At 45.5% G+C, this 61,754-nt stretch overlaps 1 protein-coding gene across 4 annotated transcripts; it reads right to left on the reverse strand.

The window, feature by feature from the left end:
* Window positions 1-30,430: 30,430 nt before the first annotated feature.
* LOC136449992 (2-oxoglutarate and iron-dependent oxygenase domain-containing protein CP2-like) lies at window positions 30,431-60,503 on the reverse strand. 4 transcript variants are annotated; one of them, XM_066450242.1, is made up of 8 exons: window positions 60,312-60,503; window positions 60,084-60,234; window positions 59,904-59,990; window positions 55,807-55,931; window positions 32,781-32,899; window positions 31,182-31,281; window positions 30,677-30,728; window positions 30,431-30,596 (listed from the first exon to the last, which is right to left on the reverse strand). In XM_066450242.1, the coding sequence occupies exons 1-8, from the start codon at window positions 60,462-60,464 to the stop codon at window positions 30,574-30,576; spliced, it is 810 nt and encodes a 269-aa protein (XP_066306339.1). In that variant the 5' UTR covers window positions 60,465-60,503; the 3' UTR covers window positions 30,431-30,573. The 4 variants fall into 4 exon arrangements, with proteins under 4 accessions (XP_066306339.1, XP_066306338.1, XP_066306341.1 ...); XM_066450241.1 differs by having other exon boundaries at window positions 30,443-30,596; window positions 31,182-31,293; window positions 60,312-60,501; XM_066450244.1 differs by lacking the exons at window positions 30,431-30,596; window positions 30,677-30,728 and adding an exon at window positions 30,862-31,092 and having other exon boundaries at window positions 60,312-60,500.
* Between the last annotated feature and the right edge of the window lie 1,251 nt (window positions 60,504-61,754).

Raw genomic sequence — 61,754 nt, forward strand, 5'->3', positions numbered from 1 at the left:
CATGCATTGAAACAAGGGAAAACAAGTGAATTGCTCCTTTTGTTTCAAAGCCATGTTTCATGAGTTTGTTGCATATTACTAACTAACCATGTTTCACTAAAGTAAGTGACATGTTTCAAGAGTGAGTTGAACATGTTGCACTTGAGTGTTGCGCACTATCCATTTCATAAAACAAACACACATGGAATATAAACATATGTTGCAATGTTTTAAAAGCATGTTCCAAACAATCAAAGCTCATGCATGGATGAATGATGCTCATGTTTATGAAATGCAAGTACAATTATGCAAGCCTAACACCTAGGGTGTTACAATAAATAAGAGAATGGATAGCTTTGCTTCTGTCATTAGGAACTAGCATAACTTTAATAAAATGGTAGAATCACAAATAGCTCAGTTGGCAGCTACTGTTCCTTCGCCCGATAAAGGTAAGATTTTAGGGCTACCAAAACATCTAAAAACTGTAAATCTTGTCGATATTCATAATGCAGCATACTACTGTATATAACCATCGACGGGAAGGTGGATAGATTACACCTTGCCTAAGAAGAAGAGCGATCGAGGGAGACTTGTCATCCCCATCACTATTGGGCCTCACATTTTTTAAGAAGCTATCTATGACTTCAGAGCAAGTGTCAACATTTTGCCTAAGGTAATTTATGAGAAAATAAATGGAGACACTTTGTTGTACATAAAATATGCATTTGTAGCTTGCAAATCAGTCACTCTGCTACCCCAAGGGAGTTCTTGAAGCTGCCATTAGTTCACGTGTGACAATCATATGTTCCTGTAGACTTTGTGGTTTTGGAAATAGATGAAGATGTAAGGTCACCCATTATTTTGGGCCAACCTTTCCTAGCCACCGCAAAAGCCATCAGCTACACAGACAGTGCCAAGATCTGCTTGACAATCAAAGATAGGAAGGAAAAGTTTTCTTTCAAGAACCGCATCTTGTGATCTCTTGGACATCCACAAATGCCATACCTACCCAAAGAGATAATAGTAACCAAGAAGAACAAGAATAAGAGAATGAGGAAGAACAAGGCTAGGCAGCCTTAAGAAGAATCACTTAACATGATCAACACACTTCAATTAGAGTACGGCCACCTCCTCGCTTCACCATTCCTTGCTAAGAAGGATGATCTAGGAGTACCCACGATCAAGTGTAACATTGGACAAAGAATGTTCCACTAGACCTTCTACAACATTGGATCGGGTGTCAATATAATGTCCAAGGTAACATATGAATACTTATTTAGTGATGAACCTTTGTTCCCTACATATATGCAATTGCATATGGCGGACCAATTAATCTGATTTTCAAAAGGAATAGCAATAGATGTCATGGCAAGAATACATGATCAATTTGCCCTTGCCAATTTCATGGTTCTAGACATAGGTGCAGAAGAATATGATATGCCTATCATCTTTGTAAGACCGTTCCTCAACACTACCAACACAAATCATCTACGTCGGATCTGGAAAAATCCACTTCAAATTCCCTAGAGAGAAGGTACGCTGTTATTTTAATAGTTATACCACTTATGAGCAGCCGAAGAAGTCCCGCTCTAGGAGGCGACGTCGATCATCTCGAAACCACAAGAATCAATCCCCAAAGAAAAGTCAGGAGGAAGATGAGGAACCTAAGGAAGTTGTAAAAGATGAACCTACTCTGCCTAAGTCAAGTCTAGAGACCAAGTAGGTATGCAAAGAGAAGGTGACATCACCATTAGAGACACCATCACATGATGTGTAGCCATCTGGGTCTCCATCGTTAAGACTGGATGATGCACCCAAAGAGTGAAGAACTTTTCTCCAACCAAGTCCTATCTAGAGGACTTAAAAATTCAAACCCTGGCCATGAGGTAACATCGGTAGTTATCCATATTTACTTTTTAGTATTACATGAATTACTTTTCACTTTAGCATATTCATTTTTCTGCATTAGCAGTGCATTTAGAAAAGTAAAATAAAAAGTTTCATTATTGTATATCATCTTCACATTATAAAAATCCTAAGCCCCACCTGAGTAATTTTATGGTGTGTAAACACCCATGGGAATATTCACTGTGGTGGAATAAAATATATATATATATATATCATGCATGCATATTTTTCTGTATTATATAAATAAGAAAATCCAAAAAATATTAAATAGACATCTTGCTAGAACTTTGCCAATTAGGAAATATATCTAAAACCCTAAGGATAACCAATCTCTGAATGGCTGACTGGTAACCCCTTATCATAATCTATGCCATGAGTTTTTGTGTTCTTGTTGGAGTAGTTTGCAGGATGATCAAGAGTAAAGCCATCTATCTGAAGTACATTTTCCCAAACTATCACAACACTCGTTGCACAAAGAACCATACTTCTAGACAGATGAGAAAGACTTTTGCTGGAAGACTCAATCTAAGGTAGATCATGATAACATTCAGCTTGGGGGAAAGGCATCCCCCATATATCGAGCAAAGTATTTCTTTCCCTTTTGTTCTATTATTTCTAAGTCATAAAAAGATGCATAACAAACTAAAAGCAAAATTAAAATTTATATTTGTATTTATCTTATATATAATAGTAAGGTGTGATCTTAAAAATGAAAAGCAAAATAAAAAAGTGTGTGTCTAGTTTTCTGTTTTTAGGAGCTAAATAAATGAACTCTAAGGATAATCTCTTGCAATGGAAATGGTGAATAGTTGCTCTATTGTAATTCCTTTCAAGTACCTAGTTTTCAGCCTTGAATTCTCTTGAGTTTTGGATATGACCATTTTGATATAAAAATTTACTCTAAACTTGAAACTCGTGGGTAGCACATGCTTGATCTAAGTCTAGGTAATTGACGGAAATGATATGAGAAGGTCTAAGATATTGTTTATCTTGTTCCAAGTGACATTGAAGTTCTAGAGATTTATCTTTTGAAAAAGATAAAAAATGTTACATGATGAGCTCCTGTATAACAAAGCTTGAATTCCTACTAGAGCCATATATGATATTTAGACTAGGAAAACTTCCACATATATGCTGCTTGTTTTGCATTGAGTTTAGTCAAGCTTTGTTGACCCTTATGAGAGGTTTGTCATGCTCTTAAAATCAAGATCACGTACACACCACCCAAATATTCACTACTCCTACACTAGGGATAGGCACAACAACATGCTATTCTATTTAGATCCACCCAAAAATGTTTTACTCCTACACTAGGAGTACACACCAAAAATATTCTTGATAGGATATCCACCAAAATAAATGCTCCAAGTTCTTGTTGCTATCTCTCAAAAGTTTTGTTGAAGAAACGAGACATGGTGCTATGCAAACGTTATTCATAAAAAAGAGAAAAAAAGAGATGACAAAAAATGAGTAAATGTCTGAATTATTAAAACAATGGGTACTTAAATGCCCACCTGAAAAAAAGAGAAAGAGAGATGAATAAGGTAGCCCATGTTTTTTTGCAAAGTTGTTTCTAAGTTTTAAAAGAGGGATATGTTTTCAAGGAGCATAGTAGAAATAGTTAGTCACCATATATATCCACCACATACATCCACACATGCACATTTTGATCTGATTGTATGCCTCAACTCTCTTTGGATTCGAGGTTTGACTTTACAATATATGTATTGTAAGTATGCTCTTTTATGCTTTCTCCATTCCTATGAGCTCCACATAAGCCTTAGTTGTAGAAAGAGAAAGGCATAACATCACTATTGCCTTGGTGAGGATCCACAAATACCACATATATTGAGAGACTTGAGAGTGTCTTACAAAGGAAGCTCTGAGATTTATTTTGAAAATCTATAAAAACTCTGGAATAATGGTTGAACAAAGAACTTGAGACATAGTGCTTGACTTGATCGTTCTATCTTTTGATTGCTCAAGATCCAAGTGAAGGTCAAAATCCTCATGGTTGAAGGTAATATGGGTGAGTTTGAAAGTCACATTGGTTTATTCTAATCTAGAGCAGAATTCTTGTTTAAACGCATGTGTACTTTTGAGGAGTTGCATTAATGTTTTCCAAATCCTTAAACTCCTGATCCGTTTACTAAGTTTAGCTTTTCTAAGGGACTAGCAAAGGGTAAGCTTGGGGGAGTTTGTTGATGGTAGTTAACAACCATTATAAATTGTCAATATAACATGTATAAGGGCATAAATATAATCAACAACGAAAGTCTAGGGGTTTCAACTAACAAATTCTATGAGTTTTGGTGAACCTGTATTTTCTACAGGGTTTATCTAGAAAACCATCAAGGTGGACCTACATGTCAGATTTAATTGTGTTTATCCATAGCAAAACGGACACTAGAAGACTCGAGAGGACTCCACGCCAAGGTGGAGAGGTAGAGACTGCCAGGTGGGGCCGACCAGCCCCACCTATAGGCCGCCCAGCCCCCTAGGCCCACATGTCAGCCCCTCCTTTGAATGTTGGTTTTCCAACGCCTCCTAGGTTGCATCTACGCCATCCTTTAAGTCGGTTTGATCTAAGGGCTCACGTTGCATGCTCCCGCCTATATATATCAGCCCCTGCCACACCCTAGGCATAACACCAGTCATCAAGTCATCTGAGAAGATAGAAACCCTAATTATTCATAGAGCTCCACCATATTTTAGGGCATAGCTAGTTAGGCTAGGTCTAGAGGGAGGCAAGCAGGCTTTGCTTGGATTCCCGGTCATGTCAAGAGCATGGTTTGGTATAATCTTTGTACCCCCTCTCTTTTGTACCTCCATTATTTTTATATGCTAGTTACAATTGTTATAACAATATTAGTATTCATCTTATTCATGTTCTTCGTTATAATGTTCATCGTCTACTTTGATTATATGCTTAGGATAGTTAGATTATCATCATGTTCATGCATAAGTTCGTATAGCGCTCACTCTAAGGTACCATGGGTGAGTGCTCAACATTGTGTAAGCATAGTGCTTATATGTTATTTATCTATGAATACACCATATATTCTGGGTCATGTGGTAGATCACGGATGTGACACTCCCATTGAGTCCTTTATAGTCCACTCCCCAAATATAGGCACACGTTGGGTCCGGTTATGAAGGAAGAACAAGCTCTATTCTTAATCTTCCTTAGTAATATCCCATATGTGTAGATATGAAGATGATCTTAGCAATGACTACTATGTATAATTGCACTAATCAATGTATGCTTTGACTTATAATTAAGAATAACTTAGGAATTATTCCTCTAATATTCTACCTAACCATGCTAATGTCATAGAAAGGAGTACTCTGAGTGATTTATCATTATTATTAGTTAATACTTATCATATATCTTATCCTATGACTTACCCCTGTTATGAGTAGAATATTGGTTATGATTTACTTCTCCATCAATCATATAAGTTATCAACACATGTCCATGCTAGTCCGTCTCTGTGGTAAAAATATAAATAACAATACCTGGAATACTCCCGAATGAAGTGCTACAATTGTATAATTATTTATACGCTTGTAGATCCTTTTTATTCATATATTTATATATTCTTCCTAGTCACACAAATTAATAAATTACTTAGTCTTATTCTGGTAGCAATGCTATGTAGTACCAACAAGCATCTCTGGCATCATCACTAGGGATGACTACCTAGTAAAGTAATATTAGGAGATATAGGTTTATAATTGGTGGCTACAAAACAAGTGATAAGTTAATAAATACCAACAACGATGGCTTGACTTCGACTCTTAGAGACTTCATCGTCGACTATGTCCACTTCAAGGGAGACAGGGGAGCTAGCACCTCATCTTCACCGAGCTCATCTACCTCAGCGCCTATCAGCTCCAGTGAGTCCTCCACCGCCTACACCACTAGCGAGTCCTCCACCACCAGCACCACTGTCTATGCTCTGCTCTCCTACACCGGCTCCTCAATCTCCTGCATTGGTGCCCACATATTTGAGAATGGCACTAGCAGCTTTGGTCCATGACGAGCAACGCACAGTGGAGTTCGCCACTCTATTGTCCGACGATGAGGATCGCATTGATGCCTACCATGATGATAAGCCTCAATGCTATCGCACCTTGGACAACATTTTCAGTGATCAGCCCATCCCTAGACTTGAGATGCATGACTTCGAGGCGGAGCTACACCTGGCGTATGAGGACGTCTAGCCTTGCACCTTCACTAAGGTAGAGGGAGATGTGGCATGGCGCACCTCAATACAGCAGGAGATGGATGGGGTCAAGCAGAACCGGACGTGGGAGCCAGCAGATCTTTCTATCAGCCACTGTGCCATCACACTCAAATGGGTCTACAAGCTTAAGAAGGATGACGCTAGGGCAGTGACTAAGCGCAAGGCATGTCTGGTGGCGAGCAGGTTCATTCAGCAGGAGGGAGTTGACTTCAATGATGCCTCCATGCCCATTGCACAGATGGAGTCCATTCACCTCCTTGCACTAGCAACCCAAGAGGGTTGGTGTGTGCACCACATGGACGTCAAGTTCATCTTCCACAACGGTGACCTGAAGGAGGTCGATGTCCACCAGCCACCAAGATTCCTCAACCCCAGCAAGGAGAACAAGGTTCTTCGCCTACGCAAGGCCCTCTACAGCCTGCGGCAGGCACCCCGAGCTTGGAATGCCAAGCTAGACTCCACCCTCAATCAAATGGGGTTCCAGCAGAGTCCCCACAAGGCTGCAGAGTCCTCCACCGACCTTGCCACTACCTACAAATACCCCTCCCTCACTATACACTATAAATAGTGGGTGTGGAGCTCTGTGGAGAAGTGCCCCCATTCAATTCCAAGCTCTCCAAGCTTCTCTTAGCTTTCTAGCTTAGGTTAGCTATAGAGTAGTAGTCTAGTAGTGGAGTAGAGCAAGAGTAGAGCTGCTCTCAGAGTCTAGAAGAGTCTTCTAGGTCTGGTATAGCTCCTTTGTAATTCTTTCATTTTAGCATTTACTTTATTCAGTATTTATTTAAGGACCTTATTCTAGTATTATTGCTTTGCTTTACTTTAAGTACTTAGCCATTAGTGTTCATCATTAGTGAGCTTAGGTGCTTGTTGTTTGGCATTAGTAGCATAGGTTATCCAATAATTAGTAGTCTTTTGTTACTACCGGTTTCACCATCTGGTTAGGGTGCTTTGATATCATTTCATCAAAGCTCAGATCGAAATAGTAAGCCTATAGATTAAGCGTGGTTCTTAGGCTATAGATTACATGTGGATACGGCTAAGCCTCTGAATAGATTGTGGTAGGTGGCAAGTGGTGACAGCCATGTCCATCCTCTATATTCCACAACGATAGGTCTAGTTATTAAATCGTAGGGCTCATGGTGGACCTTATCTATTTAACACTCCTAGTTGGTAGGCGAGTTGTGCCCCGACGTACTATAGTATTTCTCCTAGTCATTTGTTTACCTCAGTTACTAGAAAGATAAAATGATCGCTCTCCCACCTAGGTATCTCTAGGTAAGCTTGTTAGTAGTAGTAGTTAGTTTAGGAAGTTCACATTCACCATTCACTATCGTTCACCTACCAAGGATCAACCTTAGCCTTGCCTTAGCAAATCCTAGTCCAATTATAAATTCTAGCCTTTCTGTGGGAAAAATATAAATTCGACACTCAGTACTTATCGAGCGAAGTGTTACGTGATAGTTCTGTGCGCTTGTTGAATCCTCCAATAGTCAATAAGAAATATCAATAGAGGCATTCAAGGAAGAGATAAAGGGCACTTTCTAGATGAGCGACTTGGGCCTTCTCTCCTTCTACCTAGGGATCATGGTCCACTAGGATAGCTCTGGCATCTCCATTCGCTAGACTGCCTATGCCAAGCGCATCATCGAGTTGGGTAGGCTCACCGGCTGCAACCTAGCCCACACTCTCATGGAGGAGAGGCTGAAGCTGAACTGTGACAACACGGCAAAGGAGGTCAACACCACGCAGTACCAACACATTGTGGGTAGTCTTCGCTACCTCATCCACACCTGGCTAGACCTAGCATTCATCATTGGCTACGTCAGTCGATTCATGCAGCAACCTACTGATGGAGCATCTACAGGCTGTCAAGAGGATTCTCCGCTACATCGAGGGCACCTCCAACTACTGACTTGCACTACCTAAAGTGCACTGGCATGGAACACTTCATCAGGTACAGTGACAGCATCCCCAGCGACATCGACATAAGATGGAGTACATCGCTGCCATAACCGCTTTGACTCAAGCTCTTTGGTTGGCTCAACTACTGAGCGATCTCCTAGGCAGAGACATAGAAGTAGTGGAGCTTAGGGTGGATAGCAAGGCCGCCTTGGCCTTGGCAAAGAACCCCATCTTCCATGAGCGCAGCAAGCATATCCACATCAAGTACCAATTTATCAGGAGCTGCTTGGATGAGGGGAGCATCAAGGCTGGCTACATCGACACCTAGGACCAGCTCGCCGACTTCCTCACCAAGTCCCTTAGGTGGGACAAGTTCCAGGACCTTTGCGCCAGGATTGGGATGGTTCAAATTCTCGAGAAGGGGCCACACAAGACTTAGGGGGAGAATGAAAGCATAAGTCTTGTTGTTATCTATCTAGGATGCTTACCATAGGAGTAGTTGGCGCATATGTTAGCACCCTTATCATCTATCTTATCCTAGTTTAGCATCTACTTTAGTAGTTGGAATATGTTGTAGCTTTCTTAAGTTACAAGCATGCTGCTCTATATGTATCCTCAACCTGGCATGGTTTGTGGCAAGGCTAATGAAATAGAAATCTAGCCCCAAACCTATGTTTTGTCTCCAACATGTTAGGACTTGGGGACTCGGGTGTCGGTCAGGCCTCCGGCCAGTGGGAAGGCGGTCCTAGGGGCTCGCTTGGGAGTCACTTGGTCTATTGGGCCACATCAACCGTCATAGCTGTTTAGCCACATGGTCACGCACTCATCGAGTCGTTGTTCGAGTGCACGAGTAGAGTGGGGCTCCCCTGTGTTGCCATCAAGGTGCTCAGGTGAGCCGCCACCTTGCTGTCCAAGGGGCGCCCAATCATCCATTCATTCGAGCAAGTACCCTCCAAGCCATCGGTGACCAGGGCCCAGATCTAGCCAATAATACCTCCGCCTACCTCGATCTACTCTGTACCAATCTAGCCACCACAAATGAAGGTGTAGGGTTTAGAGGAGGAAGAACGACACGAGAGGGAGAAGGCGGATGAAGGGAAGCCAATGCGCTACGATGGGCGGAGGTGGGGCAACTACCTGGGCGGAGAGTGAGATGTGAGAGCGTAGGGCCCATCTGTCGGCGCTGTTCGCTAGAGCGGGAGGGATGATGAGGGCATGACACCTATGGATATGCTTAAAGACAAGGTGAGCCCATTCCTATGTTTGCATAATGATAAATCTAAGAATTGGTTGCTACCCAATAGTGGTATTTCAAATATTCTCATGAACAATGGTGATGATGATAGAGATTGGATATACCATGAACAAGACCAAGCTCAAAGTGCAAGTCCATCAAACTTGTAGTACCGAAGGACAAAGAGCTTAGAAACCAAATCTTAGAAGAAGCTCACTCATCCAAGTTATCTATCCACCTGCGAAGTAGCAAAATGTATCAAGATTTGAAATCTTGCTTTTGGTGGACCAAGATGAAGAAAGAAATAGTAGCTTATGTTGCAAGGTGCGATAATTGTTGTAGAGTCAAAGAAATTCACTTGAAGCCTGCTGGACTCCTTCAACCATTGTCTATACCAGGATGGAAATGGGAAGAGATTAGTATGGATTTTATTGTTGGACTTCCCCCTACCCAAAAGAATTTTAATTCCATATGGGTAATAGTGGATCATTTAACGAAGTCTGCTCATTTCATACCAGTTAGAATTGAACTATCAACCAAGCGACTATGCTGAATTATATTTTAATCAGATAGTACGTCTCCATGGTGTTCCTAGAATCATTGTATCTGACAGAGGACCTTAGTTCACCGCTCATTTTTGGAAACATTTGCACAAGATGTTAGGTACCAACTTAGTATGAAGTTCTGCTTATCATCCCGGACAGACGGAGCAGGGTGAATCAAATATTAGAAGACATGTTAAGAGCTTGTGTCATATCATCCAAAGGTTCATGGGATAAGTGGTTATCCTTGGCTGAATTTTCCTATAATAATAGTTATCAAGAAAGCATCAAGATGGCTCCAGTTTGAAGCATTGTATGGTCGCAAGTGTAGAACTTCTTTGAACTAGGTTGAATCTGGAGAAAGGAGATACTACAGCATTGATTTCATCGAATAGGCTGAACAACAAGTCCATACTATCTAGAAACATATGGAAGCCGCTCAAGCTAGGCAGAAAAGCTACGCGGATAAAAGAAGGAAGCCCATTGAGTTCAAAGTGGGTGATCACTGTTTATCTGAAAGTATCACCGATGAAAGGTGTGCAGCGATTTAGAGTAAAGAGGAAGCTTGCGCCTAGGTATGTAGGCCCATATCCGATCATAGAGAAGAGTGGGAATGTAGCTTACAAGATAGAGTTACCTTATGAGATGAGAGCTATCTTTAATTGAAGAAATGTCTCCGTGTTCCCGAAGAAAGAATTTCACTTAGAAATATCAAGTTGAAATTAGATCTATCCTTTAAAGAAAGGCTAGTGCAGGTTATTGATATAAGAGAGAGAGTAATCCAGAACTGTGTGGTCAAGTTTTACAAGGTTATGTGGAGTAACTAGGGTAGTGAGAGTGATGCAACGTGGGAACGGGAAGATTATCTGAAGGATGTATACCCTACCTTTTATTCAAAATGGTACGCTTTTCAAATCTCAAGGTGAGATTTTTATAATGGGGGAGGGCTATAACACCCTAGGTGTTAGGCTTGCATGATTGCACTTGCATTTCATAAACATGAGCATCATTCATCCATGCATGAGCTTTGATTGTTTGGAACATGCTTTTGAAACATTGCAACATATGTTTATATTCCATGTGTGTTTGTTTTATGAAATGGATAGTGCGCAACACTCAAGTGCAACATGTTCAACTCACTCTTGAAACATGTCACTTACTTTAGTGAAACATGGTTAGTTAGTAATATGCAACAAACTCATGAAACATATGAAACATGGCTTTGAAACAAAAGGAGCAATTCACTTGTTTTCCCTTATTTCAATGCATGTGATGCTTGATTTTGGTATGATCAATGTGTGGTGTGGTTAATTATCACCTGAAACACCTTAACTACACTTAAAGTACATAGTGGAGCATTGTTCATGTTAACTAAATTGACTAATTATGCCCCTAAGTGAGGTTTGACCAAATTGGAAACCCTAGAACCAATTTGTTTGACCTTTTAAAAAGTGTTACTTAGAAGCTTTGCATGTCTGAGCAACCTAAAGCAAAGTTGTAGCAAATCATATATGGAACAAACTTTGTTTAGAGGTCAAGTCATGAAAATGTGTGGAACAGTCCCAAACATGGCCCACAAGTCAGATTTGGGTGCTGATTCAGCACTTAGAATTTTTGTAAGTCATTAACCGATTTTCAAGTTTGTTTAGCTCACATTTGGGATGATTTTACTCCTCAACCATTGAGAATTGGAACATGATCCTTTCATGGAAGTTGTAGATGGTATATAGGGATTCAATTGTTGTTTAGATTGTTTTCGCTAATGATCAACGGATTAGGAGTTTTATCGTCGCCAAAACTCGCTGTCAGTCCGCCGAATGGAGTCCTGATGGCGTTTGGCTTTAGGCCATCATGGCCGATTGGCGTCAGGCCAAACTTGCCAAGTGGTGGCCATACACCGGCACTGTCCCTGCTTGTCAGGCTGTTGCTACCACAATGATGCCACGCGCCCGCTGGCTCGCTTACTTGCTTCGCCGTGTCCATTTTGCCTCGCTAGTCACTCTGAAGCACAGCGCCGCGCCTTCGCCATTGCTGCCGATCGTGTCGTCATCGCGCAGCTCCTCTGCTGGTCAGCCGCTGAGCTCCTCTGCTGGTCAGTGACTGTGGAATAGAAAGATAGTTCATTTTTGTTCAGTTTTGAATGCAACTTTGTAAAATTTATATCTCTAGTTTGGTGAATCCAAATTAGGTGGTTCCAATTTTGTTAGGATCTTTATGAACTATAGTATTTAGGAAAAATATAACATAAACACTTGTAGTAAAGGTTCTAGAGACTTAAAACATAGGAGACTTAAAATGCTCCGGGGCTTGCCTTTCAGAAAAGATGAAGGTTGGTGATCGGGACAATCAAGAACTTCTTTGCTGGCTCCTTCCTCTGGAGCATGCGCCTCCTGCTCCTAAGCTTGCTGCTGCTCCTCTGGAAGTACTTGCTCGAATTCTAGAAGCATGACTCCCTCCGGAACACCTATTGCATGCATATGCATAGTATAAGAATCATGCATGCATAAGAGATGGAAGGTGATGATGAAATGTACAGCCATGTAAAGATGGATGTATGAAAGACACGATGATACAAGATTACATCTATTTTACCGAGTAGGTGCATATCTCTTTTAGAAAACAAGAACTACACTACTCACCAAGCTCTAACAACCTAAGATAAAGTTGTTCGTCTTCAGTAAGAGGTCTAGCACCTTGCAACTAGCAATTTATCTTAATTAGCCTAGCATCTAAATTGTCACATCAACTCATATATAGCAAACAAGTTATTCACTGCAATGACAGTTTTCATGTTGTAAACAACAGCAGCTAGTTTTATCCATAACTGGAGTTGTACTAATCCAAAATACATGCAACAAGACAATCTAGAAAGCTTATAAAATTATCTAAATCTTTCATTCAATCAACAAAGTCTAATTCAAACGCAAACTAGGTCAAGCAGACTGATCTTACAAAACTATCTATGGATTCCAGAGAGTAGGCAGTTGGGAATGTTGACTTCCAACTGATATAACTCTCACACTACTAGGCCAAATGCCTTGAAATTTTGACACAAACTATATAAACAAGTTCTCTACAACTTTGTTATTGACCAAATTCACAGCAAATATCAAGTTCACCAGTTAATTTGCTTAACTCTAAAATCTAGTCTAGAAAGTCACTATAAATGAATTATAGTGAAAAAAAATATTTCATTACATACAAGAATAACACCATGAGTACTACCAATGTTACCAATAGTTAACATATATCAAATGAACACTAAAAAACATAGTGGCCATTCCTAAATAAATTATTTTCATGCCTTTATTAATTTATTTAGATAATTAGGTTAAATAATAAACACATATCCAAAGTGTACAAAAAATTCCACAAACATTACAATAGCTTATACATATCTCCAATAGGCTGCTGTATAAATTTCACATTATTTTAACAAGTATAACATCCTACACAAAAATAACAAGCCAGTAGGGCTTAAAATAGCATAAATAGGAAACCATAGTGAAAATTGTCAAGCAACAGATTTTAGATTTTATATTTTTCTTAGCATCCTTAAGATACCAGGACTAAACTCCAATAAATTTCATGAGCATGGGATTCTTATAATAATTAGTAAAATTCACACAAGGATCATCTAATCATAAAAGGGAAATTAATAACTCAAAAACTATTCAAGCACTAACTCTCAAATTTTTACTAGAGCTTTTAATCATTAAGAACAACTCACCATACAAATTTCATAATTTTTGGAGCACTAGAACTTTAGATATGAATTAAACAAATTTGCATTCATTTAAAAACACATTTTAAGTTGCAATTTAATTCTTCTAGAAACTTTACTACAAGTGTTCATGTTATATTTTTCCTAAATACTACACTTCATAAAGATAGTAACAAAATTGGAACCACCTAATTTGGATTCACCAAACTAGAGATATAAATTTTACAAAGTTACATTCAAAACTGAACAAAAATGAACTATCTTTCTATTCCACAGTCACTGACAGCCAGGGTCCACCGGCTCAGCCGGGCCCGCATGTCATCGGCACCAAAATAGAGCACGGCGTGGAATCAGCGCTATCTCATCGGCGGTGACTCCTCCGGTGAAACCGCCCCCACCAGGTGTTCACCTCACTCTCCCACATCGATTCATACCGGTGGTTAGCATAGAGTCGCACGAATGGTGGCTCATCGCCGGCCATGGAAGCACGCGGCGTGGCATGGCGGTGCATCGGCCATCTCCGGCCACCTGCTAGACCAGGCAAGAGGCTCTATAGCATCACAGGTGCTCATGCGAAATATCTATGCTACTCTAGGGTTAGGAAATGCTCAAGGAACCCCTAGGCCACGGAGAGGTCCGCGTGGCGACAGAGCTCACTTTGGCGAGACTCACACACCAGCGACGTTTGAGTAGTCGCAGGTTAGGAGTGGCAGGGTTAGAGCAACTACAAGGCATGGGGAAGACAATGTGGAGGAAAGAGAGCATGGAATAGCGCTGATCAGCAAGGTCCACTGAGAGCTCACGCCTCGGTGAGGTGACAGGCATGGCGGTGGTAACAGGATTAGCCACTAGGCCCTCACCTAGGCCACGAACAAGACTACTGAAGGACTCGAGCGAGTAGAGCAGTGCAAGGCGCTACTACATGCAGCGAGTAATTGCTCAGCGACTGACCAGTAGAGGAGCTGTGCGATGGCGACGCGATCGGCAGCAATGGCAGAGGCCGTGGCGCTGTGCTTTAGAGCGACATGGCGAGACGAAATGGACACAACGAAGCTAGTAAGCGAGCCAGCGGGCGTGTGGCATCATCGTGGTAGCAACAGCCTGACGAGCGAGGGCAGCGTTGACATACGTCTGCCACTTGGTGAGTTCGACCTGATGCCGGTCGGCCATGACGGCTTGAAGCCGAACAGCATCAGGACTCCATTCGGCCGACTGACAACGAGTTTTGGCGACGATAAAACTCCTAATCCGTTGATCATTTGCAAAAACAATCTAAACAACAATTGAAGCCCTATATACCATCTACAACTTCCATTAAAGGATCATGTTCCAATTCTCAATGGTTGAGAAGTAAAATCATCCCAAATGTGAGCCAAACAAACTGAAAATCGATTAATGACTTGGAAAAATTCTAAGTGCTGAATCAGCACCCAAATCTGACTTGTGGGCCATGTGTTGGGACTGTTCCACACATTTTCATGACTCGACCTCTAAACAAAGTTTGTTCCACATATAATTTGCTACAACTTTGCTTTAGGTTTCTTAGACATATAAAGCTTCTAACTAACACTTTTTAAAAGGTCAAACAAATTGGTTCTAGGGTTTCCAATTTAGTCAAACCTCACTTATGGGCATAATTAGTCAATTTAGTTAACATTAATAGTGCTCCACTATGTACCCTAAGTGTAGTTAAGGTGTTTTAGGTGATAATTAACCAGACCACACATTGATCATACCAAAATCAAGCATCACATGCATTGAAACAAGGGAAAACAAGTGAATTGCTCCTTTTGTTTCAAAGCCATGTTTCATATGTTTCATAAGTTTGTTGCATAGTACTAACTAACCATGTTTCACTAAAGTAAGTGACATGTTTCAAGAGTGAGTTGAACATGTTGTACTTGAGTGTTGCGCACTATCCATTTCATAAAACAAACACACATGGAATATAAACATATGTTGCAATGTTTCAAAAGCATGTTCCAAACAATCAAAGCTCATGCATGGATAAATGATGCTCATGTTTATGAAATGCAAGTGCAATTATGCAAGCCTAACACCTAGGGTGTTACAATAAATAAGAGAATGGATAGCTTTGCTTCTATCATTAGGAACCAGCATAACTTTAATAAAATAGTAGAATCACAAATAGCTCAGCTAGCAGCTACTATTCCTTCACCCGATAAAGGTAAGATTTCTAGGCAACCGAAACATCTAGAAACTGTAAATCTTGTCGATATTCACAATGCTGCATACTACTGTATATAACCATTGACAGGAAGGTGGATAGATTACACCTTGCCTAAGAAGAAGAGCGATCTAGGGAGACTTGTCATCCCCATCGCTATTGGACCTCACATTTTTCAAGAAGCTAGTCTGTGACTTTGGAGCAAGTGTCAACATTCTACCTAAGGTAATTTATGAGAAAATTAATGGAGTCACTTTGTTGTACATAAATATGCATTTAAAGCTTACAAATCAGTCACTTTGCTACCCCAAGGGAGTTCTTGAAGATGCCATTGTTCGAGTGTGACAATCATATGTTCTCATAGACTTTGTGGTTTTGGAAACAGGTGAAGATGTAAGGGCACCCATTATTTTGGGCCGACCTTTCCTAGCCACCACAAAAGCCATCAGCTACGCAGACAGTGCTAAGATCTGCTTGACAATCAAAGATAGGAAGGAAAAGTTTTCTTTCAATAACCGCATCTTGTGATCTCCCAGACATCCATAGATGCCATACCTGCCCAAAGAGATAATAGTAACCAAGAAGAAGAAGAATAAGAGAACGAGGAAGAACAAGGCTAGGTAGCCTCAAGAAGAATCAATTAACATGATCAACACACTTCAATCAGAGTACGACCACCTCCTCGCTTCACCATTCCTTGCTAAGAAGGATGATCCATGAGTACCCACGATCGAGTGTACCATTGGACAAAGAATGTTCCACTAGACCTTCAACGGCATTGGATTGGGTGTTAATATAATGTCCAAGGTAACATATGAATACTTATTTAGTGATGAACCTTTGTTCCCTACATATATGCAATTGCAGATGGCGGACCCAATTAATCTGATTTTTGAAAGGAATAGCAATAGATGTCATGGTAAGAATACACGATCAATTTGCCCCTATCAATTTCATGGTTCTAGACATAGGTGCAGAAGAAGATGATATGCCAATCATCTTTATAAGATCATTCCTCAACACTACTAACACAAATCATCTACGTCGGATCGAGACAAATCCACTTCAAATTCCCTAGAGAGAAGGTATGCTGTTATTTTAATAGTTATACCACTTATGAGCAGCCGAAGAAGTCCCGCTCTAGGAGGAGACGTCAATCATCTCGAAACCACAAGAATCAATCCCTAAAGAAAAGTCAGGAGGAAGATGAGGAACCTAAGGAAGTTGTAAAAGATGAACCTACTCTGCCTAAGTCAAGTCTAGAGACCAAGAAGGTATGCAAAGAGAAGGTGCCATCACCATTAGAGACACCGTCACAAGATGTGCAGCCATCTGGGTCTCCATCATTGAGACTAGATGATGCACCCAAAGAGTGAAGAACTTTTCTCCAGCCAAGTCCTATCCGGAGGACTTAAAAATCTAAACCCTAGCCATCAGGTAACATCGGTAGTTTTCCATATTTACTTTTTAGTATTACATGAATTACTTTTCACTTTAGCATATTCATTTTTCTACATTAGCGGTGCATTTAGAAAAGTAAAATAAAAGTTTCATTATTGTATATCATCTTCACATTATAAAAATCCTCAGCCCCACCTGAGTAATTTTATGGTGTGTAAACACCCATGGGAATATTCATTGTGGTGGAATAAAATATATATATATCATGCATGCATATTTTTTCTACATTATATAAATAAGAAAATCCAAAAAATATTAAATAGACATCTTGCTAGAACTTTGCCAATTAGGAAATCTATCTAAACCCCTAAGGATAACCAATCTCTGAATGACTGACTGCTAACCCCTTACCATAATCTATGCCACGAGTTTTGGTGTTTTTGTTGGAGTAGTTTGCAGGATGATCAAGAGTAAAGCCATCTATCTGAAGTACATTTTCCCAAACTATCACAACACTCGTTGCATAAGGAACCATACTTCTAGACGGATGAGAAAGACTTTTGCTGGAAGACTCAGTCTAAGGAAGATCACGATAACATTCAGCTTGGGGGAAAGGCATCCCCCATATATCGAGCTAAGTATTTCTTTCCCTTTGTTCTATTATTTCTATGTCATAAAAAGATGCATAACAAACTAAAAGCAAAATAAAAGTTTATATTTGTATTTATCTTATATATAATAGTAAGGTTGGATCTTAAAAATGAAAAGCAAAATAAAAAGTGTGTGTCTAGTTTTCTATTTTTAGGAGCTAAATAAATGAACTCTAAGGATAATCTCTTGCGATGGAAATGGTGAATGGTTGTTCTGTTGTAATTCCTTTCAACTACCTAGTTTTTGGCCTTGAATTCTCCTAAGTTTTGGATATGACTGTTTTGATATAAAAATTTACTCTGAACTTAAAACTCGTGAGTAGCATATGCTTGATCTAAGTCTAGGTAATTGACGGAAACGATATGAGAAGGTCTGAGATGTTGTTTGTCTTGTTCCAAGTGACACTGAAGTTCTAGAGATTTATCTTTTGAAAAAGATAAAAATGTTACATGATGAGCTCCTGTATAACAAAGCTTGAATTCCTACTAGAGCCATATATGATATTTAGACTAGGAAAACTTCCACATATATGCTGCTTGTTTTGCATTGACTTTAGTCAAGCTTTGTTGATCTTTATGAGAGGTTTGTCATGCTCTTAAAATCAAGATCACATACACACCATCCAAATATTCACTACTCCTACACTGGGGATAGGCGCAACAACATGCTATTCCATTTAGATCCACCCAAAAATGTTTTACTCCTACACTGGTAGTACACACCAAAACTATTCTTGACAGGATATCCACCAAAATAAATGCTCCAAGTTCTTGTTGCTATCTCTCAAAAGTTTTGTTGAAGAAATGAGACATGGTGCTATGCAAACATTATTCATAAAAAAAGAGAAAAAAAAGAGATGAGAAAAAATGAGCAAGTGTCCGAATTATTAAAACAATGGGTACTTAAATGCCCGCCTAAAAAAGAGAGTTGAATAAGGTAGCCTATGTTTTCTTGCAAAGTTGTTTCCAAGTTTTAAAAGAGGGATATGTTTTCAAGGAGCATAGTAGAAATAGGTTAGTCACCATATATATCCACCACATACATCCACACACATGCACATTTTAATCTGATTGTATGACTCAACTCTCTTTGGATCTGAGGTTTGACTTTACAATATATGTATTGTAAGTATGCTCTTTTATGCTTTCTCCATTCCTATGAGCTCCACATAAGCCTTAGTTGTAGAAAGAGAAAGGCATAACATCACTATTGCCTTGGTGAGGATCCACAAATACCACATATATTGAGAGACTTGAGAGTGTCTTACAAAGGAAGCTCTATGATTTATTTTGAAAATCTATAAAAACTCTAGAATAATGGTTGAACAAAGTACTTAAGACATAGTGCTTGACTTGATCGTTCTATCTTTCAATTGCTCAAGATCCAAGTGAAGGTCAAAATCCCCATGGTTGAAGGTAATATGGGTGAGTTTGAAAGTCACATCGGTTTATTCTAATCCGGAGCAGAATTCTTGTTTGAACGCGTGTGTACTTTTGAGGAGTTGCATCAATGTTTTCCAAATCCTTAAACTCCTGATCCATTTACTAAGTTTAGCTTTGCTAAGGGACTAGCAAAGGGTAAGCTTGGGGGAGTTTGTTGATGGTAGTTAACAACCATTATAAACCGTCAATATAACATGTATAAGGGCATAAATATAATCAACAACGAAAGTCTAGGGGTTTCAACTAACAAATTCTATGAGTTTTGGTGAATCTGTATTTTCTTCAGGGTTTATCTAGAAAACCGTCAAGGCGGACCTACATGTCAGATTTAATCGCGTTTATCCATAGCAAAACAGACACCAGAAGACTCTAGAAGACTCGAGAGGACTCCACGCCGAGGCAGAGAGGTAGAGACTGCCAGGTGAGGCCAACCGGCCCCACCTACAGGCCGCCCATCACCCTACGACCACATGTTAGCCTCTCCTTTGAATGTTGGTTCTCCACCGCCTCCTAGGTTGCATCTACACCATCCTTTAAGTTGGTTTGATCCAAGGGCTCACGTTGCACGCTCCGGCCTATATATATCAGCCCCTGCCACACCCCAGCCATAACACCAGTCATCAAGTCATTTGAGAAGATAGAAACCCTAATCATTCATAGAGCTCCACCATATTTTAGGGCATAGCTAGTTAGGCTAGGTCTAGAGGGAGGCAAGCAGGCTTCGCTTGGATTCCCGATCATGTCAAGAGCGTGGTTTGGTATAATCTTTGTACCCCCTCTCTTTTGTACCTCCATTATTTTTATATGCTAGTTATAATTGTTATGACAATATTAGTATTCATCTTATTCATGTTCTTTGTTATAATGTTCATCGTCTACTTTGATTATATGCTTAGTATAGTTAGATTATCATCATGTTCATGCATAAGTTCGTATAGTGCTCACTCTAAGGTACCAAGGGTGAGTGGTCAACATTGTGTAAGCATGGTGCTTATATGTTATTTACCTATGAATACACACTATATTCTAGGTCATGTGGTAGATCATGGATGTGACACTCCCGTTGAGTCCTTTATAGTCCACTCCCCAAATATAGGCGCATGTTGGGTCCGGTTATGAAGGAAGAACAAGCTCTGTTCTTAATCTTCCTTAGTAATATCCCATATGTGTAGATATGAAGATGATCTTAGCAATGACTATTATGTATAATTGCACTAATCAATGTATGCTTTGACTTGTAATTAAGAGTAACTTAGGAATTATTCCTCTAATATTCTACCTGACCATGCTAATGTCATAGAAAGGAGTACTCTGAGTGATTTATCATTATTATTAGTTCATACTTATCATATATCTTATCCTATGACTTACCCCTGTTATGAGTAGAATATTAGTAATGATTTACTTCTCCATCAATCGTATAAGTTATCAACACATGTCCATGCTAGACCATCCCTGTGGTAAAAATATAAATAACGATACCTAGAATACTCCCGAATGAAGTGCTACAATGGTATAATTATCTATACGCTTGCAAATCCTTTTTATTCATATATTTATATATTCTTCCTAGTCACATAAATTAATAAAGTACTTAGTATTATTCTAGTAGTAATGCTATGTAGTACCAACAAGCATCTCTGGCATCATCACTAGGGATGACTACCTAGTAAAGTAATATTAGGAGATATAGGTTTATAATAGGTGGCTACAAAACAAGTGATAAGTTAATAAATACCAACAACGATGGCTTGACTTTGACTCTCAGAGACTTCATCGTCGACTACGTCCACTTCGAGGGAGATGGGGGAGCTAGCAACTCATCTTCACCGAGCTCATCTACCTCAGCGCCTATCAGCTCTAGTGAGTCCTCCACTGCCTACACCACCAGTGAGTCCTCCACCACTTACACCACTGTCTATGCTCCGCTCTCCTACACCAGCTCAGCATTGGTGCCCACACATTTGAGATTGGCACTAGTAGCTTTGGTCCATGATGAGCAGCGCATGGTGGAGTTCGCCACTCTGTTGTCCGACGACGAGGATCGCATCGATGCCTACCATGACGACAAGCCTCAATGCTGTCGCACCTTGGACAACATCTTCAGTGATCAGCCCATCCCTAGACTTGCGATGCACGACTTTGAGGCGGAGCTACACCTAGCATATGAGGACGACTAGCCTCGCTCCTTCACTGAGGTAGAGGGAGATGTGGCATGGCGCATCGCAATACAGCAGGAGATGGACGCGGTCAAGCGGAACTGGATGTGGGAGCCAGTAGATCTTTCTGTCAGCCACTGTGCCATCACCCTCAAATGGGTCTATAAGCTCAAGAAGGATGAGGCTGGGGCAATGATCAAGCACAAGGCGCATCTGGTGGCGAGCAGGTTCGTTCAGCAGGAGGGAGTCGACTTCAACGATGCCTCCATGCCCGTTGCACGGATGGAGTCCATTCACCTCCTCCTCGCGCTAGCAGCCCAGGAGGGTTGGTGTTACACCACATGGACGTCAAGTTCGTCTTCCTCAATGGTGACCTAAAGGAGGTCTACGTCCACCAGCCACCAAGATTCCTCATCCCCGGCAAGGAGAACAAGGTTCTTCGCTTGCACAAGGCCCTCTATGGCTTGCGGCACGTGCCCCGAGCTTGGAATGCCAAGCTAGACTCCACCCTCAATCAAATGGGGTTCCAGCAGAGTCCTCACAAGGCTACAGTCTATCGGTCGAGCAAGGGAGGCAATGCCCTGTTGGTAGGCATTTACGTTGATGACTTGGTGATCACCAGCACCAAAGAGGCCGAGGTGGAGGCTGTTGACGGTCACTAACACCTGTTTTGACCATCAACAGTCCACCCAAAAGCATGGCAAAGTGAGGTAAATCATCATCACATGTGAAGAATTTTGTTTATAATTCACCTAGTTCCACTTGTGCTTGTAGAATTATTTGTATGCAGCAAATATAGCAAAATTTGGCCAAAATGGTGACAAACATGGACCAAAGAAGCAAGTGGACGTGACAGGAGGCTGATGGACCACTTGGCAGCACCATCCGACCCCACAAGGGCACCACCCGGCCCCCAAGTGGCCCTACCATGTCATCGATCCGTGGGAGCTGCTCCTAAGCCAATCACAAGCTTCCATTCAAGTCGGTTTGATCAACAGACAAGATTTGATGCCGGTGGATACATGGGCCCATTGTCATAGACTTGGGAGCTCTCCACTGACTTACCTGCCATGTTTCACCATGTGCTAGCTTCACAAGGGCCGGTCGGTGCCCCCTTGCGCCACCTAGCGCCCTAGGTCCTCCACTGACCTTGCCACTACCTTCAAATACCCTTCCCTCACTATACACTATAAATAGTGGGTGTGGAGCTCAGTGGAGAAGTGCCCCCATTCAATTCTAAGCTCTCCAAACTTCTCTTAGCTTTCTAGCTTAGGATAGCTATAGAGTAGTAGTCTAGTAGTGGAGTAGAGCAAGAGTAGAGCTGCTCTTGGAGTCTAGAAGAGTCTTCTAGGTCTGGTATAGCTCCTTTGTAATTCTTTCATTTTAGCATTTACTTTATTTAGTATTTATTTAAGGACCTTATTCTAGTATTATTGCTTTGCTTTGCTTTGCTTTGCTTTACTTTAAGTACTTAGCCATTAGTGTTCATCATTAGTGAGCTTAGGTGCTTGTTGTTTGCATTAGTAGCATAGGTTATCTAATAATTAGTAGTCTTTTGTTAGTACCGGTTTCACCGTCTGGTTAGGGTGCTTTGATCTCATTTCATCAAATCTCAAATCAAAGTAGTAAGCCTATAGATTAAGCGTGGTTCTTAGGTTATAGATTACATGTGGATACGACTAGGCCTCCAAATAGATTGTGGTAGGTGGCAAGTGGTGACAGCCTTGTCCATCCTCTGTATTCCACAATGATAGGTCTAGTTGTTAAATCGTAGGGCTCGTGGTGGACCTTATCTATTTAACACTCCTAGTTGGTAGGCGAGTTGTGCCCCGACGTACTATAGTATTTCTCCTAGTCATTTGTTTACCTCAGTTACTAGGATAAAATGCTCGCTCTCCCACCTAGGTATCTCTAGGTAAGCTTGTTAGTAGTAGTTAGTTTAGGTAGTTCACATTCACCATTCACTATCGTTCACCTACCTAGGATCAACCTTAGCCTTGCCTTAGCAAATCCTAGTCCAATTATAAATTCTAGCCTTTCTGTGGGAAAAATATAAATTCGACACTCAGTACTCATCGAGCGAAGTGTTACGCGATAGTTCTGTGCGCTTGCGGAATCCTCCAATAGTCAATAAGAAATATCAACAGAGGCGTTCAAGGAAGAGATGAATGGCACTTTCCAGATGAGCAACTTGGGCCTTCTCTCCTTCTACCTAGGGATCATGGTCCACCAGGATAGCTCTAGCATCTCCATTCGCTAGACCGCCTACACCAAGTGCATCGTCGAGTTGGGTAGGCTCACCAGCTGCAACCCAGCCCACACTCCCATGGAGGAGAGGCTAAAGCTGAACTGCGACAACATGGCGAAGGAGGTCAACACCACGCAGTGCTGACACATTGTGGGCAGTCTTTGCTACCTCGTCCACACGCGGTCGGACCTAGCGTTCGTCGTTGGCTACATCAATCGGTTCATGCAGGAACCTACGATGGAGCATCTACAGGTTGTCAAGAGGATTCTCCGCTACATCGAGGGCACCTCCAACTATGACTTGCACTACCTAAAGTGCCCTAGCATGGAACACTTCATCGGGTACAGTGACAGCAACCTCGCCAGTGACATCGACACAAGCAAGAGCACCAGTGGGACGCTGTTCTTCCTCGACAAGTGTCTAATCAGCTGGTAGTTGGTCAAGCAGCAAGTGGTGGCTTTGTATAGTTGCGAGATGGAGTACATCGCTACCATAACCGCTTTGACTCAAGCTCTTTGGTTGGCTCGACTGCTGAGCGATCTCTTGGGCAGAGACATAGAAGTAGTGGAGCTTAGGGTGGACAGCAAGTCCGCCTTGGCCTTGGCGAAGAACCATGTCTTCCATGAGCGTAGCAAGCATATCCACATTAAGTACCAATTTATTAGGAGCTGCTTGGATGAGGGGAGCATCAAGGCTGGCTACATCAACACCTAGGACCAACTCACTGACTTCCTCACCAAGTCCCTTGGGTGGGTCAAGTTCCAGGACCTTCGCGCCTGGATTGGGATGGTTCAAATTCCCAAGAAGGGGCCACACAAGACTTAGGGGGAGAATGAAAGCATAAGTCTTGTTATTATCTATCTAGGATGCTTACCATAGGAGTAGTTGGCGCATATGTTAGCACCCTTATCATCTATCTTATCCTAGTTTGGCATCTACTTTAGTAGTTGGAATATGGTGTAGCTTTCTTAAGTTGCAAGCATGCTGCTCTATATGTATCCTCAACCTAGCATGGTTTGTGGCAAGGCTAATGAAATGGAAATCTAGCCCCAAACCTATGTTTTCTCTCCAACATGTCAGGACTCAGGGACTCAGGTGTCGGTCAGGCCTTCGGCCAGTGGGAAGGCGGTCCTCGGGGCTCACTGCGGGAATCACTTGGTCTGTTGGGCCACATCCACCGTCATAGCTGTTTAGCCACATGGTCACGCACTCATCGAACCGTTGTTAGGGTGCACGAGTAGGGTGGGGCTCCACCATGTTGCCATCAAGGTGCTTAGGCAAGCCGCTGCCTCGCTGTCCAAGGGGCGCCCAATCATCCATTTGCTCGAGCAAGTACCATCCAAGCCATCAGCGACCAAGGCCCAGATCTGGCCGATAATACCTCCTCCTACCTCAATCTACTCTGTACCAGTCTAGCCACCACAAATGAAGGTGTAGGGTTTGGAGGAGGGAGAACGACACATCTTCCTACCTCGATCTACGCTACGGTGGGTGGAGGTGGGGCAACCGCATGGGCGGAGGGTGAGATGTGAGAGCGTAGGGCCCATCTATCGGCGCCGTTCGCTAGAGCGGGAGGGATGATGAGGGCATGACACCTATGGATATGCTTAAAGACAAGGTGAGCCCGTTCCTATGTTTGCATAATGATAAATCTAAGAATTGGTTGCTACCTAATAGTGGTATTTCAAATATTCTCATGAACTATGGTGATGATGATAGAGATTGGATATACCATGAATAGGACCAAGCTCAAAGTGCAAGTCCATCAAAGTTGAACATTCGGTTCGCTGGCAGCATGACACTACCTCATTGGAAGGGACATAACTCCTTCATCTGAAGTGAGTTTGAGGTCCATGAGCACTTGATGGAAAGCTTGTTTCATAAGCTGTCAAATAGATCTGGTTTGACCGCAAGATCACGTCAGCAAGGCCTCCAAACTATCACAACAATTTGCCATTGTTTTTGCCGAAAGCTGTATTGTCGCCGTGGGCTTGATATTCACCCTTGGGACCCTGGCCCAAGTTGGAGCACGCCCCAAGGAGATGGAGAAGACCTCATAAATGCCCAAGGACGTCCTCCACCTTGGCCACATCCTTAGAAGGCAAGCAAGGGTGTCTAATCCAAGTTGGAGGCCCAATCCATGTCAAGTTCAAGTCCATCTCGGGTTTCAGGAGCAATTTGTAATAAAACGGACGCCCAGGTCACATGTGGACTCCATTTTCGACGATCCTCATATGGATGGAAAGATAATTTGATAAGGCAACCAACAGAAGTGGTTCCACATCAAAATTTCTTCAAAATCAATGGCAATCATCGAAGCAAGTTGCCATCTTTTGGGCCGTTTGGGCCTTGTAACGTGTCGGGACTCTTTAGGGACGCGAATTGGGGTCCTTGGATGCCCCTTAGGCTATATAATCAGTAGCCGTCGACTATGTTAGGGTTAGGGTTTTGCTTTAGATCAATCTATCTTTGAACAGTCGCCGTTATCGGTTTGTGAAACCCCACATTGAGATTTTAATCATACATCCATAAATTGTCACTTTACTTGAGTTACATTTTATCTTGTTCTTGCTTGTGTTCTTTGATTTGCAGCAAGGATTATCCTTCTTGGTGAGATCAACTGGATTGTGACATGGTTGATAACCAGAGGAGACGTGGTGCTAAGGTTGCAAGGTTCAGGTCTTTGTGATATAAAGCCGGATCGATGTGTCGCTTTCCACCCAAATCATTAGTTACCTTGAACCTGACGAAAGATCGAGAACCCTGTCCCCATCAAGGGGGGCACAAGGGAGGGCACACAGAAGCTAGGAGGCACGTTGATGTGGTTGTTGGCATCTCCTATTTTCTCTTTTTAGGAGTAAAGATTATTCCTGGCTACCGCTTTCTCTTGAGATAAAATAAATAATGATACCCTAGAATACTCTTGGGTGAAGTGTTGTAATGGTATATTCTGTGCGCTTGGGGAATTCTCTACTTATGCGCTTGCCGAAGTGGTCCATCCTCGAGCTATCTTTTTGTTGCTCGGAGCATAGGGATGGCGGCTTGGCTTGGGCGTGTCACCTTGCCTCGATGGTGCCCCGCACGTCCCAGTCTTCTCTGATCCAGTCATGTCGAGGATAGGCTCCTCTCAACCTTGGTGTGTTGGAGTTGTTCATGGAACTGCCACCGCTACTGCTACTTCGAGGGGCATATGTATCCAAACCATCCACGTCGAATGTCAACGTCAGCTGGGACTACCTTAAGGTAGCATTTTGGTGATGGGACACTAAGCTCTTTGCCTCTTATTCGAGAGCGAAGTGGAGGAAGCGTTGGGCCTCTCGGAGCTTTTTTGTTAGTCTTTGCGTCTAGCGTGTCGGAGATATTGCCCTAGAGACAGGTGGTGGCTACCATGTTGTATGCCACTTGGGGGAGACGCAATAGACCCTAGAGCCCCCATGTGGTTGTTGACCTCACGCTGGTTGTCATGCGAGCGCTCATCTCCTCCTTCCATCTTTCAAGCTCAGCTCGCTCAGCTTCTAGGTCGATCTACCAGGCCTTGAGGCGCTTAGACTTCTCCCAGAGGTAGGTGACATGGCTGGTTGGACTTAGATCTAGGGCCATGACCTCAACGTCATCGTCGGCAACTTTATCCTAATGGAGGTGGAAGCTCATGTGCCAAGCCGAGGAGTAGTCGTCTACCTTGTCGAAGTCGTACTCTAGGTCAACCCCCGAGAGTATCTTGAGAAAGGTGCATAGTGAGGGGACATCAGTCATCGCGTCACCCAAGAGGATGACACTGTGCAGCGCCTCTTGGCTCATGAGGTGTTCTAGTTTGAGCTGGGACACCGTTGCGGCGTTTTATATCCCATACGGGAGGTACGAGAGGATGTGCCAAAAGCAGTGGGCTGGTGGGAGCTCCTCTACAGTGACAATTTGATGATGGACATTTGCTAGTGTGTAGAACATGTAGTGATGCTTCGACACGGTGGGGTTTAGGCCCAAACTGAGGTGGACTGATGGGACAGCACCTCTAGGTCAGCGTGTAGGAGGCCAGCAGAAGGGAACGAATCTAGGGACTTGTCCTCCGATGAGGTCTCCTCAAAGATATAGAGTTTGCCACTGTGGCTAGCGACGTAGTCCAGGCTCCCGAAGCTGAAAGCATGGCTAGGGCAAAGGCGCAACTAGCGAAGATGATCCCGCTGGAGAAGCGCACGTCGCCTTCAGGCGTGACACCTCAGGCTCTGGCGAGAGGTTGGTGGTTTGGGCCACTGAAGAGTAGTGATCACACACGATGCGTTCCTCTACATGGCGTGCTAGCTGTCATGGGTTCGTAACCATGGCAAGCATCGTGTTGTTCGTTGGGGGTCGATGTGTACACCTCTGGTGGCTTCAGCACTCAAAACACTCAGGGACACGGATAATTTATCCTTGTTCAGGCTCCTAAGCTTTGCTTCTAGTAGTATGGTGTTCTTTGTGTTAGAAATGCACAAACGAGAGTTCTTACAATGGAGGAATCGAGAAGGAGAGTGGTAGGGATAGCATGGTGCTCTTCTAGGGTTCTCGGTGAGATAATCTGATCAACTGGTCTCGATCCGATCGTCCCCCTCTATGGGAGCCCATGCCTCCCCCTATATCCTGAGGGCATGGGGTACAAAGTGGGTGGTTCTTAACCTAGGGCTTCTTTCCTTGGACTTCAGTCTTTGTCGTCTTGGCACCGTCTCAATCCTTCCTTGTCTTCTAGCTAGGGGCCAACAAAACTGCAAACCCTCCCTAACACTCCTGCTGCAACCAGTCTTTGTCGTCTTGGCACTGTCTCAGTCCTTCCTTGTCTTCTAGCTGGGGGCCAACAAAACTGCAAACACTCCCTGACACTCCTGCTGCAACCTAGTCCTAACCGTTAGGTGATGTCTGCCGCAATGGTGCCTTCCTCGGGTGAGCCTTCTCCTAGCTTCTTTGACACGCTAGGCTCCTCCTTTCACCTAGAGGGGCTAACAGGCAAGCCCAAAGCCCTCCCCATCATGGGCTTCGATGCCCCAAGCGTGACCCTACCGAGTGAGTGGTCGACAGCGTCTCATGGCTTATAGCATGGGATGGAGGTAGGTGCTATCTACCGCAACGGTGCCTTCCTCAGGTGAGCCTTCTCCTAGCTTCTTTGACACCCTAGGCTCCTGCTTTCACCTAGAGGGGCTGACAGGCGGGCCCGGAGCTCTCCCCATTGTGGGCTTCAATGCCCCAAGTGTGACCCTATCGAGCGAGTGGCCGACAGCGCCTTGCGGCTATGGAATAGGATGGAGGTGTACTGCTTCTGTGCCTATCAGGTTCTGAGCGGCTGTGTAACACCCTGCATCCAAAATCTGCTTATATTGCCTAGCTCCGCACGTGGAACGGGCCTGCACGCCCGTAGCACCTCTATTGCACTTTCTTCCTCACTTCATTTAAAAGGGTTAATCTAGAGGTGCTACGTTTGAAACAAACGTCATCCTCCTAAACTTCCAAGGTGGTACTAAACCCACCAACCACAACCACTCATGAGCCACTTGGGCCATATGGGCCAACTTCGCAACTACTATAGGCTACTAATGGGCTAGGGTGTTACATTCAACCAACCCCCCTTAAGGGTTGTGCCCTCGGTAGCTCACTACATATATGTGGCAGAAGTCCAGGATCACCCCTTGGTGCACCCCTCCACGGTAAGGATTGATGCTTCGAATACCATCTATAACACCCCGAGTCCAAAATCTGCTTATATGACATAGCTCCGCACGTGGAACGGGCCTGCATACGCTTAGCACCTCTCTTACACTTTCTTCCTCACTTCATTTAAATGGGTTAATCCATAGGTGCTACATTTGGAACAAACATCACCCTCCTAAACTTTCAAGGTGGTACTAAAACCACCAACCACTACCACTCATGAGTCACTTGGGCCATATGGATCAACTTCACAATACTACAGGCTACTAATGGGTTGGGGTGTTACATTCAACCCCCCCTAAGGGCTACGCCCTCTGCAGCTCACCACATATATGTGGCAAATGTCTAGGATCACCCCTTGGTACACCCTTCCATGGTAAGGATTGATGCTCCAAATACCATCCGTAACACCCTGCATCCAAAATATGCTTATATGGCCCAGCTCCGCACGTGGAATGGGCTTGTATACGCGTAGCACATCTCTCACACTTTTGTCCTTGTTTCGCGTAAAATGGCTAACCCGAAGGTGCTACGTTTGGAACAAGGATTATAAGCTGACCCTTACCCTACTAAACTTCAACGGTAATACTAAACCCACCAACAACAACCACATATGAGCCACTTGGGCTACATGGGCAACTTCACAACTACTACAGGCTATTAATGAGCTGGGATGTTACAAGCTGATAGATTCCGGAGCTAGCTCTGACCTTGGCTCGGGACGGTTGTTGGCCCCGAGCCAAGATTGGGATGGCCACAGGGGCGATGTCTTGGCCAAGGCTCCCCTTAGGCTGGGAATTCCCGTGCCTGGGGCTGAGCCCCCACCCCTAAGCGATGGCAAGACTCCCTCGAGGACTAACTGCAAGCTGCCAAGCCATCCTTTTCTCGAGCACACCCGATAGGAGGAACTTTTACTATGTTTTTGAGGCCACGGCCAGTGGATAAGGGAAGGATGGATATATGCGAACAGAGGACGAGAGGAGGCCGTAGTTTTTTTTCATAATATAAGATCGCCACGACAAATAAGAAATGGTACAGTTGGTTGCGACGGGCTGAAAAATGACCGTGGGAAGTAAATCGAAGTGTCATGAAACCATTATCTGCCCAGGGAACCCAACTCCCTTATAATTAGTAGAAATTAATCTGATCCAGTGGCATGTCTTGCTACATGATTGTCAAAATCTCAATTGTCATCCTCTTTTACGACTCTAAGTTCACAATTAGAGAGTTCCATTCTTTGACTCTAATCAAGAGAATCTACGCTGTAGTTAATCAGGATAACTCTGCATATGTCCCTGGTTAGAAATGAAAAACGAACTGTCACGTTAGGAAAAGTCGTATCACGGAGCATGTTGTATAAAAGAGGGAAACCCACCACAGCATGCAGTTTCCTGAGACAGGTACGAGCGAGTGGTAAACAGGAATTCCTGCGAGACGAAATAATCATGCCAAGTTATTGGCCTTCCAATTTATACAATTCTGGAAACAAAAGTATTCAAATTCATAGCGTTATAATGTGAGCACATTGACGCCACAGAAATTGCAGGTCTGAAGCTACCAGATTATAACCCGTTATTACATTTCTTTCGGCTGGATTTGATACGGTTTACATTTACATACACCTGCGATCACATCAATGAGCGCTCTAGCAGAAATCTGGCTGTTGATTACAATGACCACCTCTCAAGTCCCAAATGATAAACAAAGTTCAGTATGCCGCAAAACTGTATATAACATAAATGCTCTACGTACAAACTAAATCGTTGCACCTCCAGAACCCCTGAGAAACGCCTACGCAAAATAAAAAGCAAGTGTCTAAGAACTGGCAACAAAGGGCATTGGCTAAGAAACGTATAAGCGATATAAATGTTGGGACTTACCATCTTGGTTGCTTTAACGCACTGACTCTGCCTTTCCCTCTTTTCACGCTGGCATTCACCACACCAGCTCGGAAAATCCTTCTGGTATTTTTTCATCTCCCTGAACACAGAGCTTGACATAGGAAGAACTCATTCAGTTGCAGCATTTCACAAGCCCCTATTAGTCCAACTACAACTTTACATTTCAAGGCACAAAACGCTTCAATAAACTTCTGAGGATGCACAAGATTGGCAAGCATTTTCACTATGATCAATGGTAACACCACAGAAAGGCGAAATGTAACATGGTAATGCAACATGTAGCAACATACCAGCAACAAAGGGCAGGCACAGAAAAGATAAGCCAGCCAGCCATGTGATACCATACCATCACTTGCCCTGTTTAAGTGTAAAGAACAGAACATTTTGGGCATGATTGGTAAACTACATTCTATCCAACCAGGCTCGCTAGATGCAAACTGAGCTTGATTGGTAGACTGGAGCGGCACCTGGGCCTGGACCACTTGGTGCAAAAGCGCTACCCCAGACTGGTTGTGCATATGCCCAAAAAAATCTGTGCTTCTGCTGGGACTGGCTGGCATTGCGCATGGTGCAGCTTGAGTAGGGTCGCAAACGGTATGGATATTTTCCGACCGTATTTGAGACCGAATCCGTTTAGAGTTCAGATCTGTCTATATTCAGATATTCAACATCCGATAGCGTATCCATATGCGAATACTCAAAACGCATATTTATGATGTAGATATCCAATCGTATCCTATCCGACATAGCTGACACTATCCGTATTCATATTCGATTCTGAATAAAAATATGAAAACAAATGTAACATCGGTGATATCCATCCGTATCGATCCGTTTGCAACCCTAAGCATGAGCAAGCGGGCTGTGCAGCATGAGAGAGCAAGTGTGTGTGTGTGTGTGGTGGGCGGTGGGGGGTGGCATGAGAGCAAGCATGTGCGGGCTGTGCGACGTGAGAGAGCAAGCATGCGCACGGGCTGTCCAACCAATCGCCTTCTCCCCGTGTCCTAGCTGGATGCATATGGCAGCCAATTGGACTCCTGTGGATGCACAAATCCGGATCAGCAAAGGCCTGGTGCCCCTTGTGCAAACCAAGCTAGGCTGGGCAAGGAACCAATTTGAGTGCATGCATGTTTCGCATGGTATCAGGTGGGACCATGGATGTTCTTATATTATCTCACAAAAGCCGACAACACTCGTACAAAACCGAGGGCTCTTTGAGGGTTTATATGCTTACTCAATTAACTTGGCTAATTTGAAGCTTAAGATTGATCAAATGGGCCTGTATCCTGATACCATACTTATTGAGCCACATGAGTATGAGCCTCAAAGAATGCACTCAATAAAAATGGCTAGAACAGAAAGACAACAAACAAATGCACTAATGGAAGCAGGGAATGACCCCCTAAACTGCATCAACACTTTCAATAAATGATAATAAGATCAGAGGTATTAAAACAAATCTGCACATGAATATATCAATGATCTCACCTCAGGCATCAGTGCATTGAAATCTGCAAATACATATTGATAGCAATGCACTCATGAGATAAAGAAAACTGCAGGGAAAGGCCTGTTTACCTCCGGCACCACAAAAGCAGATTGATTCTGAGACCAGATGAAGTAGCTCGAGCACCATGCCTGTGTCGACCACGGTGGAGTACAGCCCGACCAGGAATATGTGTGTAGTCATACATTTCCTGCGCAGATGATCAGACAAAGATAAGAATATAGGAAGATGACACTTGAAGGTAACTTGGAACTGCATGTCACCAAAGAAGTCACATGGCTAAAAGCTATATTAGTAGAGACAAGAATATTTCTAATAAAAATTCTGAATAAATATGTTGACCACTTAAAGCTCAGAATGCTGCAGGTTGTGACCTGGGCCAGGCAAGCCTGGAGGAGAGGGTGGCAGCCAGGACGGCAGCAGTCGCTGCCATCCCTATAGCCACCAGCCGCCTTAATTCCCAACCAAGGCAAGATCGGTGTGAATTAAGCAGGCAATAGGATTTAGATTAGGGGATCAGTTAGGAAATAAAGAGGAAGGAAAGATACTTTCAAAAGATGTGCATCCCCCTTGGATACAAATGTAAGGCCAACACATTATTATTAAATCAATAAAGGAAAGAAGAAACTCCGCCTATGTTGTCTCAACATAGCAGGTCCCAAGCTTTGGTAAAGGAAGAGGGTTGTGTTAGGCGTAGCGAGCCAACGTTAAATCTAGCCATTCTAACGGAGATGAAACCCGAAAGAAAATCGTTGGGGCGTAACCCTCTTAGTGACGCGCCATATCGGAACCCGGGTATGGTGTTCAATGAGCAAGGGCCGGGTCATCACCCCCGTGACGCGCCGTGTCGCGATCTAGGCACGGTGTCAAGTGATCAAGGATCGGGTCGTCGCATCCTTAGTGGCGCGCTACATCGGCGCCCGGGTGTAGTGAAAAATGAGCAAGGGTCTTCACATCTGATTCGACGGGTGCGAAGGGTAAGGAAGCTAGTCGAACCAACTAGGATCTGTTTAGACAGTTGGAATATAGGGTCGCTTACAAGTAAGTTAAGAGAATTAGTTGATACCGCGACTAGAAGGCGTGTAAATATATTATGCGTTCAAGAGACTAAATGGAAGGGTCAGAAGGCGAAGGAGGTGGACAATACAGGTTTCAAGCTTTGGTACACAGGGACAGTTGCGAATAAAAATGGAGTAGGAGTTTTGATTGATAAGAGCCTCAAGAATAGTGTGGTGGGAGTGAGAAGGCAAGGAGATATGATTATCTTAGTCAAGCTTGTCATTGGTGATATGGTCTTAAACGTAATTAGTGCGTATGCCCCCCAAGTAGGCTCAACGAGAGAGCTAAGAGACAGTTTTGGGAAGACTTAGATGGCCTAATTAGAGCTGTACCCAGTAGTGAGAAGCTTTTTATAGGAAGAGATCTTAATGGGCATGTAGGTACTACAAGCGCAGGTTTCGAGACAGCTCATGAAGGTTTTGGGTATGGTAGTAGGAATCAGGAGGGGGAGGAAGTTCTAGACTTCGCGGTAGCTTTTGACCTGATGATAGCCAACACTTTCTTTAGAAAGAGAGAATCTCATCTAGTGACCTTCAGTAGCGGACAACACTCTAGCCAGATTGACTTTGTCCTCACAAGAAAAAAGGACAAACGAGCATGCTTGGGTTGCAAGGTGATACCAGGGGAGTGTGTTGTTTCTCAACATAAGCTTTTGGTGGCAGACTTTCGTTTTCAGGTGCGTGCCCGTAGGGATAAATAAGCTAAGATTGAAAGAACAAAATGGTGAAAACTGAAAGGGGAGACATCAAAGGTATTCAGGGAAAGGGTTATCAAAGAGGGCTCTTGGAAGGAAGAAGAAGACATAAACAACATGTGGGAAAAGATGGCAACCAACATTCGGAAGGTGGCCTCAGAGGTGTGTGGAGTAACCAAAGGAAGTGGAGGCGAGGCTAAAGATACTTGGTGTTGAAACGATGAAGTCCAAAGGGCTATTAAGGAGAAGAAAGAGTGTTATAGATGCGTACCATGACAGAAGTGTGGACAACATAGAGAAGTACAAGGTGGCAAAGAAGATTGCAAAGCGAGCTGTAAGTGTGGCAAAGGGTAGAGCGTACGAGGATCTTTACCAACGTTTGAGTACGAAGGAAGGAGAGAAGGACATTTATAAGATGGCTAGAGTTCGTGAGAGAGACAAGGGACTTCAACCAAGTTAAGTGCATTAAGGATGAAAGGGAGCATCTCTTGGTGAAGGAGGATAAGATCCGACATCGATGGCAAGAGTATTTTGATAAATTGTTCAATGGTGAGAATACGGACACAACCTTTCAGTTGGATGACTCTTTTGATGACACCAATAGGCGCTTTGTGCGGAGAATCCAAGAATCCGAGGTCAGAGAGGCATTGAAAAGGATGAAAGGAAGTAAAGCGATGAGACCGGATGGTATCCCAATCGAGGTGTGGAGATGTCTCGGGGACATAGCTATAGTATGGCTAACCAAGCTGTTCAACCATATTTTTCGATCGAACAAAATGCCTAATGAGTGGAGGAGAAGTATATTGATACCGATCTACAAGAATAAAGGGGATATTCAAAGTTATACTAATTACCGAGGAATTAAGTTGACGAGTCATACTATGAAGCTATGGAAGAGAGTTATCGAGCATCGCTTGAGAGCAATAACGCGGGTCTCTATGAACCAATTTGGTTTCATGCCCGGAAGGTCAACCATAGAAGCCATTTTCTTAATAAGACAAGTTATGGAGCTGTATAGGGAGAAGAAGGACCTACACATGGTTTTTATTGACTTGGCGAAGGCTTATGATAAAATACCAAGAAATATTATGTGGTGGGCTTTGGACAAACATAAAGTCCCAGCGAAGTACGTCAGGCTCATTAAGGACATGTACAACAATGTTGTGACGAGTTCGAACAAGTGATGGAGACACGGATGACTTCCCAATTAGGATAGGACTACATCAAAAGTCAGCTTTGAGCCCTTATTTGTTTGCCTTAGTAATGGATGAGGTCACAAGGGACATACAAGGGGACATCCCTTGGTGTATGCTTTTCGCGGACGATGTAGTGCTAGTTGATGAAAGCCGAACAGGAGTGAATCAGAAACTGAAGTTATGGCGGGAGACTTTGGAGTCTAAAGATTTTAGACTCAGTAGAACTAAAACTGAGTATATGAGATGTGACTTCGGCACTACTACTCGGGAGGAGAAAGATATTAGTTTGGAAGGTCAAGTAGTGCCTAGGAAGGATACCTTTCGATATTTATGATCAATGCTACAGAGAGACGGGGATATTGATGAAGATGTTAGCCATCGAATCAAAGCAGGGTGGATGAAGTGGCGGCAAGCATCTGGTGTCCTATGCGACAAAAGGGTACCACAGAAGCTAAAAGGCAAGTTTTATAGGACGGCGATTAGACCTGCTATGTTGTATGGTGCAGAATGTTGGCCTACGAAGAGACGACATGTTCAACAGATAAGTGTCACGAAAATGCGTATGTTGCGTTAGATTTGCGGTCATACAAGAAGGGATCGAGTTCGGAACGATAATATACATCATAGATTAGGGGTAGCACCAATTGAAGAGAAGCTTGTCCAACACCGGTTGAGATGGTTTGGACATGTCCAACGGAGACCTCCTGAGGCACCGGTGCGTAGTGGAATCCTAGGCCAGGATAGTAACGTGAAGAGAGGCAGAGGAAGACCGAAGTTGACTTGGGTAGAGGCAATAAAAGGAGACTTGAAATGATGGAATATACCCAAAGACTTAGCCTTAGATAGGAGTGCTTGGAAGACAGCTATTCACGTGCCTGAACCTTGATTGCTTCTGCTGGGTTTCAACTCTAGCCTACCCCAACTTGTTTGGGACTCAAAGACTTTATTGTTGTTGTTGTTGTTGTTGTTGTAATAAAGGAAAGAAGAGATTTTTCCAATCCCAACCTTTTGCCTCCCACTGCTGTTGACACGCACAAATCAACTACATCAAGTACTCATCATGTGAACAGACTAAGCCCCCTCCCCTGTACACACATATTCCTCCTCCAGTCGGGCAACATAAGCTAGCCACACTGGTCCTAGGACACACCCTCCTCTCACCACTACTTCCTACGACCTATGCCTTCCTAAGTTCCTATACTCGTACATAACAGTTATTGATTCAAATGTAAGACTTTTATACATCTTTCCTGCATCTTGAAACACAAGAATTATCTAAAAGAATATCCCATGACAGTCCTTGCTCATAAACCACAAAATTGTACTGGAAGTAAATGTCCAAGAATAGCGAAAAGTTGTACTGGATGAAATTATATCATGTATGGCTGCCTGCTATAGGACCTGGCTGCCTGCTATTTTCGCCACGCCCACTGCCCTTTTGGATTGGAACAAGAGTTTGTACACGTGATAACTTTTTTTCGGATTGAAATTGCATATGCTCAACAGAACAGAAGAATCAAGAAGACGGCACCACAAATGCAGTTTGTCATTTATGGTATGAGAGCAACCCCAAACACATGGTAAATCTTAAAAATAAGAATCAACACATCATACCATCATCTAACATCATGCAGAATTCGATATTGAATAAGAGAGAGGGGAGAGAGAGAGAGAGAGAGAGAGAGAGAGAGAGAGAGAGTGAGAAATCAGCATTTCGATAATAGCAGGTGGTGGGTTCAGACATGAATAATTGCATCTGCAACTATCCACACGCCAATTTCTCTTTTTTTATTCCACACAAGTTTTTGTTCAAGGTCGGTTTTCAGATGATGGTTGATCATATAATCCATACATTCAATTTTTTAAAGAATATTTTATGGTCTTTTAGTGGTGCTACCATGAAAGAGGCGTTCCCTTTATGCTAACTCAATTTATGCTGAACTCAATTTTAACAACACAATATCCTGTAATAGTGAGCTAACAAATCTCTCCTACTTAAAAATTACGAGCCCAATTCACTCCCCTTCGTCCGTCTGTCGCTTGCCCTCCCCGTGTCTGACACTCACAACAATCGGCGCTGACAAGGTAGGCCGTTCAGTCCATCCTAAGTCCAAGAATCCTCTCCCTCGTTCCTACTGCGCCTCCATCCTGCCGCCAACTGCGCCGGTCTCAATGACGAACACATCGTGCCTCCGACCTCATGGGGTATGCCACCACCCACCACTGCTGCAGCACCCAAGAGGACCCTTTCCCCAATGGGTGACCCCCCTTTATGGTCTTTTAGGGGTGCTACCATGAATTGGTAGCACAGTAGCACCCCAAGGAGGCGTTCCCTTTATGCTAACTTAATTTATGCTGAACTCAATTTTAAGCAACACAATATCCTGTAAGACTGAGCTAATAAATCTCTCCTACTTAAAAATTACAAGCCCAATTCACTCCCCTTCATCCATCCATCGCTTGCCCTCCCCTTGTCTGACGCACACGACAATCAGCACCGACAAGGGAGACCCTTCAGTCCCTCCTTAGTCCAAGAATCCTCTCCCTCACTCCTACCGCACCTCCATCCCGCCGCAAACTGCGCCGATCTCAATGACAGCTGCATCATGCCTCCGACGTCATGGGGTATGCCACCACCCACCACTACGGCAGCACCAAAGAGCACCCTTTCCCCAATTGAGTGACCCCCCCCCCCCCCACCCCACACATACACACACACAATCGCATCTGACCCCTCTCCACATTCGAACTCGATTCACAGCCGCTCGCAGGTGCCGAGGGTTCCCATGTGGGAGATTCAACAATGAACCATCCCCAAGCACGGTCGTCCATAGCTCCAGGCCAATTTGTGGTCTGAATCAGGGTACACAGATAGGATGTAGGGGGAGGACGAGGAACACGGCGTTGTGTGCTCCCAATCGTGCAGTGACATGGAGCACCATGGATGCATGCGGCTTGGCAGAGGAGGAGCGACGCGAGGTTCATCTGCCTACCAGCGGCCGCACATGGAGGACCATGTTCCCGACGGCTATGGCAGCGGTCTGGAGGTATGGGGCTGCCGGGTCCGCTGGGAGTGCCTTCACGAGTCGCCGTTGATATCCAGCCTCCTCATCGCTGATCTCGTCCCACCCGCACCCAATGGTTTCGCTCTCCTCCATAGCTGAACAAGCCAACAAATAGGGATAGCGGCAAGGCACCTCAGATCCAACCTGCCCCTGCTCTCTGTCCACCTTGCAACCACTGAATCCACGGTTGTCGCCCAGGTCCTTGCTCCCGGTCCACGTTTTTATTGTTGAAACAAATCCATTCTCCTGTCGATTTCGATTTGCCTTGCGCACCTCGTATCCGATCTGGGATAGATCTCCTGATGTTTTAGGGTCTTTGCAGTGGCATTTTGTAGTCATCCTTGTGATTCTTATGTTCATGCTTTGGGGACCGATGTTTCGTTCTGATGCAGGTTTTGAGAGGCAGCAAAGCCCTCAGGGAAGGAGACCAAGGTACATGCATTCTCTATGATGAGCGAATGTAGAGAATTGGTATACTAATGTTGTACCATTATGTGTCTAGGAGTGGTAAAATGGTGATAGGCTACTCTTCTCAATGTATTATTAGCTTAGATTATGCAATTATTTCTCTATCATATCAGAAACCTACCGCCGTAGTAGGGTTCAATACCATTTGATGTTGTAGTGAACATAATTATGCGCACATCACTTATTTAAGTCGTAAGCAATGGGTGGATTACTGAATGCAGGTTACTTTTTTGCTGCTTTGGCCAAACAAAGTTCCTTCATGTTGGGTTTAGTTGTATTCTTTGGTACAAAATCTTTAGGACAACCGGACACTTTGTGTTGGTTGGTTTACATTTCTTGGTTTTCCTTAATATTTTTGTAGTTTTAACCGACTACTGAATGAAAGATTCTCCTTTACGTATGTGTTTGATTTGGAGGATGAAAGGGGATGGGACAGGGCGATCTTGAGACAATTGGGACAGTGTCCATCCCCTTTGGAGAATACCCATGGAATATTCCTCCAAATGGGGGATGGATCCATCCCTCAGAGACAAGGGGACGGGGCTCGTTGCTCTTGTTCTTCCTCACATACCGGCCGAGCATCATCTTCTTCCTCACGAAGCGGCCAACCCTGGGAGTGCTGAGGCAGCAATGCAGGCCGAGCACGGCTCCGGTACGGTGATCCACTGTGGCGACACGGGCCCAGCACATGGGGGACGAGGCTGTTGAGCTGCGGCAGCGTGCGTGGGGGCATCCTACAGCAGTGACCTGGGCTGAGCTCGGCTTCAGGACGGCGAACCATGGCGGTAACATGGCCGAGCTGTGGGGCACATGTTTAGCGCGCGCAGGGCGTGCTTACAGGAGCGTGGGGGTGGTGGTGCTGTCCAAAAAGCTGTGAGGTGCGATGGCAGCACTGTTAGTCGCTGAATTCTTACTCTTGGTAGTAGCAGAATTCTTACTCTCATCGAGAGAGGATGACACTAGGAGTTGGGGCAATTTTCTGGTTTATTTCCAAATGCCATGCCCACCTGAGGGGTTGGGGATACATATTTATAGGCTACTAGCCAGCCAAACATATGCCAAGATGCTAGTCTAAGATGCGAATATGTTGTCCTAATATGCTGTCCTCTAAGATGTTGTCCTAAGATGCTGTCATAGCTAAAGACCAGCTGCAAGGATGATGTCCTCTCAGTCAAGATGCTGCTGCAGCCAGCCCCACAAAGACCAGCTGCAGTCAACCCCACAAAGACTACCAACAGAGACTTATCCCATCATTCTCCCCCTAAGTCTTGTGTGTTGTCTTGTGGGAAAGTTGAACCATCCCAGTCCTGGAGTAGAGCTCAAGGAACTTGATCATCTCAAGGGGCTTAGTGAGCAGGTCCGCAAGCTGGTCCTTGGTGTTGATGTAGCTCGCCTTGATGCTCCCTTCCTCCAAACAGCCTCGGATGAAGTGGTACCTCATCCGGATGTGCTTGTTGCGTTCATGGAACACGGGGTTCTTTGCCAGGGCTAGAGCGGACTTGCTGTCCACCCTGAGCTCCACCGCTCTAGTGTCTCTGCCGAGGAGATCACCGAGCAGTCGAGCGAGCCAGAGCGCCTGAGTTGAAGCGGTGGAGGCCGCTATGTACTCGGCCTCGCAGCAGGACAGGGCCACCACCTGCTGCTTGACCGACTGCCAGCTAACGAGGCACTTGCCGAGGAAGAAGAGGATCTCGCTCGTGCTCTTACTGGTGTCGATGTCGCCGGCGTGGTCGCTGTCGCTGTACCCGACAAAGTGTGCCGCCCCAGGGCACCTAGGGTAGTAGAGGCCGTGATCGAGAGTCCCCGCAACATAGCGGATGATCCTCTTCATAGCCTGCTGGTGCTCTGTCGTCGGTCGCTGCATGAACCGACTAACGTAGCCGACAGAGAATGCCAAGTCCGGCTGTGTGTGGGCGAGGTAGCGAAGGCTCCCCACAAGACGTCGATACTGCGTAGCGTCCACCTCCTCCGTCGTTCTGTCACGGCTCAGCTTCAGCCTCTCCTCCATCGGAGTGAGAGCTGGGTTGCAGTCGGTGAGCCCAGCTAGCTCAACGACGCGCTTGGCGTAGGCGGTCTGTCGAAGCGTGATCCCGGAGTCATCCTGGTGCACCTCGATTCCCAGGTAGGAGAGAGGCCCCAGGTCACTCATCTGGAAGGTGGCCTTCATCTCTTCCTTGAATGCCGCCACCTCCGCATCCTTGGTGCCAGTGATCACCAAGTTGTCGACGTAAACACCCACCAGCAGAGCATTTCCTCCACTGCCCCGTCGGTAGATGGCCGCCTCGTGCGGGCTTTACTCGAAGCCCATCCCCTTTAGCGTGAAATCCAACTTGGCATTCCACGCCCTCGGTGCCTGCCGCAAGCCATGGAGGGCCTTGCGCAAGCGGAGCACCTTGCCCTCCTTGCCGGGGATCGCAAATCCCGGCGGCTGGTGCACGTAGACCTCCTCCTTCAAGTCGCTGTTAAGGAACGCCGACTTGACGTCCATGTGATGAACACGCCAACCCTCCTGGGCAGCTAGCGCAAGGAGTCGCACGGACTCCATCCGTGCCACGAGAGCAAAGGCGTCGTCGAAGTCGACCCCCTCCTGTTGCACGAAACCTCGTGCCACCAAGCGAGCCTTGTGCTTGACGATGGCACCGGCTTCATCCCTCTTCAGCTTGTACACCCACTTAAGGGTGATTGCGCGGTGACCACGAGGAAGGTCGATAAGCTCCCAGGTGCGGTTCTTCTCGACTGCATCCATCTCCAACTGCATCGCGGCGCGCCATGCCGCATGTCTCTCGCCCTCTGCAAACGACCGAGGCTCGCCGTCGTCACACGCAAGGTGCAACTGCGCCTCCAGGTCGTGAGGCACCGGTCCCGACACCAGCTAGTCGCCGAGAAGGTTCTCCATCGTTCGGTACCGCAACGGCTCGCCGTCGTGGTACGCGTCGATGCGCTCCTCGTCGTGAGAGAGCGGAGTAGTGAACTCAACCGGGCTATGCTCGACACGAGCTAGTGTTGGAGTAGACGTGACTGGAGAGGTGCCTTTCGGTGCTGGAGTGCGTGGCGATGTCGGCTGTGGTGGAGCCGGCGAAGGACTCATCGCAGCCGAGGTCCTGGCTGGAGAGTGCGGTGCTGTCGGAGTAGCAGGCGCCAGGGTCGGTGGAGGCTCGGGGACTGGGGTAGACGCGCTCGCCGAAGAAGAGCTGCCTACTCCCCCGGCTCCCTCGAAGTGGACGTACTCGACAGTGAAGTCGTCGTACGTCAGAGCTGAGCCGTCGTCCACTGCATTGTCCCACGCCCATCCTCGCCCTTCGTCGTACACAACGCCGCACGCCGTGCGCACACGTTGTCTTCGGGTCGAGGATGCGATAGGCCTTCGAGGCCTCCGCGTAGCCAATGAACACTCCCGGAGTGGTCCTGTCGTCGAGCTTGCTGATGCGGCCAAGCTCCTTGGCAAACGCGAGGCAGCCGAAGACCCGCAAGTGAGAGACCGCCGGCTTGCGCCCATGCCAAGCCTCGTACGACGTCCTGCCGTCGAGCGCCTTGGTAGGCGAGCGGTTGAGGATGTAGACGGCCGACACCACCGCCTCTCCCCAGAAGACAGCCGGCATCCCCCTCTGCTTGAGAAGGGCCCGAGCCATTCCCACAGCCGTCTGGTTGTGTAGCTCGATGACGCCGTTCTGCTGTGGGCTATACGACGCGGAGTAGTGACGCTGAATGCCCTCATCAGCGCAATACGACGCGAATTCAGCAGCCGTGAATTCGCCGCCGTTGTCGGTGCGCAGCACGCGCAGCTTGCGGCCGCACTCCACCTCCGCAGCAGCCTGTGAGCACCTGATGGCGTCCGTAGCCTCTCCCTTGCTGCCGAGGACCATCACCCACATGTAGCGGGAGAGGTCGTCGACGAGCAGCAGGAAGTAGCGTCGTCCTCCCGGTGTGGCCGGTGTCACCGGGCCACACAAGTCCCCGTGCACAAGCTCGAGCCTCTCCTTGGCTCAAAAGCTCGCCCACTGGGGAAAGGGGAGTCGCCTCTGCTTCGTCAACACGCAGACGTCACAGAGCTGCTCCACATGGTCGAGGCACAGCAGGCCTCGCACCATCTCCGTGGCACTGAGCCGCTTCAGGGCCTCGAAGTGAAGGTGCCCGAAACGCTCGTGCCACTGCCACGCCTCGTCGTCCCGACGAGCAGCGAGACAGAGGGGTTGTGCCACCCGCACGTTAAGGACGTAGAGTCGATTTGCGCTTCTGGATACCTTGGCGAGAAGGCGGCGACGACGATCCCAAATCTTCATGACTCCATCCTCAACCACCACACGCGAACCGTTCTCATCCAGCTGTCCCAAGCTGATGATGGAGTTCCTCAACGCGGGGATGTAGTAGACTCCGGTGAGCAGCCTGTGCTCACCAGACACGGTGGTGAAGATGACGGAGCCGACGCCCTTGATCTCCACGCCGGAGGCATCCCCAAACTTGACGGAGCCTCGGACGCTAGAGTCAAGCTCAGTGAAGAACTCCCGTCGACCGGTCATGTGATGGGTGGAGCCGGTGTCGAGGCACCACCCGTCAGTCTTGTCGTTGCCGGAGCCGTCGCCGAGGAGGGCGTGTGCTTTTGGCTCGTCAAGGTGGAGGAGAGCCGCTGCGGCCGGTGCCGCTGGAGGTAGCTCGATGCTTGCATGTGCCATGAACAGAGCCAGCACCTCCTCCGCCTGTGCGACGTGGGCCTGGCTGCGTCGTGGCTGTCGACAGTCCTTGGCCCAATGGCCAAGCTGGCCGTAGTTGTGGCAGGCGTCGTCTCGTGCCCGCTTGTGCCTGCCGGCGGCGCCGCCCTGGGCGCCTCAGCGGGCATCACCCTCTGCACGTCCTCGAGCCCCGGCCTGGGCGTCTCTGCGCGCCTTGCACGGCTTGCCACGCTTGCGGCCGCCTGTCGCGGAAGAAGGCTCCCCCTTCTTTCGGTCACCTTGGCTGGCTAGCCACTGCTCCCGAGTGAGAAGGAGCTTCCCGCTAGTGGTGATGGGCCCTGAAAGGGACTGTGGCTCATCGTTGTCGACGACCTTGAGGCGACCTATCGCCTCCTCAATCGACATCGTGGAGACATCCAGCAGAGACTCGATCGAGCGAGCCATCTGCTTGTACTTCTCGGGGACGTAGCGGAAGAGCTTTTCAACAGCTCTCTCCTCGCCGTAGGTGTCATCGCCGAACTGCACCATCTTCTGCAACAGTGTTGAGACGAAGAGTGAAGTCATCAACGTCCTCACCTGGCTTGAAGGCCAGGTTCTCCCACTTCTTGCGAAGTGCCTGTAGTGTGGACTTGCGGGCGCGGGTCGCTGCCGATGCGTGCCGCAGCGATGGCGTCCCAAGCCTCCTTGGCAGTCCGCTTGTTGGTAAGCGAGAACTGCATCTCGGGCGGGACTGCAGCGATGAGGGCATCCAGCGCCCGTCGATCCTGGTCGTAGTCGACGTCGCCGTACCATACTGCCTCCCACATGTGCCGCCCCTGGAGCTTTACCCTCATCACCGCAGCCCACTCGACGTAGTTGGTCTTGGTGAGGGTAGGCCACCCACCGCAGGGGCCGACGTCCCTGACAATAGCCTGGAAACCGTGGTAACCATCGTACCGATCCGGGGAGAGAGCCACGCTGCCTGTGAAGGTCGCGCTCTCCATCGACCCGTCCGCCACCGTTGTCGTGCGCACCTCCTCCAGGAGCGCCACCGCCATGCGCGCCTCCTCCAGGAGCGCCGCCGGCGCGTCCGCGCCTGTCTAGGCTGCCGCCGCGCTCGTGGGCGTGCGCGGCTCCTCCAGGAGCGCCGCCAGCGCGTCCGCGCCTGTCTGGGCTGCCGCCACGCTCGTGGGCGTGCGCGCCTCCTCCAGGAGCGCCGCCAGCGCGTCCGCGCCTGTCTGGGCTACCGCCACACTCGTGGGCGTGCGCGGCTGCCCACTGCGCCACCCGCGCTCGCGCTGCCTCCCTCTCTAGCAGCTCGAGGTCCGCGTCGGCGGTGTCGTCAGCGGAAATGGAGCTGCCGATGCTGCCGCGCAGAGCCTCGACCTCCGCTACCACCGCACGCGCTACATCCGCCGCCGCCACTACTTCCGCCTCCGCTCTGGCTGCTGCCAGCTCCGCCGCTGCCAGCCTCGACGCCCTTGCCGCCGCCGCAGCGGTCTCTACCGCCGCTCGCTCGCGTTCCTCTGTCGCGGCAAGTTCGGCCTCCTGCCGACGCCGCGTGCTCGAGGCGACCGAGCGCGGAGACTGCCCTGCGGACATGACGCGCTACCGGAGAGCTGCTGCGTGGGGAGAGGGCTGCTTCAGACGCGCAGAGGGACAGGAATGAACAGGAGCGGCCAGAGGAGCTGTTGCTGCCAATAGCTGGGGCTGTTGTGGTGCTGGGAGAGAAGATGAGCCAGAGATGCTCAGGCTACAGGATAATACGGCTCTGATACCAGTTGTTAGTCGCTGAATTCTTACTCTTGGTACTAGCAGAATTCTTACTCTCATCGAGAGAGGATGACACTAGGAGTTGGAGCAATTTTCTGATTTATTTACAAATGCCATGCCCACCTGAGGGGTTAGGGATACATATTTATAGGCTGCTAGCCAGCCAAGCATATGCCAAGATGCTAGTCTAAGATGCTAATATGCTGTCCTAATATGTTATCCTCTAAGATGTTGTCCTAAGATGCTGTCCTAGCTAAAGACCAGCTGCAAGGATGCTGTCCTCTTAGTCAAGATGCTGCTGCAGCCAGCCCCACAAAGACTGCCAACAGAGACTTATCCCATCAAGCACTACGTGGGAAGGAAGAAGAAAGTTAAGAAAACAGAGAATGACAAACATGCCCCACATGTCAGATGACTCGTCCCATATTTCTGACCTGGAACGGAACGCGAAACAGATCCCATCCCTTGCAACCAAACACGAAACAGGGATGCTCCCGTCCCAAAAAACAGGAATGGAACCATCCAATACCTCGTCTCTAAACCAAACACATGGTAAGTTAACTCGTTCTTGGCAGCTTGAGTGCTTCAATTGTCTGTGCATGTCACTGGTAATCTTATTGTCTGTCATATTTGTCTTTAGGTTCTAGAAGCTCCATATGGTATGGTGGCACAGGCAACTATGCTAGTGCATTGTTCCTTTTTTGTCGAAAACGCAGAAGAGTTGTGTTTCTTTGCATTAAGAAGAAAAGGGGCGAGAACCCTTATAAACGCACACAACATACCAACACAAAAACAAAAAACACAGTTCAGCAAACTTTACTAATGCCAGTGCATTGTTCCTCACAGCAGCTAAAGCTAATACATTGGACATAGTTGAGTCAGAGATTAAAACTGTTGTAGAGGCATCCAATAAAAGCCTGTTGTTTTCTCAATCCATCCAGGACTTGTGTTCCAAAAGAGACCAGGGTGAAAAAAAAGGTTCGATAAGGTGCTCTTCTTTTCTACATGCCTTACTAATGAACTGTGTAGAATGTATTCAGCCATTTATGTGTGCTCATGGAAGGTGTGGATGACGATGATGTCTATGCCGCCTCCAGCGAGGTTGGTGGATGTTGGCTGCGAGGACATCATGGTGCAGAGGCTAGTGGTGGTGGCAGACATGGATCTATGTGTGAAGGTTGCAGCATTGTTCACCTAAACGGCCGTTTAGCCCGCTTACACACCGTTTAAATGCTACACGGTGGTACGCCGTTTCTGTATAATAGGTTGTTTTGACCGTTTAAATGTTCGTTTTGCCCGTTTAAACGTCCGTTTTGCCCAAACAATGGGCTAAACGGCAGGTGACTGACTGTTTATCGTTTAGCGTTTAGGATAACACTAATTGCAAGGAAGCAGTTATCGCACCGCGCAGAGAGTGCAGCACACCTTGAGGTGGCGCGGATACTGGACTAACTGTAGGAGGCATCGGCGGCCAAGGGTCTGGCTGGCAATGCAGCACCATGCACTGAAGCTTTGGTCTTGCAGTTGGCTCTGAACCAGAATCTGCACTATCACCTGTTGTCTCAGATTATTAGCCCGTGCTTTAGATTATGGACTCATATCATTGGGTGTCTTGTATTGTTGATACGTACTCCCTCCGTTCCAAGTTGTAAGTCGTTCTGGCTTTTCTAGATACATTTTTTACTATGTATCTAGATACGTAGCAAAAGCTATGTATCAAGAAAAAGCCAGAACAACTTACAATTTGGAATGCAAGGAGTAATCGTTAAGTGTATGAAGGCCCATCTACTATAGGCCCATGAGGCTATCTATATATAGTTATCTCCACTAATGGAGTGATTATTCTCTCAAATCCCCATGTTAGTAACATGGTACCAAAGCCATGGATTAGTGTTAGGGTTAGAGCTGATCACAGCTATTAATCCACCCACGATCCATTTTTTTTAACCCGCTGGCATCATCATCCTCTATTCAGCCGCACGTGCGGCCATCTTTCGTCCGTCGCTATTGCGAGGACGACATCAGTCACCGTTCGTGCTTTGTTCCAGCACGTCCACTTCATCAATGCGGCGCATATCCTATCCGTGCGCCGTCCGCACAGATGTCTCCGACTCCAACCGTTCTCGTCGTGCATCGCCGCCCGTTCGTGCGGGTTTTTGCGCCCACTGCTTCATCACTACACCTGCCGATGTCCGTCCTTGACTTATGCACCTGCATTTGCTCTGTTCTGGCTAGGCACCTTTCTTGGGTTGAACTCTGCATCTGTCTGGCCCTTGGTGTTGCTCCTCTGCTGGTGCCTGAACAGCTGCTGCTCTCTGCTGCTGTGGTAGTTCTGCAGTGCTACATTGGTGGTAATCCATTTTGTTCTGTTCATTCTCAGCGTTGCTGACATGTTACAACCCACTGCAATTGTCTTTCCTATGAAACTCGATGGCCCTAGTAACTATCGAGAGTGGGCTCTCGCTGCCAAAACTGTATTGAGGGGCCATGGTCTTATGTCTCATTTGACTAAGGATGCTCCAGTTTGTTAAGTGTGAAGATCCTATCTAATAGGCCTATATGCCTATATATAGCCATGAGGCTATCTATATATAGTGACTACTTCACCTGTGGAGATTATCTTCTGAAATCCCCAGGTTAGTATCATGGTATCAGAGACATGGATTAGGGTTAGGATTAGGCTACTCTAATTCACCCACGATCCAATTTTTCTTTACCTTGGGATCCATCCTGTCTCTTCGCGGCGTCGTCCGTCTCGTCTGTTCGGCTCATCGCCGCACATCTGCGCCGTTCGCGCGGCCCGTCGGATCCTTGTCGCGTTCGCGCGGCCCATCGTCGATCCTCCGCGCCGTTCGCGCGGCCCGTCGGATCCTTCTCGACGTTCGCGCGGCCCGTCGTCCCGTCCGTCGCCGATTCTCCGCGCCGTCCGTGCGGTCCTCCTCCGCGCGTCAATTCGCGCGACTCATCGATCCGCGCGAGTCGGTCTTCCGCGCGTTGATCCGCGCGATTCGTCGCCAGATCGTCTTCGTCGTGCCTTGTCCGCTCGGTCTTCCGTGCGAGCAGAGGAGGCCAGGCCGTCCTTGTCGTGCCGCACGAGTGGCTCCGTCTGGACTTCGTGCCCTGCTCGTCCATCAGAGGTTTCTCTGCTCTGCTCTGTTTTTCCTCTGCTGCTGCTGTTGCTGGTCTCCTCTGTTGGCGGTGGTCTGCTCTGTTTTTCTATTCAGTGGTGCTTGTCATCTGCTACTGCTTATCTTGCACAATGTCGCAGTCGCAATTACTATCAAATGCCATTGTTTTTCCTCTGAAACTTGATGGTCCATCTAATTATCGAGAGTGGGCTTTCTCTGTCAAAACTGTTCTGCGTGGACATGGCCTTGCATCTCATCTGACAGATGATCCTCCAACTGACAAGTCGGAGGATGGTTCTGGTGCTGCTGCCGTCACGACTTGGACTAAGGATGATGGCCGAATCATGAGTGCCATAGTCACCAGCATGAAACCCTCACTAATGATGAGCCTTGAGCACCATCAATCTGCTAAGGAGATGTGGGACTACTTGCAGGGGAGATATGTTCAGAACAGTGGTGCACTTTTGCTTACTCTAATGCAAGGACTTCATGATCTTCAGCAGAATGAGATGTCTATCGAGGAGTATTATACTGCTTTTGATCGTCTGATGGGACCTTTTCTTTCCATGGTTCCTAAGTGTGAGGCAGGGTGCTCAGGCTGCTGTGATAAGAAGAATAAGTTCATTGAAAAATTCCTTATATATCAGTTTTGTCATGGTTTGCGGCCTGATTTTGAGTCCAGTCGTAAACAGTTGTTAAATGCTTCCACCACTCCGTCTATTTCTGATGTGTTGTCCGCCTTGATTGCTGAGGAGACACGACTTAATTCTCAGTCTCCTGTATCAGTACCTCACAGTGTTCTGGCAGCCTCTCACAAGACCAATACAGTGAAGGGCAACTCTTTTTCGCCTTGTGTTCATTGCAAGAAGACTACTCACCGTTTAGAAAATTGCTTTGTTCGGTATCCTGAGAAGTTAACTGCTTATCGCTCACGCCATCCCAAGCAGAGTGGTCGTGGCGCCGGTTCCACCCCTACAGGCTCTGTGCCTGCAGGTTCCACCCCTACAGGATCGGTGTCTGTTGCTGCTGCATCACCTGTTACTGCTCCTTCTTGGGTGCTTGATTCAGGAGCCTCTTTTCATGTGTCATCAGATCAGTCACAGCTTGTTGCCTGCAAGCCAATTGCAGATGATGCCTCTATTCAGACAGCAGACGGTACATCCTGCCACATTACTCATCAGGGTTCTCCTTGCACCTCTAATTTTTCTGTACCTAATGTCTCGTTTGTACCTCAGTTGTCCATGAATCTTCTTTCAGTTGGTCAATTAACGGATCACAATTGTTTTGTTGGATTCGATGACTCATCTTGTTTTATTCAGGATTGTCGCACCGGGGCTGTACTTGGGACTAGCCATCGCCGTAGAGGTTCTCATAGCCTCTATGTTCTCGACACTTTACGTCTTCCTCACTCTACTGCCTATGTGTCATCCGCCGCCGCTGCTGCATCTTCATCAAGTACATCGCCATCGACTTCATCTTTCGCCAAGTGGCATCATCGCCTTGGTCATTTATGTGGGTCTCGTTTATCCACCTTAATAAACAAGGGTTGTTTAGGTCCTACATCCATTGAGTCTAGTTTTCAGTGTAAGGGTTGCAAGCTTGGAAAACAGCTGCAGCTCCCATATTCTACTAGTACTTCTCATTCAGCTAGACCTTTTGATATTATTCATTCTGATGTATGGGGTCCTGCACCTTTCGCTTCCAAAGGTGGTCATAAATACTATGTTATTTTTGTTGATGATCATTCTCGATATACTTGGATTTACTTTATGAAACATCGCTCTCAGTTGTGCTCTACTTATCAAAATTTTGCTCACATGGTGCACACACAATTTTCCACCCCCATTCGAGTTTTTCGTTCAGATTCTGGTGGAGAGTATTTATCTCACACCTTTCGCCAATTTTTGACCTCTGAAGGCACTCTTGCTCAGCTTTCTTGTCCTGGCGCGCATGCTCAAAATGGGGTTGCTGAACGGAAACACCGCCATATCATAGAGACTGCCCGCACACTTCTTATTGCATCTTTTGTTCCTTCTCATTTTTGGGGAGAAGCTGTGTCCACTTCTATTTATCTCATCAACAGACAACCATCATCAAAATTGTCTGGTCAGTGTCCTGGTGAGGTTCTTTTTGGTACTCCTCCTGACTATGACCACCTTCGGGTTTTTTGCTACACTTGCTATGTCCTACTTGCACCTCGTGAGCGGACTAAGTTGACTGCTCAGTCAGTTGAGTGTGTTTTTCTGGGATACAGTCCTGAGCATAAGGGTTATCGTTGTTATGACGCCTCCTCTCGCCGCATTCGTATATCTCGTGATGTCACTTTCGTTGAGGATCGTCCTTTCTTTTATAACCCTTCTACTCAACCATCCCGTAGTTGTACAGAGTCAACATCCTTTCTGTGTCTTCCTCCTATACTTAGTGATGTTGACCCTCCTACACAACCCGTGTCTTCCAGCCCACCTAACACTTCTGTATCTTCTCCTGACACTTTTGAAACTCCTCCACTTACTCATGTCGACCCTCCACTTACCAATGTCGATCCTCCCCCACTTTCTGAACCTTTGTCTTGTCAACCTCCGGTCCAGCAGCTCCCATCCTTTGACAAACCACCAGTCCACAAATACTACACTCGTCGTCCCCAAATCCCCACAGCCACTTCTTCGGCCAGTCCTGCTACTCCCGATGTTGATAGTTCTGTTAATTCTGATGAGTCATGTGCTTTTTCTGATGAATCACAGGGTGGTCTGAGATATAATCTACGAGACCGTGCTACTATTGGGCCTCCTGACAAATATGGTTTTCCTCGTGTCACTGCTGTTGTGGAAGAGCCAACCACTTATCGAGAGGCCTCTAGCATTCCAGAATGGCAACTTGCTATGTGTGAGGAACTTGCTGCACTTGATCGTACAGGGACCTGGGATATTGTTCCATTACCATCGCATGCTGTGCCTATTACATCCAAGTGGGTCTTCAAGATTAAAACCAAGTCGGATGGTTCTATTGAGCGATATAAGGCCCGTCTAGTTGCTAGAGGTTTTCAGCAAACTCAGGGCCGAGATTATGATGAGACATTTGCACCTGTTGCTCATATGACTACTGTTCGTACTTTAATTGCAGTGGCCGCTGCTTCTTCTTGGACAATCTCTCAGATGGATGTTAAAAATGCCTTTCTTCATGGTGATTTAAATGAAGAAGTTTACATGCAACCACCTCCAGGTGTTAGTGCCCCTCCAGGTTATGTTTGTCGTCTTCGTCGCGCTTTATATGGTCTTAAACAGGCTCCTCGTGCTTGGTTTGAGCGCTTTGTCTTTGTCATTCGGGCTGCTGGTTTTTCACCTAGTGATCATGACCCTGCCTTATTTATCCACCTCTCCTCACGTGGACGTACTTTGCTTCTTTTATATGTTGATGATATATTGATTACGGGTGACGATGCAGACCACATTTCTTATGTCAAGCAGCAACTTGGTGCACAATTTCAAATGTCGGATTTAGGTCATCTCAGTTATTTCCTAGGCATTGAGGTCAAACAGTCTGCAAAGGGTTGCTATCTTTCTCAGTCCAAGTACATACAAGACCTTATTACTCGTTCAGGCATCACTGACCATCGGACAGCTGCGACACCTATGGATCTTCATTTGCAGCTTCGTCCCACTGATGGTACTCCTCTTAAGGATCCATCTCGATATCGGCATATTGTGGGCAGCCTTGTTTATCTCACTGTTACTCGACCTGATATTGCCCATGCCGTCCATATTTTGAGTCAGTTTGTGAGTGCTCCTACGACCGTTCATTTTGGCCATTTACTTCGTGTCTTACGGTACTTGAGGGGGACATCATCTCGCAGCTTATTCTATGCCCGTGACAGTCCGCTTCAGCTTCATGCTTACTCGGACTCCACTTGGGCGAGTGACCCAACAGATCGTTGCTCTATCACAGGGTACTGTATTCTTCTTGGATCCTCTCCTATTGCATGGAAGTCCAAGAAACAAGCTGCTGTATCTCGTTCTAGTGCAGAGGCAGAACTTCGAGCACTTGCCACCACTACTGCAGAAATCGTATGGCTTCGATGGTTGTTGACTGATTTCGGAATTTCTTGTGATGCTGCCACACCTCTTCTATGCGATAATACAGGAGCTATACAGATTGCCAATGATCCTGTGAAGCATGAACTTACCAAGCATATTGGCGTCGATGCTTTCTTCACTCGCTCTCATTGTAATCAGCATACCATTGCTCTTCAATATGTGCCATCCGAGCTGCAATTAGCTGACTTCTTCACTAAAGCGCAAACTAGAGAGCAACATCGGCTTCATTTGCTCAAACTCAATGCTTCAGATCCTCCATTTCCACCTTGAGTTTGAAGGGGGGTGTTAAGTGTGAAGATCCTATCTAATAGGCCTATATGCCTATATATAGCCATGAGGCTATCTATATATAGTGACTCCTTCACCTGTGGAGATTATCTTCTGAAATCCCCAGGTTAGTATCACAGTTGACACATCAAAGGATGTCTCTGGTGCTGATGCAGTCACAGCTTGGACCAATGATGTACGTGTCATGAGTGCTATTGTCACCAGTATGAGCACTTGCGACTACTACTTCAGAGATTGTATGACTCCGATGGTTGTTGGCCGATTTTGGTATTTCTTGTGATGCCCCCACACACTTCTCTGTGATAATACAGGAGCCATACAGATTGCTAATGATCCTGTTAAGCAACATCGACTTCATTTAATAAAACGGAATGGTTCAAATCCTCTAGTTCCAGCTTGAGTTTGAAGGGGAGTGTCAAGTGTATGAAGGTCCATCTACTATAGGCCCATATGGCCCATGAGGCTCTCTATATATGGTTATCTCCACTAATCGAGCGATTATTCTCTCTCATATCCCCAGGTTAGTAACAGTAATTAGGTTCCCATTATTGTTCTGACGCCTGCAATGATTTTAGTTAATTTCATCATCAACTGCAAATGTTTGTGCTTACAATATTTGTTCTTTATGTTTACTTTCAGGCAAGAAAAAGTGAACATATTACAGAGTGGATTGCTTTGTGAAATGCGAATGGAGGGAGGGGGGGGGGGGGGGGGGGGGGGGGGGGGGGGGGGGGGGTGTAGAGGTTCAGAAGAAAAGAGGCAGGGCATTTAGACATTTCCCATGGTCTATACAGCCACCGTCAATTGATTCTATAGAAAGAGGCGATGGGCTAAAAAATAGTCAATGGGATCGAGACAAATACAAGCAAATTATTGGTTGTTAGATTTAAAACTATAAAAGATATAATATCGTTTAAATTTTTATGCCTGCAGCAACACACGGGCCAATACCTAGTAATAACATAAAATATCCAACTTCTTTGTTCACATTACTTCTGTGATTCCTTACTTTTATCTTATCCATCAAGATGTAGAGCCTATTATCACCTTAGATTTATTTGCGCAAGGTAAAACCCAAACTAAATTATCTGGTTGCTTACTACACATGCTAATAGCACAGTGTTATCATGTTATCCAATTAGTCGTGATTAGTCATCCTTATTGGTCCTTGCACTTCAACTAGGTAGTCCGAGCCTCCGAGGTGACTCGGACAATCAGAAACAAAGTCATCCAATTAGTCTCTGATCCATCATGACAAGTCGTCCGATTACTGCATGGACGACTAGTTTGTGACTTGTGACTGAGCTGGCTAGGCAGCTAGCAAACTTGGGATTTTTATTTTTAGCACAATAGGGTTATCAAGCTGAGGCAGCAGCACCTTATCCTCCCCAGTCTGGACACTTCTGTAGCCACACTCAGTTTCTCTTCCTCGTCGCTGCCCTTCCCTGAGCTTACGTGCACCACCCCTGCATTTCCTGAGGTAGTATGCCAGTCATCCTCTTCTGTGCCACGCACCACCTCCTTTTACCTGCCTACCACCACCTCTTCAGTGCAGCTTGACAACTCCGCTGAATTAGGGACACCTCATCCTACTCTGATGATTAGCCACCCCTCTTTCCCACTACTTTGCTACGTTTCTAGTTGTTCTGCTGTTTCCCTGGGACCCTCAACTTGAAGCAGGTGGTGCTACTGATGCTGCAGGATCATCAGCTGCATCAGGAGCTGCTGCCTCACCTTCCTTAGGCCCTGTTTGGATACCCTATGATTATAATAATCAGATTATATAATCATATTTTGATCCTAACAGGATGGATTAGATGAAGGATTATTATAATCAAAACCCCTGATTACCATAATCCCATAATCCAGGTGAGACCAGGTTTTAGGAGCTTATGGATAGTCTTTGCCCTCCAATCAATTGTCCAACTTGCCAGACTAAAGGATAAAGATAGGATTTTCTCACTTTAACCAACAATAATCTAGGGACCCAAACACTCTGATTATTATAATCCTTAATCCTGATTATAACAATCATGCGCATAATCCAGATTAGCTGTGATCTAAACAAGCCCTTAGTTGCTCTAGATGGTGCACCCGTAGCAGATATACATACTGGCCAGGAAACCAGTGTATGTAGACAGGAAAACTATACTGCCGACAGAGCGCGACTAGTCGACTATCAACCTGATCGATACCTAATCATGATTAGCCTGCTGATCGGTGCTCCAGTGACTAGGCTCGATTATACGATTTGAAAACATTGCTGTAGCATAGCATCTATTAGCCAATGACTCTGGAATGTAAGGGCCTGTTTCGTTCGTGCCTAACATTGCCACGTCACATGTTACTCATGCCACAATTTCTTAGGCAGTTGTTTGGTTCACTACTGCAACTATGGCACGCCACACTTTCTTAGCACCTTGTCCCGCACGTCATAGACTTATTTCTTTGCCAAACTTTGCCACAAGTGGCTTTAATTTTGTTCGCCACACTTTCTATGGCAGACACAGTTTGTCTAAGGTAAGGTGTGGCAAACTATCAACCAACAGGGCCTAAATAAAGAATTATCAGGGTACGAGCAGCATAATAAAAATCAATCAAAAGTGCATGACTTACCATGCATGGGCAGATAAAATAAAAAGAAAAATGACATGTTAAGACAGTTGTTGAAGTACAAATAAGGAGTCACCTCATGTTGTGTCTCTGAATTCACATGATTCTCACACCGAATACCTCGGAAATATAATTCACCACCAGAGAATTGTTTTCCAAGGCAAACATTTAATGTAACTTCTGAATCATCCACATGAAAACCTACAAAAGCAAATGTTAACAGTTCAGAAACCAAAAAAAAAAGATATCCCACTTGTTCAAATTGTCCTGGTTCAAAAGTAGGCCTCGACGAGAGTGCTAAGAGACAGTTCTGGGAAGACTTAGATGGCCTGGTTAGAGCTATACCTAGTAGTGAGAAGCTTTTTATAGGAGGAGATCTTAATGGGCATGTAGGTACTACAAGCGCAAGTTTCGAGGCAGTTCATGGAGGTTTTGGGTATGGTAGTAGGAATCAGGAGGGGGAGGAAGTTCTGGACTTCGCGGTAGCTTTTGACCTGATGATAGCCAACACTTTCTTTAGAAAGAGAGAATCTCATCTAGTGACCTTCAGTAGCGGACAACACTGTAGCCAGATTGACTTTGTCCTCGCAAGAAGAAAGGACAAACGAGCATGCTTGGATTGCAAGGTGATACCAGGGGAGTGTGTTGTTTCTCAACATAAGCTTTTGGTGGCAGATTTTCGTTTTCAGGTGCGTGCCCGTAGGGATAAACAAGCTAAGATTGAAAGAACAAAGTAGTGGAAACTGAAAGGGGAGACGTCAGAGGTATTTAGGGAAAGGGTTATCAAAGAGGGCTCTTGGAAGGAAGAAGACGACATAAACAACATGTGGGACAAGATGGCAACCAACATTCGGAAGGTAGCCTCAGAGGTGTGTGGAGTAACCAAAGGAAGGGGACGCGAGGCTAAAGATACTTGGTGGTGGAACGAGGAAGTCCAAAGGGCTATTAAGGAGAAGAAAGAATGCTATAGACGCTTGTACCATGACAGGAGTGTGGACAACATAGAGAAGTACAAGGTGGCAAAGAAGACTGCAAAGCGAGCTGTAAGTGTGGCAAAGGGTAGAGCGTACGAAGATCTTTACCAACATTTGAGTACGAAGGAAGGAGAGAAGGACATTTATAGGATGGCTAGGGTTCGTGAGATAAAGACACGGGATTTCAACCAAGTTAAGTGCATTAAGGATGAAAAGGAGCATCTCTTGGTGAAGGAGGATGAGATCCGACATCGATGGCAAGAGTATTTTGATAAATTGTTCAATGGTGAGAATATGGACACAACCTTTCAGTTGGATGACTCTTTTGATGACACCAATAGGCCCTTTGTGCGGAGAATACAAGAATCTGAGGTCAGAGAGGCGTTGAAAAGGATGAAAGGAGGTAAGGTGATGGGACCGGATGGTATCCCAATCGAGGTGTGGAGATGCCTCGGGGACATAGCTATAGTATGGCTAACCAAGCTGTTCAACCATATTTTTCGATCAAACAAGATGCCTGATGAGTGGAAGAGAAGTATATTGGTACCGATCTACAAGAATAAAGGGGATATTTAAAGTTGTACGAATTACCGGGGAATTAAGTTGATGAGCCATACTATGAAGTTATGGGAGAGTTATTGAGCATCGCTTGAGAGCAATAACGCGGATCTCTATGAACCAATTTGGTTTCATGCCCGGAAGGTCAACCATGGAAGCCATTTTCTTAGTAAGACAAGTTATGGAGCGATATAGGGAGAAGAAGGACCTACACATGGTTTTTATTGACTTGGAGAAGGCTTATGATAAAATACTAAGGAATGTTATGTGGTGGGCTTTGGACAAACATAAAGTCCCAACGAAGTACGTCGGGCTCATTAAGGACATGTACAACAATGTTGTGACTAGAGTTCGAACAAGTGATGGAGACACGGATGACTTCCCGATTAGGATAGGACTACATCAAGGGTCAGCTTTGAGCCCTTATTTGTTTGCTTTAGTGATGGATGAGGTCACAAGGGACATACAAGGGGACATCCCTTGGTGTATGCTTTTCGCGGACGATGTAGTGCTAGTTGATGAAAGCCGGACAGGAGTGAATCAGAAACTGAAGTTATGGCGGAAAACTTTGGAGTCCAAAGGTTTTAGACTCAGTAGAACTAAAACTGAGTATATGAGATGTGACTTCGGCACTACTACTCGGGAGGAGGAAGATGTTAGTTTGGAAGGTCAAGTAGTGCCTAGGAAGGATACCTTTCGATATTTAGGATCAATGCTACAGAGGGACGGGAATATTGATGAAGATGTTAGCCATAGAATCAAAGCAGGGTGGATGAAGTGGCGGCAAGCGTCTGAGGTCCTATGTGACAAAAGGGTACCACAGAAGCTAAAAGGCAAGTTTTATAGGACGATGATTAGACCTGCTATGTTGTATGGTGCAGAATGTTGGCCTACAAAAAGACGACATGTTCAACAGCTAAGTGTCGCGGAAATGCGTATGTTGCGTTGGATTTGCGGTCATACAAGAAGGGATCGAGTTCGGAACGATGATATACGTGAGAGATTAGGGGTAGCGCCAATTGAAGAAAAGCTTATCCAACACCGGTTGAGATGATTTGGTCATGTGCAACGGAGACCTCTAGATGCACCAGTGCGCAGTGGAATCCTAAGTCAGGATAGTAACATGAAGAGAGGCAGAGGAAGACCGTTGACTTGGGTAGAGGCAATAAAAGGAGACTTGAAAAGATGGAATATACCCAAAGACTTAGCCTTAGATAGGAGTGCTTGGAAGACAGCTATTCACGTGCCTGAACCTTGATTGCTTCTGATGGGTTTCAACTCTAGCCTACCCCAACTTGTTTGGGACTTAAAGGCTTTGTTGTTGTTGCTGTATCCCACTTGTTCAAATATGTTTATACAGTGAAAAGTAATGGAACATATATTTTGCTTCCATAAGGCGGTACTAATAGAAATATTTATTCGAAATTAAAGTTTGCCTAGAAAGAAGGAAACCATACGTTCATCTTGATATTACAAAGGAAGAAAAAGAAGTATGATAATGAACCTTAGAGAGATTAGCAACGTGGTACATATATGCAGCTATAAGAATTCAACTAATCTTAACATCATAAAATTATATGGTAAGCTAGATTTTCCTGAAAAGCATGAATGCAGGGTACAATTTTCTACTAACTTACTATGTCACATCACTTCTCACAAGAGGCAGAATGGGCTTCCTGCCTTTCGAAGATGTTCAGGGCATAAGGGCTAGAAGATGCAGTTGGAAAATGAATTTAGTTGTCATTAGTTAAAGCTACATACACCAGGACAGAAGATAGTTTAACCAATAGTTCTTAATAAAAAAATTCCTTTGATAATCATCCACCTATAGCATATCAAAGTTTTAATCAAAATTTGTTAAAAGGTAAAAGTTCAAAATAATATCAGATATCTAGTATTTTCAATCATTGCTCTTTTGATTTGTTACCATATAACAGTAAGGATTCTGCTAATAGAAAAAAAAAACATATTTATCTGACGAGTAACCTTTGTATATGCTATATATAAATGATGAAAGAAGGGCGGGCCTGGTGCAAGCGGTAGAGTCTTACCGCCTGTGACCGGAAGGTCCCGGGTTCGAGTCGCAGTCTCCTCGCATTGCACAGGCGAGGGTAAGGCTTGCCACTAACACCCTTCCCCAGACCCCGCACAGAGCAGGAGCTCTCCGCACTGGGTACGCCCTTTTTATATATAAATGATGAAAGAAAATTCACATCTCAATTGTACTTAATTTCTTCTCCAACAAATCTCAAAGAAGGGACAGGCAGTGAGGATTATAGGTGATGCATGTGAGTGCAGAATCACATTTACACATCATGTCCTCAGACATTTAAATTTCTTATTGTCTATGACGAGACATCAGCTTTACTTTCATGATGTTTTGAGTTAGAAAGGTGTAAGACAGTAGGTTCAAAGGCTGGTAACTAGCAACAACTGGATATCCCAGTTATGAAACTTGTGAATAGACTCCATGATTTTTTGTAGGTGATTCCTCCAATAGCATGTACATTCAACTTACATGTGAACCAAAAATATTAAAAGCAAATGAAAAACTTATGACAATGCATTCCTTGGGCACTTCAAGTAAGGTGTTTCTAACTACGAGTTTTCTGGCATTCTTGAATATAGTGCAGGAACGTACCTAGTTCAAGATCCCTGTCTTTCCCATATTCAACAATAAAAGCATGATGGGAGTCCAATGTTCCTCCACCAACCTCAGGATAAAAAACTAAAGATCAACCCAGAGCATAAGATTAATGAGAAACAAGAACTAAAATAAAGTGATTGCTATCTGTAATAATGTAGCAGTCATTCAGACAACCTTTAGAAATTGGAGCTATGAACTGTTCCATGAACTGGTTCAGCATAGCTTCCAGGCCAAAATCATCAAGGACAGCACCATACTTATTCATTGTATTTGGCCTCATTATCTTAAATTTCATAGCATGGACCCATTTTTCAAAGTTCTCTACCTACAAAGGTGCACAAAATTAGAAATTGATGAACAAAGTTTGAAACAAATCTTATTTTTGTCCTTAATATACCATACCTCCTCCAATAACATCTCACAGAAAGTAGGTTGCAACATAGCAAACGAATAAACACCAGGAATTGGCTCAGTCATAATACTTCTAAAGCTTTCTTCTGTATTGCTCCTAACTGCTTCAAGGAATGTTGGTAAGAAGAACACTGAAGGATGCATATTGTATAATTCTTGATGAAGGGGCTGCCAGAAACAAACAAATAAAAGAGGTGAGTTTCTTCTAGAAGAAAAAGAGGAATAAACAATGTTAAGAATGTTACAAATAAGGGAGACTAAAATGGTGACAGTATTGAGGCCCAATGGCAACTATATATAGAGTACAAGAGAGACACAAGAGGGGAAACACTAGACTAGGAGATTACACTAATACCCTTGTGTATTACACCTTAACACCCCCTCTCAAATGCAACATGAATGCAATGTCGATGCATTTGGAGAGTTGACACTATGCGCTAGACTGAAAACAAAAGACTAATACATCCAAAATCTAAAATCAAAGATGTCGTCGTAGAGTGCAACTCTTGGCCAATGTCGATTGTCGATGAAGAAAAAGATCCCCACAAGAGGGTACTGCATTCCTGTACTTCAGGAAATACCTCAAGTCTTCACAAACGGTACTTCAACTCTTCAAATATGAACCTTGCTTTGGAGACTACGGGCCACGACGAGCGGTTAGTAGGATAGAAAGGTCATTGCTGCAAGATGGCAAGTAGTAGGATAGAATGGTGATGACGACAAACAAACAACCATTGATCATGATGGGCGGACTACGGGCCACGACGGGCTCCTGAGGCACAAGTTCGCGACAATTCGATAAGGGGCCACGACAAGTGCACGGACGATGAATCCCACGATAGGCACATAGACGGCATGGACTCCCATGATGGTCGCGTGTACAGGCAGCACTGAAGGTGTCCATGACGGGCGGACTCATGACTCCGACCGGTAGCTGAGGCAGGTTGCCTACAGCCCTGCAGACGACGAACCCCGCGCACGCGGATGGCGCAGACTCCCGCAACGGTCACGCGGATGGCACGGACTCACGTAGGGCGTACCCAGTGCAGAGAACTCCCTGCTCTGTGCGGGGTCTGGGGAAGGGTGTCAGTGGCAAGCCTTACCCTCGCCTGTGCAATGCGAGGAGACCGCGACTCGAACCCGGGACCTTCCGGTCATAAGCGGTAAGACTATACCGCTTGCACCAAGCCCGCCCTTCATGGTACGGACTCACGTAACGAGTGGAAACAGTGAAAGGCTGACGGCGACACGAATACAGATCCACGACATGCGAATTGTAGTGGATGAAGATTGGGACGCCTAGGTGCCGACCCGGGTGGCGGAAAGGCTTGCGCCAACCCCCCCCCCCCCCCCCCCCCCCCCCCCCCCGCTGATGAAGAAAATAATTATGGGATCTTGGGCCAAATTCAATTGTCTTCTTGGGCCAGACAGCAG

This window comes from Miscanthus floridulus, chromosome 5 (assembly GCF_019320115.1).
Source record: "Miscanthus floridulus cultivar M001 chromosome 5, ASM1932011v1, whole genome shotgun sequence".
In the NCBI taxonomy this organism is placed as follows: domain Eukaryota; kingdom Viridiplantae; phylum Streptophyta; class Magnoliopsida; order Poales; family Poaceae; genus Miscanthus; species Miscanthus floridulus.

Bases quoted from the DNA above. Each gene is read 5' to 3' on its own strand.
- LOC136449992 (XM_066450241.1), bottom strand. From the start codon at position 60,464: ATGCATCCTTCAGTGTTCTTCTTACCAACATTCCTTGAAGCAGTTAGG. The intron at 31,294-32,780 runs GTAAACAGGCCT...TCCTATGTCAAG, and splicing joins CTGCTTTTGTGGTGCCGGAG to CTCTGTGTTCAGGGAGATGA. The intron at 30,729-31,181 runs GTAAGTCCCAAC...TTCGTCTCGCAG, and splicing joins GCGTTAAAGCAACCAAGATG to GAATTCCTGTTTACCACTCG.